We start from the raw sequence: 72,089 nt of genomic DNA on the forward strand, positions 1-72,089 counted from the left end.
TAGCCACCCATTGCGGCTACCAGTCCCTTGAGAGAACCCTAAGAGAGCTAATTCGTTTTGGGAGAGAGGAAGTCATTTTTGGGCATTTGTATTCCTTGTATAGCTAGAAGAAGGTGACAAGAGCAAGGAGGAGGTGAGATTCAGCAGATCCAGAGTCCAGAGGCTTCATTTGGAGGTAATAGTTCGAACCTCCTTCAGTTTTAGGGTTAATCTTTAGAGTTAGGGTTTTCTAACCCCCTTTGGAGAGTGATTATGAGAAGCAAATGGTCCCTCCTCAATTTTGTGCCTTGGATCTGGACTCAAAGAGGTCCAGAGACCTTAACCCTTGGAGCTTTTTGGGTTATTATGGAGTTATTGGACCTAGGTGGTCATTTTTGGGACCAAATCTCCTATTGATGCCTTGTGGGGGTTATTCAAGCATCAAGTTTCAAACTTTACGTGGCATTCATGCTTGGGAAGGCTAGATCTATGGTTTGGGAAAGCAGATCTGACCTCAGAAGGTCAATAGAGTTTGTGCATGGCATGAACTCGTCGAGTTGTTCTTGAGACTCGGCGAGTAGGGTCAGGGTTTCACGTAAAGTGTTCAGCGAGTGGACTCACCGGGTTCGGGGATGACCCAGTGAGTCAGGGAGAGTCATTAGGGGGCTGAGTCACGACTGAACTCGCCGAGTTGTTCTTGAGACTCGGTGAGTTGAGTCGTGGTGGCCCCGCGATTCATGTCAGCTGGAACTCGTCGAGTTAGGGAAGTACTCGACGTGTCAAGAGAGGATTCGAGGGAGTCAGTGAACACGTATAGACTCGCCGAGTCGCTTTAGTGCACTTGCCGAGTCAGGTCAAAGTTGACCATTGACCAAAGTTGACTTGACAGGGTTAGTCAACCTTAGTTGTGAAAGTGTTAATTAGAGATATATTGTAATATAGGAGGATTATAGCTCGGGAGATCGAGCACGAGTGATTTCAGGGATTTGCGAGTTATCGAGATATGCGAGGTGAGTCTTCTCACTATACTTAACATTGAGTAGGTAACTAGAGTTATGTGATACAGTGTTTGTATGCTATATATGTGTTATGTGTTGCATTGCATTATAGGGGTGAACAAAAACCAAACCGGCTAAAGAAAAACCGATAAAACCGCAATAAACCGCAACCGAAAAACCGAAACCGATGCAAAACCCAATGGTGCGGATTTAATTTTTGCAAAAACCGAAGGTCAACGGTGCGGTGCGGTTTTTATCCAAAAAACCGGTCCGCAAAAACCGAACCGCACCGCAAGCATGTATATTAATAAATCAATTAATATATATTATATACATGCTATTTAAAATACTTATAAACGATAATATATTTATTATATGTTTACTTTGTTTTTGTGTAAGACTATATGGGGTGCAAAACAAATTTTCTATTGTTAACCAAATGTACTAATCGACATGTGTAATAAGATTGTAACAAATTAAGACAAAGTTAACCAACCTTCGATTATTAATTAGTTTGTGAGAGCAGTCACATGGTCTTACGCTTTAAAAAACCGTACCAATAAACATAAAAAACTACATCAAAGTTTAGACATGGTTTAAAACCGAAACCGCACCGATACAAACCGAAACCGCATTTAAAAACCGTAAAACCGAACCGTTGCAAAACCGCACCCAACGGTTTTAAGAATGCAAAAACCGCACCATACGGTTTGTGGTTCGGTTTGGCCTTAAAACCGCACCAAACCGCACCATGCTCACCCCTATTGCATTATTCTATGTGATTTATGTTGTGCATGTTTACAGAGTTAGAACCTGAGGGTTCACAGAGTTTGGGTGCACGGACCCACAGAGTTATAGCCTCAAGTGGCTAATATGCGTTATATTTGGTATTTTGGGGAACTCACTAAGCTTTGTGCTTACTGTGTTTGGTGTTATTGTTTCAGGTACTAGTGATGACCGTGGGAAGGCGCCGGCTTGATCTGTACACATGCACGAGACTTATATATTATGAGATCTTGGGATTCTTATTTGGCATGGATTGAGTTTAGGACAATGATGTTTTTATGAATATTAAATGAACTATGTTTTTGTAAATGCGAAAAATTGTTTTGAATTTTACGGTGTTACAAGTTGGTATCAGAGCCTTGGTTTGAGGGATTCGGGTACAGCTTCGGGAGTATTTGAACTCAAACTGAGGATTTGGAAAATACTTTCAAAAGAGAACCAAAATTTTCTAAAAGAAGTAAAAGGTTTTTAGAGAAACTCAGAGCAGAAACGTGTGTACGATCAGTCAGCGCCCGAATGGTGATTTCCCAAAATACCCTTATATTATATGTTTATGAGATTGATATGATGTATTCTCTAGCTAGAGTGGGCTAGGTATTCCTATTAGGACTAGAGTGCCCTAATTTGTGATGACTTAGCCTAGGGAGAGGTGAGCTGCTATGAGATGCTTGAAAGTGAATAGGTAGCAGCGAGGAGCTTATGAGAGGTCTGTTAGAGAGTGATTAATGCATAATAGAGTACTTGGAACTTGGGATCCGAAGAGGAGGATTTGGAGTGTATACTGAAACGGTGCGGACAGTAGTATTGGGCCCGTACTACTGAAAGCACCGGGGCGGTGTACAGTTCAACAAGAAACGGTACATTTTGGTAATTGTTGATGATTTTTCATAATTTACTTGGGTATATTTTCTCAGGTTAAAATCTGAAGTTGCTCAAACAATGATTGAGTTTATTAAGAAGATTGAGATAAGTCTGAAGAAAAATGTTTGAAAGATCAAAAGTGATAATGGATCTGAGTTTAAGAACAAAGTGTTGGATTCATACTTAACAGAAAAAGGAATTCCGCATAACTTCTCTTCGCCTTATACACCACAACATAATGGTGTGGTTGAAAGACGAAATATGTCACTTTGCGAAACAGCGAGAACTATGTTGACATATGCGAATCTTCCTCAATATCTATGGGCTGAAGCAGTTTCGACAGCCTGTTTCACTCAAAATCGATCTTTCATTCATTGTCGATTCAATATCACTCCTAAGAATATATTAAATATAACATTAATCCTTGAATCAATTCTCTCTAAATATCTTAATAGTAATTGTTATTAGTTATGTGCATTGTGTTAAACCCATGCAGATTAAGAAATCCTAAATGTAGTTCATTAGACAACCTTAAATAACATCACAATAATGCTAGGCATAGCTAAAACCTAATTGGCTGGTATATTTCGGTTATCTTTCTTCCACCAAAAGAAGTTATGTGTGTAGAGTGAGCATCAACAACAATTCCATTGTTATTTCACAGACATATTTAATCGAGCACATGGTGTGCATTGTCACATCGAACATTGTATCGATTCAATATTTGTGTTGTTACTTCTTAAACCAAAAATCAATCCACTGGAATCATATCTTGTTGTCATTTGGACGGATTGATTTGAGATTATTAGGTTCCACTGTATTGGAATTGACATCGATAGATTCCAGTTTCTCCTAACTCCGATTAGGAGGAGCATCGTATACTAAGCATTTACAATAATAAGCATTTCGGTTATCATATACAGAGGAGATCGGATTGCTATTTGGTCAACAATCGCTAGAGGGTGGAACACCGAATCTGCTGAAATAAACCTCTGACCTAATAACGCCATAACCATGTTGTAATTGTGATAACCTTCAATCGATTACTAACATCAGAAAAAGGAGAGAGCATAAAACTTGTGTGAAAGCAGTCCATGATTTCACGTTTCGAGCGGTTTTAATTCATAAGAAAGCATTCGGATTCCCATGCTTCACCGTTGGCATCCCACATCAATGGAGTTGTGAACAAAAAATGAAGGTTATAAGTTTGGCATCCCACATCGCTGGTGGGAGAAAAAAATGAAGGCACACATATCTAATAAAAGGAGACTTAGGTTCCTTTAAAAAATCAAACCCAACTACTCAGTGGGCTAACTGGTTCTTTTGAGCCCATGGTTAGCTGGACGAATTTGGCCCAATTTGGGAGTCCGAGTTAGACTGATTCGGACCGAGTGGGACCGGTTTTGACCGATATTGACCAAGGCTGATTAATCGGCCGCCGATTTTTACAACCATGATATATATATATATATATATATATATATATATATATATATATATATATATATATATATATATATATATATATATGAGTTGCTGCTAATGTGTTACCAAAGTAATGTGTCTAGAAGCATGGGAATCACCTAGCAGAGTCCACTCATCCCTCTGTGCAAACTATCGTTAAAGGGAAAAAAAATATTATCATCAAATGATAAAAAATTGTTCTTTTTTAAGAAGGCACACCTGATTAATTAAATTGCTGAAATATCACATGAAAAAATTTATGTTATTGATCACTTAAAAATTTGGCAGCAGCTTACACTGAAAATTCTCTAATAAATAAAACATAGTTAAACACAATCTATATGTAATTTATTATTATTATTGTTATTATTTTTTTTTTTTGGTTGGTTGGATGGAATGACCAAGGAACAAGATGGAACAAAAAGGATGGCGGAATATGAAAGGTGAATGTAATGAGTCCACTTACATTGTATGATCTTGTTTGGTTCAAATGTAGGAAAGAAATGAACTTCCAATAAATTCTTCCAACATAGTTAATAAATCCAAGAATAGCCCAAAGTGTAATGTAACTTCTATCTTTTTTGCTACAGGGGTATATTGGTCTTTTAGGAATTATGATTGCTATTGGCTGTTTTGTTATGTGGGAGCACCAACCTTGTCCCAGGTCTGTTTTTTGGACCACTTCCTTAAGTCATGTCTTCTCTTTATTTGCTCCTTGAGGTTTTTGCTTAGTAGCTAAGAATTTATTTATAAACAAATTATTATATACAGATATATCCAGATACTCAGTGCTGAATGTTTAATATAGAGGTCTGGTCTTCAATGCGTACAAACTCAACAGCAATGGTTTTCATGGTGCTGCCTGCATTCTGAAATTCATTTAAAAAATATATTAGGGGTTAATTAAGCTTATAAGAACCATCAAACATATTCTTTCATGGAAATATTTGATATATTAAGACATCCCCTTGTGCATTTATTTATTTTTCTACAAGCACATAAATCACTATACAAACATGAAGGATAACATTCATCTTTCCAGTTATTTTGAAAAGCTATCAAATCCATTTTTTCATTGAATCTTGACAAGTTTCTGTCAATTTAAAGCGCATCAAGCATATGTATGGAGCTTGAGAGGAATTTCTGCAGACATATGATACAAAGTATGGGAGGCAGATGATGGGTTTTTTAAGACACAAATTATAGATAAAAACAGAGCAAAAGGCAGGGGATGGTGATTTTTAACCTACATTTAAGGGGGGCATTACAATGGTGTTTTGGATGATAATTTATGCAAGATGTTGATGTGTTACTTTCTCTTTCCTTTTAAGAAATATATATACAAGAAATATATATACAATAAGGTCAGTTTATTAACAAAAATATGTGTCATTGATGTGATCAATCCTGTTGTGCAATTGGCTGTGTGTTTTTGGCAAAGTAGATAAATATGTATAAATTAAAAAGATCCAACTGTCTGGGACAAAACACCACCAAAATAAAATCACCTTTCATTAGTGTTAGAAAACATTAATAAATAAATAAATAAATAAAGACTGCTTAGAATCACAAAGCTGTAGAGCCACAAGTGTATGTCTGTTAAGTGACAAAGCTTAGCCTTGACTGCCAGCTGGAAATTATTTATTTATGTGATGGAAAAAGGGTTTTTGGGATATAAAAGTACCTTATGTGGCATTCTCTGGTAATCCAGACTTCCTTTGTGATAAAGCTTTGAAGTACAGTCGATCATCTATTGAAAAGAAATAGATTAAACTTTTTACAGTGATTGCAGAAAATCAAAACATGAAATCTTTATAACAAAAACACTACAATTTAGTTATTATCAACTTTTTTAGATTAAAAGTAATACATAGGAATGCCATCTACCTTTGCAATTGGTGCCTTCTCCTAACTGATAATCATATCCTAATGAAACCATATTAAAGAAAGAATTGCAAAATCTTCTTTTGCATAGGAAGTATACTCCTGTTGTTGGCTCAAATGGAGTGAGATCTCCACCGATGATATGATTCCATGACTTGTAATAACCCAACACATCTTCATCTTCTTCTTCTTCTCCATCATCATACACAAAACTCACCCCACACTCCTTAATAACTGCATCACCATCATCATATTGACTCTCATTCAGTGTAATAGTAACATGGTCACCACATTCCATCTCATTCATCCCAAACATCCAATGGTTTGAGAACGTCAAATACATTCCACCCAGATAGACTACGTCAATATAATGGTGGTATATCCAAGTGAGGTTCTTTGTAATATTACTAATTATGATCACTGGAATATAAATGAACACATTTCCTACAGAACCAAGACCCTTATCCAGAGCAAATCGAGATGTCAGCACACAGCAGAAATTCAATCCTCTAAATGTGTTAGGAGATGATGGGATTGTAAATGATATTGATGACCGTGTGCTTCTATCCATAATCCAACTCGGCAACTCTTCGCCTTCATAAAGTGTGCTGAATATTCCAAATTCATAATACATCTGCCACATACAACCACATTCAGTAATTGCTACATTAATAATATATATATATTCACACAAAGACAAATAATTATCTAAAGCAAACCTGGATTTCAAATTCTTCCTTTTCTCCGAAGATTGTCGCAGTTCCCACACGCTTTTTGTTAAGGATATCTGGCTTAGTCCAGCCCAAACTACGTAATACCTTTTCCTCAACACCTGCCATTGGTTCGATTTTCACCATGCCTTGAAGCTCAAAAGGTGAAGGTGGTAGCCTATCCCATTGTATCCAGAGCTGAAGTGGGGAACTTTCTTGATCAAGTACAAGTTTTTGCAGCATAGGCTTATCAGAATAGAGGTTCAAATGTGTGAGTGTATGTGGAGGATGTTCGACTGTAGTCAGCTTTTTACAAAATCTCATACTAAGTGTCTCAAGCCTAGGAAGACTTCTCACACAACTGGGGAGGGAAACAATAGGATTTTCATCTAGATATAATCCTTTAACATTGACAGGCAACTAAAGTCCATGGGAAAGGATTCGGTTGACAAATTATTATTAGCAAGTGACAAGCTAACTAAAGATGTCGGTAAATAGATTGTAAAGAACTTTGAATAATTTGGTATAGCCTCCACAACGGTAGATGGAACGACAGATGAACAGGTTGATGTGTGTATATCTACAATCCCAATTCGAGATTCACCAAGATTACAACCAACTAGCAATAGTGTTTTAACTTTTTTTAGCATGCCTAAGCTTCTTGGAAGTTTTTGAAGCTTGCTGCAGTAGCTCAGATCAACGAAAAAAAGTTCAACACATTGCTCAATTGATTCACAAACATCAAACAAACCAATGCAACCTCTAAGTATTAACTTCTCAAGTACAGGGAGGTGGTCAAAGCCACCAAGACTACGAAGTTGTTCACAGGAACTTAAATTAAGAATCTTCAATGATCCAAGCAACCATTTGTCTTTTGAGAACGATCCAATCCATTGCTGAAATTGAGAAAATTTAGAATAGTAGTGAATTTATCTACTTGACATAGAAAGTAATAAATGGAGATAAGTTACCGTTAGCCTCCTATGAAGTCGTTGTGGATAGCTACAACAAATGCCAAACGATTCAATATTGCTATACGACAGGTCAAGAACAACCAAATTCTCCATTGGCAAGTCCGATGGTATAAACTTCAAAGGGAACCCATGCATACACAACCATCTTAATTCTTCTGGAAAATTCTTGTAAGAGCCAGTTATTTGCACATAATTGAGTTGTAGAAGCATCAGTCTATCCATCTTACTCAATGCATCTGTTTTCAACTCAAGTGATCCATCTAACTTCTCTTTCACAAGCATTCTCATGTCAAGGGTGAGGCCAAGAACATTTTCTGTACCCTAAAAAGAAAGGGGTATGCAAAAATATTTTAGAATGTCATAGCCGTATATATATATATATATATATATATATATATATATATATATATATATATATATATATAAATACAAAATGATTAGAACTAATATACATGACCTATTACCTTTTTTTGTTTCAACACTTTGAATGTCTCCTCATGACACCATAATCTACTTCGTTCCCCAGGCTTATCAGGTGATTCTTCACGTATTAAGAATCTTCCCATCTCTTGAACCAACTGATGCATCATCAATTCATTATTCTGTCTGTGACTAAGAAGACATCTGTCAATAAGATTTGTGATCCCGGATCTGGTCTCTATATCACATGCCTTTAATATTGTTTCGGCAATATCTTTATCCATTCCAACAAAAAAACAAGCGATATGCTTAAACAAGTCCTTATCATTTTTAATGGCAAAGAGTCAAAGCTCATTCTCAATGCATTACTTATAGGGGGAATGTTTTCTTTCTTTAGTTCATCTATGTACCCCTCCCAATAAGTTACATCACGATTGTGTAGAGACCTACCCAAAACTTTAAGAGCCATTGGATGTCCTTCACAATACTCTACTAGCTTTTCTGACACCTCTTCATAACCTACCTTGGGATCATTGCACATAAATGCATGATAAGACAACAGTTTTTTTGATTCAATCATAGATAAGCCTTCAAGCTTGTGCTCCACATACTTGGGTTTAATGTTCCTTTTGAAAAGTGCACAACTCTTGGTCAACCATGCATTTTTTGTTGTTATCATGATTTTGGTTCCAGGATGAAAACCTTTGCTTCCAAGTAATGCATCTAATTGGTCAAGACTACCAATATCATCTAGAACTAGAAACACTTTTTTATGAGCTACTGCATTCTCTATCATTGATGTGTATGTAGAAACCTCATGAACTTGAACTGAACTTCGTTTTAAAATGTCATTATAGAGTTGTTTTTGTACATCAAGAATCCCATTATATTTTTCATCACATCTCCCAGTGATATTTTCAATGAAACTGCTTGTGTCAAATTCATGAAAATGTAATGCATAGACATATTTGGCTAAAGACGTCTTCCCCATCCCACCCAGACCCAATATAGTGAGTAGATTTGTTGTATGTGAAGATGCATCTTTCAACCATGAAGTGACGAATTCAATGGAATTGCCCATCCCAATAAGTTGTGGCAGTGGAAACCTTGAGGGTATTCGTAATTTACGGAAGATGTCGTTGACAATTTCATCAATAAGCTCCACCTCTATCCTGGAGTTTGATTTTAGTAAGAACCAAAAGAGACAAAAAAAACTAACATAATGCGATATTGGAGATTTTTTTTTTTTTTTTAAATATCCAGATTAAAATCATAGCATATTAAGCTATTCTTTGATTAAGTTTTTAACATCATAAAGATTATCGTATTTTCAATTGTAACCATATAAGCCCATAATATGCAAGGTCATAATTATTATCTATAATAAGACAAGAGCCAGCAATGTAATAGAAGATTTCGTTAACGGGCTACCAAGATTTCAGTGTTTCTACAATACCACCAAACTCAAATATCGATGTAGTATTGCATGAATCATAACAAAATGCTAGTCAATAATTATAACTTAACCTTTAGTACTTACAAGAACATTTATTTAACATAATAATAGATGATATGATTTGAAGATAGAATGATATAAAAATAGTAAAAGAAAAATACATGCATTTTTAATTTGGTTTATTAATTGATAGCATATAAAAATCATTGAAATGGGTTATCTAAATGAATTTATATGTGATAAATAATAAATGCATAAGAAATGTGTTAAAATTAGCAAAATGGTTAACCTGCCTATATGAATTAACTTATGTAATCACATAATTGCAAAGATTAGAATCAACTTCAAGCATTTCTTTATGATTTATCCAAATTTAAACACATCAAAATATATAACGATTAGATGATTATGAAGAAACATATTGAAATGCATAAGGAAAAGCTGCTATTGAGTTTCATGCATTAATTTATCAATATAAAAAGGAAATATGGGTTAGAAAGTAGTTACCTGCCATTGGCATCTTTCCCTTTTAAATCAGCAACTTCTATAAGTGCCTTATTCCATCTGTCCATCTTTTGAGCCCATTGAATTTTTTTATTTTCATCTATCTCTGCCTCCATCTTTTGTCTATGCTTATCCATTGCATCTCCAAAGCTACTTTGTTGTTTCCTGACATGGGTGGGCTCCACATGATAAAAGATGGGAATTACAAGATGTTTGGATGTCCTACGTTGCTCAAGGATCAGCACCAGTTCATCAAGACACCATGTGGAAGTAGCATAGTTCCTGGACAACACAACAACAGAAGCCTTGGATAATTTAATTGCACTCTCCAATTCTGGTTTCAGATCTTCCCCTGTTTCAATCTCTTCATCATCTAAGAAGGTAGTGATGTTGGCATGCATGAGAGCATTATAAAGGTGATTAGTGAAACTATTACGAGTGTCAACACCTCTGAAACTTAAAAATACGTCATATCCACGACCATGAGTTGATGAAGAAGATGAAGATCCTTCTGAAATCTCATGGAGTTCAACCATTATGAGTTATGGGTTGGGGAGCCTTCACCCTTCCCAACAACCTCTGAAACTCAAAAAGTAAATAGTGCGTTCTGAAGATTTTAGATCCCACGTTTTCCTTACTTGTGCCTCAATCTCAAGATTCCATATGTAATGTCTCTATAGTCTACATAAAATCAAAAGTATTAATACGTTATGCAACTTAATTCTTATCAAACAGTTTAAACCCCTAAAATAACACCTTATAGTCTTCAAAATAAAAACTGAAGTGTTTAATAAACTAGACGGATGCACCTCCATCATTGCTGTGTGAATTAATATGATTCAGAAACAAAGAGCATATATATGGCTATTTAAATTAATATGCTTATATCAATACCGTATGCAACTTAACTCTCATCTAACAATTTAAACCTCAACAATAGTATATTATTGTTGGGTTTAATTCTGACTTTAGTCAAAAAAAAAAAAAAAGTTAACCTTTTGTTGGTTTTATTTAGTATTTGAATAAGTGTTGTTTCACCAAGTTCAAAACAAGAGATCAAAATGTGGTGTACTTTTTCCTTGTAGTGTCCTATTTTCTAGGAGTAGTGGCTAGGTTTTAGATTGAGTTTGTTTATTCATGTGGGATGTTTTGTAGGCTATTTAAAGCCTTTTGTTCTCAGGTTAATGTGAGTAGCTTTTCTGTGAAAACAAAGTCTCCATCTGTTTTTTCCTCTTTTATTTTCGTCTGCTGCAGCAACAACAGGGAACCTGTTTTCTTTCTTTCATTTTGTTCAGGGGCTGTAGGGGCTGGTCCAACAATTATATCTTTAAAATAAAAAAAATCAAGTGATTAAAACCAAAAAAGAATTAAGTTTATTGACATGATTGTTTAAAGAGCCCCAAATTACTAACAATAGTACTTCACGAAAAGTGAGATGTCTTACAATCTAGCTTCAATAGTTCAGAAAGCTTAATAGAAAGGGAACATCACCAGGCAATTTAGTGTTACTACAAAATGAGTAAATATATGAGACGTAAAATGCGCTTTCATAATTCATAGTTACCTGCTTACGCGATGACAAATGAAGAGGTCTGAAGCGTCGACGATACAAGACAAACCAACGGCAACTAGAAAGGAAGACGACTGAAAATTACAAAAGCGAACGGCGGTAAGTCTTCAGGCAAACGGCCAGTCAACGAGGAAGGGAGACGACAAGAGACGAGAATGTTTTTCGGTTCACAAGTTTTCTTAATATATCATCAAGCAGGATGAACATTAACGATGGCTGCCTTATCCTAATCCAAGCGTAAGGTGCTTGTTGAATGTTGATTCTGTGATAATAGGTCACGTGTTTGAGATATTTTTTTTTGTCTCAGTGTACGTCCGTTTTTTTTTTTTTACATGGATTAAAAAATATAGTGTATTCGGATATTACCCGCCCCATATACCCAGCCCAGATCTGGGTCCAAGTCCCTAAGTAGTTTTTTGAGTAAATTACACGAATGGTCCCTATGGTTTAGGGTAATTTGCGCGTTTGGTCCCTAACTTATTTTTTTAACTTGGAAGGTCCCTACTGTTTATTTTTGTTACGCGCTTGGTCCCTGTTTTACCTAAAAAACTTATTTTGCCCTTGATTTTTTAATTTATTTAAATAAACGGGTAAATTACACCAATCGTCCCTCGTGCACATGCCAGAAAGCGTGTTTAGTCCCTATTTTTAAAAATTAACTCAGACCATCCCTCGTTTGGTTAAAAGTTGCATGTTTCATCCCTCGTTAGTTTAAAATTGCATGTTGCATCCTTTACCAGACATAAAATTACTATATTACCCTTATTATTTTCTTTTTAATTTAATTATGAATTATTTTGTAGTTTAAAAAATAAAAAAATAAATTTCATTTCCATCCCACCCAACCTTCCGTTATCAGCTCACAAATTAATCACTAAGACCACCATTCCTTTCTACCACCGCCGGAGCATCGAACACCACCATCGCCGGAGCAACGATCACCACCATCACCAGAGAACTATCCAATAGCATCGTTGGAGTACCACTCACCACCATTTTCGTCGTTCAAAACCACTACATCTCTCTCCTTACCTTCCTTCTTCTCCAATCAGATACACATTCTTCTTTCTCATCCCGGATCTAAGATCTCCGATGAGGATGGTTTCAAACCGTTGAGTAGGATATCGAGGATGGTTTCAAACTACGAAGATATGATAAAAACAATGAAGACCTGATGGAATCAGTGAAACCACCATTGGGAGTCTTGAGAGAAGGTAAAGGGTTGTGATCCTCGTTCTAAAGATTTGGGTCATTCCGATCTATTATGTTTCTCTAGCGAAATCACAATCGCAAGGTCATTTAGATCGATTCTTTTTCTCCAGTGAAACCATCACCGATTCTGGAATATGGTGCTCGTCTTCTTCACCTGTGCATCATCATCGTTCTCCATCAGCTAGGGTTTCGAGATCGATGAAGAAGTCGTTGACACATATAAAGATCAGAGAAGAAGGTAGGTGCAAGGTTCAGATTGAGGAAAAAGTCATCGAAATATGTTCAAATCGATATCCTTCTTCAGACGCATTCATATCGATTTACATCTAGGGTTTCAGATCGAGGAAGAAGGCATGTGTAAGGTTTTCAGATTATGGTTTGGTTATAAGAGGTGTTGGCAGTGGTAGATAGTGGTACCGGAGGTGTTGGCGGTGATAGGTGGTAGGGGATGATTTGTGAAAATTTTGGAGCTTGGGAAATGGAAGGGGAGGGGTGGGCATATTTGTTTTATTTTATTTTTTCTTTTTTAATATAAAAATGATAAAGAAATAAAAGAAAATGAAAAAGAAATTATTAAGGGTAAAATAGTCATTTCATGTCAATAGGGACTAAGTGTGCAAGAAAAAACAAACATAGGGACGACCCGAGTTAATTTTTGAAAATAGGGACTAAACGTGCGTTTTGACATATACACGAGGGACGAATGGTGTAATTCGCCCTAAATAAACACACCACCAACCTCATCTCCCTCACCTTACTTTACATATCCCACCATTTTTCTCTAATTAAATAATAGTATTTTTAGGTAAGATAGGGATCAAACGCGTAACAAAAATAAACAATAGGGACCAATGATGTAACAAAAACAAACAGTAAGAACTTTCCGAATTAAAAAAATAAGTTAGGAACCAAACCCGCAAATTACCCCAAACCATGGGGACCATTCGTGTAATTTACTCTAGTTTTTTACATCTTCACCTTAAAATTTAAATTCATTCACCATTTTTGGTTTTACAATGTTGTTATTATAGGTTTAACTGATTTTTAACATTTTTTATGATTTAATATCCAAACTGGATCGAAGTCCTTAAATTTCTTTTTTTTTTTTTGTTATATTTTAGATCCAGTTTTATTTTAGTTTAAAAATTTTGTATCTACAACTTAAATTTTTTTGATTGGTAATAACTTTCATTTACTTTTACCACTTTTGTTTGTTTTTATGATATTAGTACAATTTTTTTAAAGAAAAATTCCAAAGTTTAATTTCATATTTTTTGTTTATGTATTTTAAACCTTTGTTTTTTTTTTTTTCAAATAAATACATTTTACATGTTTTTATATATTTTATTACAATTTTGTTTTTTTACAAGTTTGTTTTACATTAAAACATAATATTTTTTCATGTGCAGTTAATACATCTTAGTTATCATCGTACAACGAATGAGAACGCAAATCGGCAACATGGTGCGCCGCTAAACCTTTTTGTATGGTAAAGCCAATTCTTTTGAAAACTACATCTATAGATTTAAAGATATAACATTGCTATACATGATTTGTTGTACTCTACTAAGAATCTCCACCGCATTCGGTGCAAGAAAATCAATTTATCAAATACAAAATGTATGAACATGTGTTGATTTACCAAATTACTGTTTTACATCTTTGTTTTTATGCATTTATTAATAATATTTTTTATGCTTTTACAAAATCTTTTTTTACAACTTTAATTTTATGTAACTGTAAACATTGGTTTTCTTTGGAAAATTACTTTTTTTCCAATCTAATAATTTATGATTGATTTTTTTGAAATTTCATTTTAACAAAAGAAATTATAAATTATTTTTTTTACCTTTCCACAACATTTTCTTTCTAGAAATATAATCTTTTTTCAACTTTGTTTTCAAAACTGCTTTTTACAAGATTTTTTTTTCGTTAATTTAGTTCTTTTATAAATTTTTATATCTTTGTTTTATGCATGTTTAAAAGAAGTTTACAATTTAGCATAGAGTTAATATATAAGATTATACAAGCTCAATTAAATGATGAAAAAAATCACAACTATTTCCATATTGTATATAGCCAAAGCCACCTTATGGAAATTACTTTATAATCTTTGTCTATATATCTATATAATTAAACCTAATACTAATATTATAATTGCACCCAACGTACATTCTAGTAAGATATACAATTATCAAGGTTGATGAGATAAAATGAGTAATATTTTTAATACTATTTTATTAATTATGATTTTGTTTATATTTATTGTTTTGCAGAAGATAAATTAAATGAATACTTTGCAAGTGTTATATCTATTTTATCATAAAAGTGACAACACGAGTTCGAATCCAACCTGCTTTATCTTTTGCCTTACCCAACTTCTAAATTTTGCATATTTCATCCCATGCCTATATTTTGTTTCATATTTGGTGTCATTCAACATTTTTTAATTACAATTATGACCCAATTTGTAGTTTCTATTTCAAATTTGATCCAAGTATTGTTTATTTTCTTTTTATTAGACAAAAAGAATATTACTATATATTTTGTTTCTTTTCTTTTCCCAAAATTTGGTTTACAAACTCTTTTATATTTTGCAACTTTATTTTTAACGAAATCGTTTTCACAAAATTATTTTTTTATGAGATCAAATTCTTATATTTTTTATGTATTTTCATTTTTATCATTATTTTCCTGTTTTCTACATCTTTGTTTCATGTGTCATTTTTAATGATTTTTCCATTATTAGTAAATAGTTTTTTTGTTGTCGGTTCATGAAGTTACACCTACTTAATTCATGAAATTCCTCTAAATGATCAAATTGCGCTTTTAGTCAAAATCTCTTTTATAGTAAAACATTTCTAAATTATGGGTTCTTACGTTAGGGTTTCTGAGAAATTTAGACGGGGCATAAATTATGGTGTTTAAGCACTACAAGAAAAACGTGCTTTTGTGACTAAAATATCAGAAACTGATTAATCAGTCTTGGATACCATTCATCTGAGACTGATAAATTAGTCTCGGATACTATCTAGGACTGATTTGAATGTGTGAAACATTAGAGACTAACCAAAATTATTTGAAAGTAAAATTTAGTCCCTTATTTGTTTATGCTAGTTTAGGCTTGGTGTGAAACACATTATGGATTGAATTTTATTCTCGACTAGAGTAACACATTAGGGATTAAGTTCAATCGCTTATAGACTTGTGCTAGTTTTGATTAAGTATGAAAAAATTTAGGAACTGAATTTTAGTCATTAATACAACTACACAAATTTATCCTTTGGATGAGAAACTTTTTAAAAACGAAATTTTAGTCCTAAATAGAAATGCACTTTTTGACTTTCAAATGAACACGTATAATAAACTGAATTTTGTATCTAATAGTAATTATATCTAATAGAAATTATTTAGTGATGGATACCATATAGAACATAAACTAATGAATCAATCAGGAAAAAAAAAAACTTGACTACTTTAGCCATATCACTACACATAAATGACATTTATTGACATATCTTTTTGTGCCGCTGTAGAATACTTTTAGTGATACTTTTTCCATGCCACTATAAAAAATTTTAGATACAAGTTTTCATAGTTATTAAACTGCACAGTATGGATTGTGAAATGACATCGATCTTTCTAGCGGGCATCATTACCGATGAAAAACACCACCATGTGACATATTTGTTACTGACGACAATTTGTTGAAAGCCTAGGTTTACTCATTGCTTTTTTATTGTTCTGTGTTGCTTTTTTATTAAAACACTCTTTATTTTCTTTGATTTTTTTCACAACTTGTAATAAGAAAATTAAATGATTTATATTCTAATTTCAACAACCTTATTTAATAATCAAGATAACTAAAATAAATGTAATTTATAAAGGAAAAGATAACCATAAGACAAATTTATGTATTTTTAAAGTTTTGATTTTTTCAACGAAAAATATTGTTTTTTTTATGAAGGTTGTGAATTGGGCTAACATGGCATGTCACATTTTTCTGCTACGTCATAATTCATACCACATCAACATCCCTTACAGCTTGACATGCCACATGTGCAGATGAGCTGTTGAACATGGGCTTTTTTATTAAAAAAACAATTTACGACTAACACAAAACTTTTATCAAAATATTGTGATTTCTCTAAAAATTTCCCTAAAAAATATGATCAATTGTTATTTTTCTCAAAAATGTGTAATTAAGTACATGGATTTTTGTGTTAAAAAAGTCTAATATTTACCTGATAATGATAAAAGGGGATACTTTCTACAACTCAACAAAAGTTCCTTATTTTTCCTATACATATTTTGCTATTTTCCTATACAAATTAAACAAAATACTATGCCAATAAACTACAAAAATACACCAAAGAAAGAGCCAAGTTTCTATGATTATCATTCAATCCCAATTAAGAGGGCCTTCAAGGTCTCCTATGATTTGAACAATCAGCAAATCACTCCACTGTTGCATCCTGATCATTCTCATACTATAAAAGGACTACCCAAAAGTCATATGTCATAAGAATGAAGTCTTTAAAATAATTTAAGTTGAAAAAAAAACTCACCATTAGCTTGTAAATATCGTTAGCCTTCTTTGGGAGACATTGATATCTCCTGAATAATTGACGAAAGACATGAGGCTATACAACTTCCTTTTATCATCATATTCACTATTTTCAAAGCTTTCTTGCTTTCTGGTCAATCTCTCAAACATGTGAAGCTGTTGTTTTAGCAATATCTTTTTTCCTTGAACATTCGTCTCCAACAGAAATGATATCCATGGATGCATCTTTCTTGTCTTCAAATTCCTTATCTGAGATTGAAACCTATTCTTAGGCATTATATGGCCCTTAGTACTTACCAATTTTTGGCAATAAGACCAAATACCCAGATGAATTAAACCTATTAAGAATCAAGGATGACATCAATTATGAAAGAATCGAACAACTTTTAAGGAAATCCATTTGGGATCCAAAACAAAATTGAATCATAGAAACTCAAAACTTACAAAATCAAAACTTTGATGAAAAGTGGGTTGAGACACAAACCGGTTGTTAGCATTACCTGAGGAAATCATTGATAATGCTCTACTGAACCAATAAAGGGGTACAAAACCATCAGTTTTTTCACATAAACCCCGTCGATAGTGGAAATTATTTTCAGTATTGCTAAAATTGATTCCGATTATTGTGGATTGACCATGAACGAATGCATAAAACATCAAGAAAAGTAATCTAGGGTTTTAATCGAATTTTCTCAGAGGCTCCGTCGATGCTGGGAGTCGTTCTTCGTTCACTATTCGCCGTCGGGGATGCGAGTCGTGAGGTGAGGAAGAAGAAGGGATCGGAAGCATACTGAAGTTCTAATTTTTAGATTCCGTAAAAAAAGCAGCACTTTTAAATATTAGGCCAAAACTACGTAATTTTATGGTTGGGTATAGGGCTGTAAACGAACTGAACGTTCGGCGAACCGTTCGTGAACTGTTCGGCGGGAAGTTCGTTTATGTTCGTTTATTTAATAAATGAACGAACATTAACAAAAATTATCGTTCGTTTAATTAAATAAACGAACATGAACAATGGTCTCGTTCGTTCATTTATGTTCGTGAACGTTCGTTTATGATGTTCATTTATATTCGTTTGTTTAAGTTTATTTATACTCATCTATATTCAATTATTTTTTATTATATTGCTATATTATATGTTCGTTTATGTTCATATATGTTCAATTGTGTGTGTGTGTTTTTTTTCTTTATTCGTTTATGTTCGTTTAGCATGTTCACGAACATAAATGAACGAACATGAACAAAGTAATTTGTTAAACGAACGAACATGAACAAGAAAATCTCGTTCGTTTATCCGTTAGTGTTCGTTTGTTGTTCGGCTAACTTAAATGAACGAACATGAACAAGACCTTGTTCGTGTTCGTTTGGTTCGTTTACAACCCTAGTTGGGTATATAAAGTTGTGCTCTAGCTCCCTTCATTTGGCCATTTAATTGTCTTTTTTAAACAAACTTCAAAAATGGTCACTGAAACGACAAAAATAGCCACAGGTGGGAGGCATGTGATATGGCCTAATGGCCAAATATTGATGATGTTACTAAAAAAGGTCATACGTGCAACTTTTGCAAAACACAGAGACCATTTTTATCAAAAAAAAAAAATAGTAGGGACTAAGTTTGTGATCTTTGGTAGACCATTTTTGTATTTTTGTCATTATTTTATAATTATATTCATTTTTCCTAGAAATAAAATAAATAATAGTACTTATTATACAAAAAAATGGCTTAGCAGATTGAAATCATGTTATAATATTGAACCGCAAACCATCTCATTTAACTAAAGAAGTTGGTTAACTTAAACGGGTTGAAAGTTCCAACGCAACCCATTAATTTTGTGTTGAGTTCAGTTTAAGTTGATTGGTTGGATCATATTTTACCAGCTTTTTCAAAAAATGGACCAAACTTGCAATTTTGAATAGAACACATAGCATATTCTACATTTTTCTATGACAAAACTGCACAAATGATCCCTGTGTTTAACTCAAAATTGTCACTTTAGTCCAAAAAAGTTTGGACTAGCACCAGAAGTCCAAACTTTTCATTTTGTTGCGATTTTAGTCCAATTTGCTTTGAACTTTTTTATAATGACGATTTTGCCCTTATTTTTTTTTAATTTTTTTTATTAATTTAAATATTTTTATGATTGAAAAAAATAAAAAAATAAATTAAAACGATCTCTCTCTCATCGTCTTCTTCATTCTATCTTTTTCCTCTAACTCAAATCACAAACACTGTTCACATATAGATACACACTAAAATTTAAAAAAAAAAAAACACATAACTGTGGATCGATACATATAAATCAAACTCATACTCTCTAAAATTAGAAAAAAAAAAAACAAACAAACAATCGATCAGAAGTTTAAAAATTTAGAACCACAAACTTTGTTAACCCCTTTCGTCTCTTATATCATTTGCGTGTTTGCTTTCCCTCCTTCCATCTCGTGAATCGCAGTTAAACCTTTTCCTATCTAAGATTGATCATATCTCTCAAGGATCCTCGTATTTCCTTTAATTAAGGTGCATATGTGTAAATTATAGCCAAAATGTGTTGGTGGTTCCAATTCACATCAAAAATCAGAAATCAAACAAGCACTCGTTCATGATGAAATCAAAGACATATCCATACCTAATTAAATCAATGGAGGAAATCGCCTAGCCTTGTTCTCCACCACGACACCACCAGAAAACCGCAAATGGGAGCACTCGATTAAATTCCCCCCGGAATCTAGGACCATCGGAGTTCACTGAATCTAGGGTTTGTTCGTCACCAGAGCTAGGGTTTTCTAGAGTTCGTTTAGGCGGCGGCTGCTCGGCAATCTCCGACAAGGATGTAGCACCTGGTTCCTGGTACGTAAAAATTCATCTTAGTTTTTTTTTCATTTTTAGCCTTGGACTCGGCGAGTCGTAGGTCCGACTCGCCGAGTAGAGATGTGATCCGAAACACGTTTAAGTTGGCGACTCGGCGAGTCCATATTCTGGACTCAGCGAGTCCCCGCTGTTTGATTAAACCCTAAATTTCAAGGGTTTGCACCCTATTTAAACTGTCTTATCCGCCCCTAAGCTCGCCCCCTTCACCCTCAGAGCTCCCAACATCGTTTATACCCCTATTCCTTGTGAGATTGAAGTGTTTTGGTGTGTTCTTGAAGATTTTGAGGAGAAAGAAGAGTAGATCAAGAAGAGGAGAAGGAGGCCAGGCATCTTTGTGTCATCTCAGCGTTTTCTTGGAGGTATAACTCGTTTCCCCTCTGTTTTCATGCTTGTAGTCTCTATTAGCTACATGAAAGTCCTTCTTGAGCCATTTCCCAAGCTTATTTGTGCATTGTGGGTTGTAATAAGTTGTTAGCCTCTAGATTTAGGCATGATTGAGTCCCTAGAGCTTGCATCTACTGCCTTTATGGAGTCATATTGCATGAAAGCCCTAGATCTACTCTTTTGGTGCATTTTGAGCCCTAAAACCTTCATTGGTAATTATTTACATGTAAAGTTGGAAACTTTACGTGTAATTCATTCCCTAGAAACCCAGATCTGTGAATGGCATGAGCTGGATTCAAGAAAAATCGAGTGTATAGTAATTGCATGTGGCCGACTCGGCGAGTCGTCCCTCAGACTCGGCGAGTCGAGTCGCGAGTCCCCGAGTTTTCCCCCTTTTTCGTGTTTGCGGGTTGGAGTAGTGAGTTATAGGGTGTGACTCAGTGGGTTGGAAGCCAGACTCACTCATGTAGTAACTCGGCGAGTCAATGCCATGACTCGGCGAGTTCAGGGCAATCTTCTTTCCTCAAGAACAGACTCAGCAAGTTGTTCATACAGCTTGGCGAGTCTCAACATAAAGTGTTCATCGGATGAAGAAGAACTTGGCGAGTTGTTCATACAACTCGGCGAGTAGGATGAAGGACTATTGGCCTTTAGCTTAGAAGGAAAACTCGTCGAGTCAATGCCAAACTCTACGAGTAGAGACGGGATAGTGGTCAGACAAAGGGATAGGGACTCGGCGAGTTGACAGGCCAACTCGGCGAGTTGGGTCAACTGGAAGATAACTTTGACTTTAACTCATGGTTTGGTTAAGGGTAAATGGTCAGTTTACCCTAAGGTTGGTTAGTAGTATTTGACTAAGTGTTTGGTGGGAATTGCAGCCGGAGGATTTCTGGAGCAGCAGCAGCAGACAAACCATTCCCACATAGATCAGCAGCTACTACGAGGTGAGTTACCTTCCAGTAGCGGTGGGTCTAAGGCCACAATACCGGCCCACCAGTAGGAGATGTGTGATAGATGATTGTCTTTGTGATATCATCTAGGTTTGCTACTACTTGATATGTTATATGCTAGCATGATATGCTGTATGTGATAGTAGTAGAGTTTGGTTGTTAAGACCGAAGGGTAGTCAGACACCCCAGGTACGTCTGACAGTATGTGATGATATGTTTGCATGCTGGCTAGTTATGTTATATGGGATAGAGGTAGTAGGAGGGGACCAGTCCCCGAGTTCGGTTGTTAGGACCGAAGGGTAGCTTAGGCACCCCATATATGTCTGATAATATGTTATGTTACAGTATATGTGATAGTAGCAGTAGGGGATGAAATAGTCCCTGAGGTTCGGTCGTCAGGACCGAAGGGTAGTCAGCACCCCAGAATGGCTTGACATGGGTAGTCAGCACCCCAGAATGGCTTGACACGGGTAGGGCGGCACCCTAGAATAGCTGTACCGGGTAGGTCGAGCACCCCAGAACTACCTGGCATTATGTATGATATGCGATTGTATGGTATGCGGTATGATAGGGGAACTCACTAAGCTTCGTGCTTACAGTTTTTAGTTTTGGTTTCAGGTACCTCTTCTTCGAAGGGGAAAGAGCTAGCGCGGTAGCGGCCCATCACACACACGCTTGTATTCCGCACCATGAGATCTCCCTGGGGATTGTACTCTGACGTTGTTATGTTTTTTTCTATAAACTGTTTTCCAGACACGCACACTTTTATGAAATGATGTGGTTGGTGTATGTTTTACTACTAATGTTTTGTTAAGTATATGTTTTCAAAAATGAAATTTTTGTCTCGTATTTTTGGGATGTTACAAGTTGGTATCAGAGCCCTAGTTTGAGGGATTCGGACACGCCTTCGGGGGTGTCTGAACTCAAATCAAGGGATTAAAAGATTTTAAAGAAGAAATATTTTCTGAAAAGCTAAGTAAAGAGTTTTAAGAAGGAACGAAGTGTGTGATGTGCGCGACCGGCCGAGCTCAAGTAAGTATTCGCCAATGTACCCATACAAGTTTATATATGTTTATCAGTTCCTGTAGAACAACATGCTAGAATAGGACTAAGGATCTAGGAGTGATGCCTTATGTGCCTGCCTTATGTGCTTCTGTATATGAAAAAGTTGCAATCTAGAATTGAGTAGACAACAGTAGGGTAACCTGTTTAGGTTATGCCTGATAGTACGAGTTTATCATTGTATGCTAGTTCAGTTTTTCTCTACGAGGATAGAGTTGCTTAAGATTGTTTCCTTTTGTCCAAATGTTGTTTGCTCTGTGCTATGTGGGCTTTGAGCGATGGGAGTTAGCTGTTAGGTGAATACATTAAAGTCACATGTGATCAGGGTTGAATAATCTCAGAGTGTTGGATTTGACCCTATTGCGTAGCTCTTGTTTGAGTCCTAACCGTTGTAGGGATGAGTCCCTTACTCGAAGGATTATCTGAGCCTTGTCGCATGTGATTGTATTCAGGTAATAGCTAATTGGCATCACAAAGAGACCTTCAACAGCTGAGGATTGGGTTGGGTGGAGTCAGAGGTTTCCTAGGGAAGGCCTAGGATAAGAGTAGCAGTGATCAGCGATAGTGGAAGGGACCTGGTAGAGTCAAGGCAGTCTGTGGAGAAGGTACAGATAGATATGGAAGGTAGTATGGTGTGATCCCTCCAGAGGTATCAGTATCACTAACAGTTATTATTTCTTTTGTATTTCAAAATGGTGGTACTACGCCCGAGGCCAACAATTGGCAGTACAGGAGAGGGATCGGGTTTGGGATCAGGTTCTGAGCTAGTAGATGAGGGGCTACACGAGTTTTCATGGGGGCATCCATTGGGGTTCATATCATCCTAATGGAGACGACGATGAAGTTGGTGGCCCGATCTCTGTTTGTGAAGGGGACCAATATAGGAGGAGAGGGATAGTCGATTTTGCAAGATCTGACCATCTCTGTAGATCCAATAGGCGATTTCTTCTTGAAGCAGTATGTGCAAATGATGGCTGAATGCAGAGGTTTCTTGAATAAATGGTGGCCAAAGGAGGAAGAAAATTGTGGGAGGAGGCGACTATTTGTTAGAGGCAAAGGGATGTTCTTTGAAACTGTACGGAGAGAGAAAGAGAGAGAGAGAGAGAGAGAGAGAGAGAGGAATTTTATTTTTGTATTATTTTTAACTGTTTTTAATTAATGTAATAAAAGAAAAATAAAAAATAAAATAATAAGGGGCAAATTCATCATTATAAAAGTTTCAAAAATTTTGGACCAAACTTGCAAAAAAATGAAAAGTTTGGACCTCTGGTGCTAGTCCAAACCTTTTTGGACCAAAGTGGTAATTTTAAGCTAATCACAGGGACCATTTGTGCAATTTAGTCTTTTTCTATGTATTTAAAGCTTTGCTTCTTTTGAAAATTTATTTTAGCTAATGATTGTAACAATAATATTTTATTTATATCATATACAAGTAAATTACATTTTTCTATCTAAATACAATAATCATAAAAAATATTTATCACGCATGACATGTGATTCCCAATAAGCATAAATATAAATATTCATTTGTGTTTGTGTGGTAGAGCTAGGACCATTCCTCACAATTCACAAGCCATATGGACCAATTGTTCACTTTCATCAGTAATACTACTGCCAACATATACTGAAAGTAAAACAATTATAAAAGGGTGGAACATTTGACACATTGTGGGAGCACTGATGGTATTGGTAGGCGTTTCTCATCATTGGAGGTGTCATGAATAAAGGGTCTTGAAGCAGCTTCATTTGCAGCTGGAGCTTGATTGAATCCTATAGAAAAGAAAGGAATTAATGTAAAATTTAGAAAGGAAAACCACAACAATGAAACAAATTCCATATATAGCAGTTTCATCCAATCTCAAAGCAATTTTCACTGATATAACTGGTAGAATTCAATGTATAGGCATTAAGCAACACCATCCAAATTACAAAGCAACTTTCATTTCTTCTTATTACAACATTTATCAATTTTCACTGCTATACTTTGAAAAATCTATCCAATTAAGATCAACAAAAGTGCAAGCTATACTCGGTAGATTTTTAAATGTGATAGAAAGAAACGAAAGTAGGATGCAACAATACACAAATAAATGAAAGATTGTTGTTATTTCTCGCATTTAACCTTACTTTTATTGTTTACTTAATTTATTTACATACCAGTAAGTGAATTTCCCCCCATGCAAGCTCTTCTTACATTGTCTTTTTTTTGTTATGTTTCCCATATTTTTGCAGTACAAGTCGATGTTAAGTTTTCATATATGGTAGCATGCACCTTATTCCCCATCTGATCTGGAACTTCCAGGTAAAAATAGGGTAAAATGAAAGAAAGAGAAACCTACTTTCACCGATTTGTTTATCATAGAATCCTACTTATTATTTCCTATTACACCATGGTAATTTGAAAAATGAACCAAATCATACCAATGTTATTAAATACAAAGCAAATCTCAGTGCTATAAAAGGGTAGAATTTTCAAAGTGTGATGTAATAAGAAAGAGATAAAAGTACAATGATACAAATTGGTATATTTTCATAGTACAAGGTCTTAATATAAAAAAAAGCATGGTGTTTTAATTGGAGGAAATGAAAGCACAATGCTAAAATACACTTAAAGTACCTTGCTTTTTCTTGCATTCAACTGTAGCATATAAGATAAGCTAAATTATAATGTTCCTTCAGTGATTAGTTGATGGAAGTGCCAAACTAAAACAAGATAAAGCAGAAAATTCCTATTAACTTTGAGAATAAACAAGATATATAAGCGCATTTGGACCCTAAACCCTAAAGCAAATCTGGTTGAGAGAATAAAACAAGATCATGTAAGATGACAACCTCAGGCAGAAAGATACCCGGTGACAAGTTTGCATAAAGAAGTACCGAATCTATTTTATCTAGATGCTAACACAAGGACGACAGGATTCTTAATTAAATCATTAACAGTAACACATAAAAGTTTACATATTCAATTGGCTAAGGTCTAAACCCAAGAAATAGCAACTATTTGGGACAATAAAAACAATAAAATTAAAAGTACCACCATTATCATTAAAAAAAAATAGAAACATAACTAACAGAATACATATTAGAAATGAGCTTGTCACATTGGTTTTTGGGATATAAAAGTACCTTAGGGGCCATCCTCCAGTTTGCCAGACTTCTTTTGAGAGAAAGCTCTGAAGTGCACTTGCTTATCTAATGAAAAGAAATAGATTAGAGATTTGGCAATGATTTGCAGAAAATCAAAACATGAATTATTTATCATAGAATTTGGTGGCCACGTTACTATTACCCTGAACTACACTGGCTCGTCTACCGAAAACAAATAGATAAAGGATTTCAGAACGATTGCATAAAATCAAATCTTGAAATATATATATCACTTAAATCACTACCATTTACTTATTGTTAGCTTTAAGTAAAAAGCAATACATATGAATGACAATTTACCTTTAAAGGTGGCACCTTCTATATGAAAATAAAAAATTTTAAAAAACATAGGCTGCAGAATTAGATACTTGCTTAGGATGTATTCTCCTGTTGTTAATTGAAACCCGGTAAGATCTCCAGTTCTCCACCAATGATGTGATTCCATGACTTATAATGACCCAGCACATCTTCTTCTTCCTTGTTCTCTCCATCATCATACACAAAACTCACCCCACACTCCTTTGTAACTGCATCACTTTGTGCCAACCTCACAGTAATAGTAACACGGTCACCAAATTCCATCTCATTAATCCCAAACATCCAATGACTTACAAACATCAAACAATTTCTATGGAGAAATACCCTATCAAGGTAGTGATGGTATATACATGTGTAGTTCTTTGTTATATTACTAATTGTGATCACTGGCAAATAAATGACCACATCCTTTACAGATCCGATCCTCTAGGATGTCAGCACACAACAGAAATTCAATCCTGTGAGGTTGGTAGGAGATGATGGAATGGTAAATGATATTGATGGCCCCATGCTTCTATCTTTAATCCAACTTGGCATCTCTATGCCTTCATAAATTGTGCTGAATATTCCAAATTCATAATACATCTGCCACATACAACTACATTCACTAATTGCTACATTAACAGTATATACATATTCACACAATGAAAAATAATTATCTAAATCAAACTTGGATTTCAGATTCTTCCTTTTTTTTTCAAGTGTGTCGCAGTTACCACATGCCTAAGGAAGTCTGACCTATTCCAGCCCAAACTACGTAATACCTTTTCCTCAACACCTGCCATTGGTTGGATTTTCACCACGCCTTCAACCTCACACGATGAAAGTGCTATGATATGACAGTCTATTGAGAGCAGCTGAAGTGGGGACATTTCAGGATCAAATACAACTTTTTGCAGCATAGGCTTACATGAAAAGAGGTCCAAATATGTTAGTGTATGTGGAGGATGCTCGCCTGACGTCAGCATATTACAATTTGCCATACTAAGTTTCTCTAGCCTAGGAAGGCTTCTCACACAACGGGACATGGAAACTATAGGATTCTTATCCAAATATAATTCCTCTAACATGGATAGGCAACTAAAGTTCATGGGAAAGGATTCAGTGGACAAATTGTTATTTACAAGTGACAAGCTTACTAAAGATGTCAGTAAATAGATTGTAAAGAACTTTGAATAACTTGGTATAGCCTCCAGAACGGTAGATGGAATGGAAGATGAACAAGTTATTGTATCTATATCTATAATCCCGATTTGAGATTCACCAAGATTACAAACAACTAGCAATAGTGTTTCAACCTTCTTTAACATGCCTATAATCCTTGGAATTTTTTGAAGCTTGCTGCAGTAGCTCAGATCAACGAAAAAAAGTTCAAGACATTGCTTAATTGATTGACAAACATTATGCAAACCAATGCATCCTTTAAGTATTAACCTCTCAATTTTAGGGATTTGGTTAAAGCCACCAAGACTACGAAGCTGTTCACATAAACTTAAATTAAGAATCTTCAACGATCCAAGCAACCTTTTGTCTTTTGAGAACGATCCAATCCATTGCTGAAATGGAGAAAAGTTAGAATAGTAGTGAATTTATCAATTTAACATAGAAGAGGTAAATTTGGATAAGTTACCTTAACTCTCTTAAGAAGTTGTTGTGGATACCAATAATAAATGCCAAATGATTCAATATTGCTATATGACGTGTCAAGACCAACCAAATTCTCCATCGGTAAGTTTGAAGGTATAGACTTCAAAGGGAACCCATGCATACACAACCATCTTAATTCTTCTGTAAATTTGTTGCAAGAGCCGGTGATTTGCACATAATTGAGTTGTAGCAGCATTAGCCTGTCCATCTTACTCAATGCATCTGTTTTCAACTTAAGTGATCCATGTAACTTCTCTTTCTCAAGCATTCCCATGTCAAGGGTGAGACCTAGAACATTTTCCGTACCCTAAAAAGAAAGGATATGCAAAAATAATTTTAAAATGTCATAAACATGTATGTAGAAATACAAAATGCATGGCATCTTACCTTTTTATGTTTCAACACGTTGAATGACTCGTGACCCCATAATCGACTTCTTTCCCATGGATTGTAGTGTGATTCTTCACGTACCACAAATCTTCCCATCTCTTGAACCAATTGAGGCATCGCTAATTCTTTATTCCATGTGATACTAAGAAGGCATTTGTCGATGAGATTTGTGATCCCACTTCTTGTTTCTAAAGAACATGCCTCTAATATTGCTACAGTAACATCCATATCCATTCCCACAAAAAAACAAGAAATATGCTTAAACAACTCCTTATCATTTTCTAATGGCAAAGAGTCAAAGCTCATTTTCAAGACATTATTTATAGGAGGATTATTTTCTTTGTTTAACATGTCTATGTACCCCTCCCAATAAGTTACATCTCGATTATGCAAAGACCCACCCAAAACTTTAAGAGCCATTGGATGTCCTTCACAATACTTCACTAACTTTTTTGACACCTCTTCGTAACCTTCCTTGGGATCATTGCCCATAAATGCATGAAAACATAGAAGCTTTTTTGATTCGGTCTCTAATAAGCCATTAAGAAAGTACTTTGTGTGCATTAGTTTACCGTTCAATTTGAATAATTCACCACTTCCTGGCAACCACACATCCGTTGTTGTTATTATGACTTTACTTCCTGGATGCAAACCTTTGTTACCAAAACACATCCAACTGGTCGAGACTACCAATATCATCAAGAACTAGGAACACCTTTTTACGAGCTAATGCACTCTCTATCTTTGATGTGTATATGGAAAAATCATGGACTTGAACTGAACTTGGTTTTGAAATATCATCATAGATTTGTTTCTATACATCAATCATCCCATTATACTTTCCATCACATCTCCTACAAATATCTTCAATGAAGCAACTTGTGTCAAATTCATGAGAATGTAACGTATACACATATTTGGCTAACGATGTCTTCCCGATACCACTCATACCCAAAATAGTGAGTATATCCGTTGTATGTTATGATGCCTCTTTTAACAATGAAGTGACGAATTTAATGGAATTGTCCATCCCAATAAGTTGTGGCAGTGGCAACCCGAGGATATGCGTAATCTACGGAATACGTCCTTAACAATTTCTTCAATTAACGCCGCCTCTTGCCTGACATCTTATTTGGTAAGAACCACAAAAGACCATCCAAAAAACTAAGCTGCTCTTTTACTAAATTAATTACATCATTACTATCATCATATATGAACTTCTAACCATATAAGACCATGTCATAATTCATTGTGTTTTTACAAAACCATCATGCTTAACTATATCAACGTGGTTTCGCATGAATCTGAGTGAATATTTATAAGCTAACTTTTACTACCGAGAAGGAAGAACATTTGTTTATCATAATAACATATCATCTGATTTAAAGGTAGAATGATATAAAAAAGTGAATTTTTTTTTACAACCATATAAAATTTGGTTGATTAATTAAAAGCATATAAAAATAATTAAAATGGATTACCATAATAAATTTATTAATGATAAATAATAAATGCATAACAAATGTGTTATAATTATCAAAATGATTAACCTGCCTATATGAATTAACTTATTTAATCACATAATTGCAAAAACAAGATTTAACTTCACGCATTTCTTTAATATTTACCCAAACTTAAATAAATCAAAAATATAACTATTTGATGATTATTGAGAAATGTATTGAAATCGATAAGGAAAAGATGCTATTGAATTTCATGTGCTAATTTATCAATATAAAAGGACTAAGAAAATATGGGTTTGAAAGTGGTTACCTGCCATTTGCATCCTTTCCTTTTAAATCAACAACTTCTCTAAGTGCATTACTCCATCGGACCATCTTTTGAGCCCATTGACATTTTTTATTTTCATCTGTCTCTGCTACCATCTTTTGTCTATGCTTATCCATTGCATCTCCAAAGCTACTTTGTTGCTTTCTAACATGGGTGGGCTCAACATGATAAAAGATGGGGATTACAACATGATTGGATTTCATATGTTGCTTGGGGATCATAACCAATTCATCAAGACACCATGTTGAAGCAACATAGCTCCTGGACAACACAATAACAGAAGCCTTGGATGATTTAATTGCACTCTCCAATTCTGGTTTCAGATCTTCCCCTGCTTCAATCTCTTCATCATCCAAGAAGGTAGTGATATTGGCATGCATGAGAGAATTATAAAGGTGACTAGTGAAACTATTATGAGTGTCGACACCTCTAAAACTTAAAAATACATCATATCCACGACCATGAGTTGATGAAGAAGACGAAGATCCTTTTGAAATTTCATGGAGCTCAACCATTATGAGGAGCCTTCACCCTACCCAATAACCTCTGAAACTCAGTTTCCTCCAGACATCATCAGAAAGTAAATATTGTGTTCTGAAGCTTTTGGATCCCACACTTTCCTTAATTGTGCCTCAATCCAAGATCCCCATACATAATTGTTGGGTTATGGACAAACAATCCTATGTGTGCATGCAACCCTAATTTGGATCTATGTTTTGCTATTAGATACACAACATTATGAACACAAGAATAAAACCCTAAAGTACAATGCTATTTTCGAAATTAATATATAAGGTTAGATTACATACCTCTTGTTGTTATATTGCAATAACAACTTAAATCTTCAAACCCTTAGTCTTGAAAGCAAGCACCACATGTGTAGTGCCTCTAATGGCTCACAAACACCACAAGCAATTGGAGAGGCTTTAGAGAGAGAAGGGAAGAGGTGGAATTCGTCCTTGGTACCTCTTAGAAGCATGTACACGAATTCTCAAGGCCTAGGCATCTTTATATAGGGTTTAGATTAGAGTTTCAGTCCTTATCCTTATCCAGTTGCTTGCCCATCAAGCAACCACAAGATAAGCCTTTAAAAACCCTTATCTCTTGGACCTTGGATGATTTTAAGGATATCCTTATCCTTGAATTCGTCCATCCTTTAATAAGGATAATTATTGCCCTATCTTGCAACTATCTCATAATTACAATTCAGCCCCTCTAGTTTAATTAATTACACTTGATCACAAAATTAATTTCTAATTAATTATTGACCAATATTAATTAAACAAATATGATTTTTCCTTTAATATATTATTCTTATAACATATTAATAAATCATAATAACCTCTCTCTCTATTTAATTTCTCCAGTCAAGTTGCTTTGGTGAAGGCAACCAAAAAGGACCATGCACTACCAGGTCAAGTAATTACCAAATATGGTTACGGGCTTAGACACTAATCCAACAGTCTCCCACTTGGATAAGTCTAGTAACCACAAATGCAACGTACAACTCGAATGGCAATCGTAGCTCTTAAAGACGTTGTCAAACTCTGATCTTATCAGTAACCTGTCCCTTAGATAAGGGACCGTATAGTCCTCTATTTAGATATTGTGCAGACAATCTCATGGAACTAATTGTCCAGCAGTTGGTTTCTCGATCTTAGATTCATTTGAGATATAACTTAATTGAACACATCAATTCAGTCCTTACCGGGCCCGGCACATAAGTCAAATCAAATCATCGAGCGGCCGAGATATCGCTTTTACCCTTTTAGGATAAAAGTAACAGATAAACTTCGACTTATATGCATTTACTTATTCATTAATCAACTATACACAACAATACGTTTTATAACATCAAGTTACTGATGCGGTTTCACATTATCAATGTACAACCAATTAACAAATAACAAACCATATATCTAGGTTTTAAGACCATATGATATTATCGTCTTGCGATCACTTTTATCACATTCCATAAAGTGATCCCAGCAAGCGCGGGTTTGTTCCAATGCTCAAAACTAGTTCATAAGCACTCATGAACGTTGTAGCAAACCTTTGCTATGTCTAATACCATTTAGACAATCTACATACCAATTCATGACAATCTTCTTTCATATCTACTTCCAACATATGAAAGATTGTGGATCATTCGAATAATTCAATTATTCTTAATAACTCAATTATTCAGGAAGTCAAAACATGCAAATTGAAACAATAGTTAAACAATTAACACAAGACAGTAACTTTACTTATAAATAATACTCCTTTATTTAATCATCAAATGTCAATTACATTTATCTATTATATGTTTCTAAAACTATCTAATCTAAACTAGTATCATCCTTCAACCCAATACTCCTAGCGTGCTGCAAGTGCTTAACCCTACTCGGTCCCTTCGTAAGCGGATCTGCTGGGTTATCTGCTGATGATATCCTCTTAACCACGAGGTGTCCTTCTTCTACCTGATGTCTAATAAAGTGATACTTTCTGTCGATATGCCGAGATCTACCATGATCCCTCGGTTCCTTGGTCAAGGCAACCGCTCCTTCATTATCACAGAAAATTTCCATAGGCTCCTTTATGGTAGGCACAACTCCAAGGTCACCAATGAAGTTCTTCAACCATATCGCCTCCTTTGACGTTTCGCTCGCTGCAATGTACTCTGATTCACACATTGAATCAGCTACATTTTCCTGCTTGGAACTTTTCCAAGTTACTGCTCCTCCATTCAGGGTAAAGGCCCAGCCCGACTGCGAACGATAGTTATCCCTACTGGTCTGAAAACTGGCATCACTATACCCTCGCACCTTCAAGTCATCACTTCCTCCGAGGACTAAAAACCATTCTTTGGTCCTCCGAAGGTACTTAAGGATATTCTTGACCGCAATCCAATGGGCTCTGCTAGGGTTACCTTGATATCTACTAACCATGCTCAATGCAAAGGCTACATCAGGGCGAGTACAAGTCATAGCATACATGATTGAGCCAACTGCGGAAGCGTATGGAACTCGACTCATTTCTGCTATCTCAGCTTCGGTACTCGGACTTTGAGTCTTACTCAACTTGACATTACTTTGTATCGGTAATTCTCCGTTCTTCGAATTTTCCATACTAAAACGTTTTAGTACTTTATCTAAGTAAGTGTTCTGACTAAGTCCTATTAGTCTCTTACTTCGTTCTCTCACTATCCTTATTCCAAAAATATAGGAAGCCTCTCCGAGGTCCTTCATAGCGAAACACCTCCCGAGCCAGGACTTAACCTCCTGCAGTGTCGGGACGTCGTTTCCTATGAGTAGTATGTCATCGACATACAAAACGAGGAAACTAACTATACTCCCACTGGCTTTGAAATATACACATGATTCATCTTCGCTTCGTACAAACCCAAACTCTTTGACTTTCTCATCAAAGCAAAGATTCCATCTGTGAGACGCTTGCTTAAGTCCATAAATGGACTTCTCAAGCTTACACACTCTATTTGGATGCTTCAGATCAACAAAACCCTCTGACTGAGCCATGTAAACATCCTTAGCCAACTTCCCATTAAGGAAAGCGGTCTTGACATCCATTTGCCAAATCTCATAATCATGAAATGCGGCAATTGCTAGCATCACTCTAATAGATTTTATCTTCGCAACTGGTGAGAAGGTCTCATCATAGTCAACTCCGGGAGTTTGAGTAAAGCCCTTCGCAACCAATCGCACCTTATATGTGTGTACATTTCCATCTACATCAGTCTTCTTCTTGAAGATCCACTTGCACCCAACGGTCTTACGTCCGGGCACATTATCAACCAAATTCCAAACTTGGTTGTCATACATGGATTGGATCTCGCTGTCCATTGCCTCTTTCCATTTTGCAGACTCCGGGCCTGCCATGGCTTCCTTATAGCTTTTAGGTTCATCTAGATTTATTAGTGTACCATCACTAATATACGTGTCCCCTTCGGTAGTAATATGAAAACCATAAAACTAGGGTTGAATGCTAGCCCTTTCGGAACGTCTAAGAGGTAAGGACACGTCAATCGGTTCAACCGGAGTTTCCTCATCGGGTTGAGTGCCAGCAGTAGAGGTTCCTTCATCAATCGACTCTTGAATCTCTTCAAGCTCGATTTGCCTCCCACTGTATCCTTGGCTTATGAGTTCTCGCTCTCGGAAAACTCCTCTCCTTGCAACAAATACAACATTGTCCTTCGGTCTATAGAAGAGATATCCAAAGGATTTATGCGGGTAGTCGATGAAAATACATCGCTCACTACAAGGTTTGAGCTTGTCGTGAGTATCTCGTCTTACGAAAGCCTCGCAACCCTAAACCTTGATATGTGCTAACGAGGGAGCCTTCCCTATCCACATTTCGTGAGGTGTTTTGGCAACCTTCTTAGTAGGGACTCGGTTAAGGATATGGGCGGCAGTCTCTAAGGCATACCCCCAGAATGAGATAGGTAGTGAAGCACGACTCATCATAGAGCGGACCATGTCTAACAAGGTTCGATTACACCTTTTTGCCACACCATTCAACTGCGGTGTAATAGGTGGCGTCAATTGTGAAACTATTCCACACTCTTTGAGATAGTCGTGGAATTCAAGACTTAGGTACTCTCCTCCTCGATCGGATCGAAGCATCTTGATTCTCCTGCCCAATTGATTCTCCACTTCATTCTTGAACTCTTTGAACTTTTCAAAAGTTTCTGACTTTTGCTTGATTAAGTAGATATACCCATATCTACTATAGTCATTGGTAAAAGTCACATAGAAGCGGTTCCCATCCTTCGTGGTTGATCTAAACGGTCCACATACATCGGTATGTATTAGGTCCAATAGACCCTCACCCCATTCACATGTACTTGTGAAGGGTGACTTAGTCATCTTTCCAAGTAAACATGATTTGCATGTGTCATCTTCCCTAAGGTCGAATGACTCCAACACTCCATCCTTTTGGAGTTGGGCTATGCGCTTCCTGTTGACATGTCCAAGACGACAATGCCACAAGGATGCTCTATCCATACTATTGGAAGAATCCATGCATAAAACATCATTTCCTAAGTTATCTACAATCATAACGGTTTCATAAATTCCATTACATGGTATAGCTTCAAAATAAAAGACACCATTTAGATAAGCCAAAATGGAACCATTCTCATTATTAAAAGAAAATCTAAAACCTTGTCTAAACAAACCATGAAATGAAATGATGTTTCTAGCCATTTCTGGCGAATAGCAACAATTGTTCAAATCTAAAGATAAACCATTCCTAAGCACTAAAGAATACACTCGAATCTTGGTCACAGGCGATGATCTTCTGTTCCCCATGATTAGATATATTCTTCCATGCTCCACGTCTTTACTTCTTCTTAGTCCCTGCACATTAGAACAAATATGGTAACCACAACCGGTATCAAGAACCCAAGAAATAGCATGAGATGAATCGTTAGATTTAATTGTATAAATACCTGCGAAAGATGGCTTGATCTTTCCTTCCTTTATGGCTTGCAGGTAGTCTGGGCAGCTTCTCTTCCACTGCCCTATTTTATGGAAATGATGGCACTCTGCCTCCTTAGGGTTAGGACAGGGCTTAGCAGGATCAACTTTGGTCCCACTAGAAGAGGCACCATCTTGGGGCTTAACCTTGCGATGGTTCGTAGACGAAACCTTCCTCTTCTTTCCCTTTCCTTGTCCAATAGCCAAAACAGGAGCAGCGGGTGGATTGGGAGTTGGTGCAACAGACTTGTCCTTGAGGTTGCTTTCAGCAACCCTAAGGAGACCTTGGAGCTTACTTAGGGTGACCTCTTCCTTGTTCATGTGGTAGGTCATCCTAAATTGATTGTAACACGGAGGCAAAGAGTGAAGCACCATGTCGATCGCCAAGTCTTCCCCAAAGTCAACGTTCAATTTGCAAAGACGGTCGACATACCTTTGCATCTTTTGCAGGTGCATGGTAAGAGATTCTCCATGACCCATCTTAGCGGAAATCATGTTAGTGAAAATCTCGTAACGCTCTTGCCTCGCGTTTTGGTGGTATTTCTCCAACAAGTCTTGGTGCATCTCGTACGGGTACATGTCCTCATAGGACTTTTGGAATTCGGAGTTCATAGTGGCTATCATGATGCAATGTACCTTCGTTGCATCACGCTCATGAGTTTCAAAAGCGGTCACTTCAGCCGGAGTAGCGACTTCAGGGTTGATTTTCTCGAGTTTCTCATCGAGGACATACTCCTTGTCCTCATAGCGAGCAATTGTGCGAATGTATCTTATCCATTCGCTAAAGTTCGTCCCATCGAAAGTGACCTTTTGACAAAGGCTCATCAATGTGAATGAACTAGCAGCAGCGTTGTTCGCGTTTGACATCTACAAATAGAAAGGACAAAGATAGATTAGAAGTTGAATCCCTAATTATCACCCAACATGAAAAATTAGGGCTAGGATCCAACAACATTATTTACATGTTAGAAAAGGGATGTCGTAATCCAACATGCAAACAATTTGAAGGTAAGTGAATGACGATTCACTAATTCTCCACCATGAAAACCTAACTTTTAGTTCTAAATGTATTGAGAATTCCTAGGTTTCGATAAGATTCATTGAACTTTTCAATGGCATGTTTAAATCTCGATATGCCCCTCTCGTTTGTGACTGGGATACCGAGGATCACAAAGTGGGTGTGAATAACCATGCAAATCTACACGGTGCCTTCATTGTAACAATCACCTATTCGATGTGCCGGTAAACCACCCACGCTCCACCGAACTATGATAAACAATGAATCACCCTTTACCACCTTTGCTTAGAACCAATTAGTGTGTCGGTAAACCACGCACGCTCCACTAACTTCTTAGCAAGGGTGCAAAGTGTAATTTCATGGGATTGCATCAATTCACTTTTCCTAAAGTAACTAGGATGGAAATTTTTGAAAAACATGTAGTTACTTTGTATTCTTATATTATACTTTTAATGAGAAGATGAGGTTGCCCTATCCTACCCGTTCGGCTAACGACCCTCCACCAGTCAAGCAAGCGGTGGGTGTGAGTGTACACCCATTAAGCGCCATTTTATAGGCAACAACCTTATACCCACCTTATAGATTGACTTCGTGAATGAGGCCTACTAACGGTAAAACTAGCATTTTTAATTATACATATATATATTTATTAAGCTTGTAATAATATAATAGTATAGGTTGTATTTTAAACATTTCAAAATACTAGGGTTTTAATTAAAATTTTTCAAAATTTAATACCATTAAAAAATTTTAAATATTAAAACTCTTGATTTAATAATTATCTTAAATTAAACTATTAATTTCAAATTATCAAATCATAAGGGATTATCTAAATCATATGGATAATTACCATTTAAACATTTAAGTTATCCTAATCCCATAAATCCCTCTATAAATTTCGAAAATAGGGATGGGATAATTCATGATCTTTAATTACCATATTTAACTATTAAAGGATAATTACAAGATATGAGATTATCCAAATCCCTAAAATTTAGGATCTTATCTTGGGGAAGGAGGCTAATCTCGAAATCCACGGGTTTGCAAACCCTAGATTTCGAAATCTTGGATTAAAAGGAAAGGATTCAAAAAACCCTTTCAAGATTTTTGCAAATTAGGGTTAGGAAACCCTAATCTCGAAATTTTCATGCATCCTAGGGTTTATTGGCTATAAACCCTAATTTGTCAAGTTCATACAATTGTATAATGCTAATTGAAAACAGTTCAACCAATGGCTCTGATACCACTGTTGGGTTATGGACAAACAATCCTATGTGTGCTTGCAACTCTAATTTGGATCTATGTTTTGCTATTAGATACACAACATTATGAACACAAGAATAAAACCCTAAAGTACAATGCTATTTAATATATAAGGTTAGATTACATACCTCTTGTTGTTATATTGCAATAACAACTTAAATCTTCAAACCCTTAGTCTTGAAAGCAAGCACCACAAGTGTAGTGCCTCTAATGGCTCACAAACACCACAAGCAATTGGAGAGGCTTTAGAGAGAGAAGGGAAGAGGTGGAATTCGTCCTTGGGACCTCTTAGAAGCATGTACACGAATTCTCAAGGCCTAGGCGTCTTTATATAGGGTTTAGATTATGGTTTCAGTCCTTATCATTATCCAGTTGCTTGCCCATCAAGTAACCACAAGATAAGCCTTTAAAAACCCTTATCTCTTGGACCTTGGACGATTTTAAGGATATCCTCACTACTAGAAAAAAGGCCTTTTACGACGCTCATTGCGCATCGTAAAACGCTCAGACGACGCGCAAATGCGCGTCAAGGAAGGCCCTGTCATAAAGAGAGATGACGCGCTTTTGCGCGTCGTCTATAGACGACGCGCATTTACGACGCGCATTTATGACGCGCATTTACGACGCGCGGTTATGACACGCAATGCGTATCAAGGAAGGCCCTGTCATAAAGAAAGACGACACGCATTTGCGTGTTGTAACCTTACGACGCGCGTGTTTATGACACGCAATGCATATCAAGGAAGTACCAGTCAAGAAAGGCCATGTCATAAATGAAGACGACACACATTTTTGCGTATCGTAATTTTAATTTTTTTTTTTAAAAAAATATATATTTATATATTTATTAATTTATAAATTAAATTTGCATTTCATCTCTCATAATAGAAATAAAATACCATATACAAAAAATACAATCCATTGCATAATATAAAATAAAATACCATATACAAAAAATACAATCCATTGCATTTAATTTGTATGTATAACAAAGACACATGTGTTAAACTTGTTACCATTAACATCTAATCGTATGGATTCGAGTGTTAAACTTGGTACCATTAATATCTGATTCATAAGTCCTTTCAACAAGATTGTTACCTGCATAAATGAAAACAAATACGAACATTAACAGCCCAGCATGCTCAAGCCTCATCAATACAACAAAGGAGACAAAAGTAATGTAATAAGCCAAACATTAAAACCAAACATTAATATAAGAGATGGGAAATCTTTTACCTGAATATAACTAGCACCAAACAAACCACCATTTCCAAGCTGGAATTGAGTCTGATGCAATGTAACTAAAAAACACAAATCACTCTCAAATTTCACTTACCCCTTTCACTTTCACATAACACCAACCAACCTACTTATAAGTTGCTAATTATCTACGCTATTTTTCTTTTTCTCTTGATCAAAATAACATGTTTATGCCCAAGTCAATTACAGAATTGTATTCCTTAGTATCATGTGGACACAACAGATCCTGAAAAAATTGAATAATTTATCTTTTGCTGCAACTGGATCATACAAAGCTAGACACAGTTTTATATGTTTAAAACATAAACTTATTGTGTAATGAGGATCCAAATGGAATCATTCAGCCACCCCATACTCCTTTGTTCTATCTCGCCTCTATAATTTATTTCACCGTTCAAGAGAAGGGTATAAGGGGTTTCATAGACATTATGAATTAATTTATCCTTTATTCTACTTCATTTATTTGAATTAAACAATCTCATCATAAAACGTTCAACATTTCAACATATTATACGACCTAATGCACTAAAATTCAAGTGATGTAAAACAATAAAAGTTGCTTTGAAAGTTCATAAATAAAAAAAATTACCTTTTCAAATTCTGCATAAACTTGTGCAGGAGCTATGGTCATCAAAGTTGACAAAGCAAGTACTGTAGCTTCTTGTTCCAAATGTGTAACACCCAAAGTTTCGAAGACCAAGAAAGGAAAGAAAATCCTAAGTTTAGGGGTCGACTCGGCGAGTCTAAGGAGGGACTCGGCGAGTCCGAGCGGGATCCGGGTCGGGGAGTAAGTGACCGACTCGGCGAGTCGACCAGGGTGACTCGGCGAGTCTGGTCTGTGCGTGGAAAACCCTAAATTCGGGACTTGGGGCCTATATAAATGTCTTAATCTTCTTCCTAGGGTTCCTTACTGCCTCTTTAGCCCTGGATATCAAACCCTAGCCGTCATATCTCCTAGTTGAGCCTTGGAAGGTGCTTTAAAGCTTGGAAAAGGAAGAAGGAACTTGGAGGAGAAAGAAGGAGCTATAGATATGGGATTGTGAGTTCATTTTGAGCACTTGGAGGTAATAAACTAGTTCCTGGACCCTTTTTTTGCACCTAGATCTATGTGTGGTTGTTGGGGCTTTTTGCCATAATGTTATTATTTTGGGTTAGAAGCCGGATCTGGAGTTGGTACTTCAGATTCAAGTGTTTTAGGGCCTGGAGAAGCATAAAGTATCAGTCATTGTGTTGATTTTGAAGTCCCTTGGCCTTACACCCTAGTTAATGGCGTATCTTGCCTAGATCTCCTTCTCTACACGTAAAGTTTGCAACTTTACGTAAGGAATAGACCTTAAAAGAGTGGATCTACAGTTTGGAGTCCATGCATGACTCAAAGGTCCTCTGCATGTATGTAGAACCGAATGGACTCGGCGAGTAGCTTGAAGATGAGGAGGAACTCGATGAGTAGGATGAACAACTCGTCGAGTCGGATGAAGTTAGGCATGGACTCGGCGAGTTGGATGAGCAACCCGACGAGTTGGTTGAAGATTGTCTAGGACTCGGCGAGTCTGTTCTTGGACTCGGCGAGTCAGATCGCGAAAACCGTGAACCCTTCGAGTCGAGACCCGAATCAGTGAGTCGGGTGGTGACTTAGCGAGTTGGACAGGACAGGATTTGGAACTGGTTGGACTCGGCGAGTCATGGACTGACTCGGCGAGTCGGGTCGCGAATAAGAAAGACCCTGAGCTTATGAACTCGGCGAGTCTTTAGGAAGACTCGGCGAGTAGGGTTGACCTGGAAGGTTGACTTTGACCAGAGTTGACTTAGTTGACTGTCAGACTAAGTGTTATATGTATATTGATAGCTCGGAGAGCTGGAGGAGCAGCGGATCAGGGGATTGTCGAGTAGCAACCAGAGATTTATCAGTAGGGTTCAGCAGTCTCAGGTGAGTTTCCTTCCAGTAGGGACGGGTCTAAGGCCACAATGCTGGCCCGTCCAGTTAGCAGTAGTTTCCGGACTTCGGCCCGATGCAGTAGTTAGTATGTTTGATGCCTTCGTGGCTCAGACAGGATTTATGTGCTATGTTTTATGTGTTATGTGTTATGTGTTCCAGGCTACGGCCCGATGTAGTATGCAGTATATGTGTTCATGCTAGTTGATATGTTATGCTATGCTATGTTCAGTCAGTTAGCCCGGACTCCGGTCCGATGCAGGGGACAAGGTCCCAGTCAGTTTCCGGATTTCGGTCCGATGCAGGGGGCAAGGCCCCAGTTAGCCCGGACTTCGGTCCGATGCAGGGGACAAGGTCCCAGTCAGTCTCCGGACTTCGGTCCGATGCAGGGGGCAAGGCCCTAGTTAGTCCGGACTTCGGTCCGATGCAGGGGACAAGGTCCCAGTCAGTTTCCGGACTTCGGTCCGATGTAGGGGGCAAGGCCCCAGTTAGTCCGGACATTGGTCCAATGCAGTGGGCAAGGCCCAGTATGTGCTTTATATGTTTTTGTATGGTATGTGTTAGATTGGGGGAGCTCACTAAGCTTCGTGCTTACGGTTTTAAGTTTTGGTTTCAGGTACCCAGTTTTCAAAAGAGGAGCTCGGGGAGATTGCAGTGGACACACCGTAGTCAGTTAGCCTGGGAATGTTCGACTCTGATAATGATATTATGTTTTGAATTAATACTCGAGAATTTATGTTATGACTTATGATACAGTTTTTATAAATATGATTCTAGTAATGCTTTTAAAGAAATTTTTGGTCGTGATTTTTGGGTCGTTACAAGTTGGTATCAAAGCCTTGGTTTGAGGGATTCAGATATGCATTCGAGTGTATTTGAACTCAAACTAAGGACACGATAAAGGATTTTCAAAAGAAAAACATTTTTGAAAAAGGGTTTTGGAAAAAGAACATAGAAAGAAAAGATTTTTTTTGAAAACGAGAAAAGGGTGTGGTGCATGCAATCAGCCGAGCTCAAGTAAGTACTCCCAATTTACCCATACAAGTTATGTTATTATTTTCGATATCAGTTTCAGTATCAGTTTCAGTTCAGTTTCAGTTCCAGCTTCAGTAGAACCGCATGCTAGAATAGGACTAAGGATCTAGGATGATGCCTTATGTGCCTGCTTTATGTGTTCCAGCTTGATGAGAATTGCATGCTAGTAATGAGTAGACAGTAGTAGGATAGCCTGTGTAGGCTATGCCTGAAAGTATAAGCTTAGCATTATATGCTAGTGCAGTTTCTTGTTATGAGAATTGTTTTGCCTGAGTATGTTTCCCTTATCCGAATGCTGCTTGCTTTGTGCTTTGTGGGACTCTGAGTGATGAGAGTTAGCCATTAGGTGAATACGTTTCATCACATGTGATCAGGGTTGAATAATCTCAGAGTGCTGGATTTGGCCCTACTGCGCAGCTCTCGTTTGAGTCCAACCGTTGTAGGGACGAGTCCTTTACTTGAAGGATTATCTGAGCCTCGTCACATGTGATGGTATTCAGGTGGTGAATAATTGGCATTACAAGGAGGCCTTCAGCAGCTGAGGACTGTTTGGGTAGAGTTAGAGGTTCCCTAGGGCAAGCCTAGGATGAGAGTAGCAGAGATCAGTAGAAGAGTAAAGGGGACTTGGTGGAGTTGAGGTAACTCTTAAGGAAAGTACGGATAGATGTGGAAGGTATTAGGGGCCCATACTACTGAAAGCAGAGGATCCGTACTCGATTCAAGAGGGGCCGAGGCGAAACCAAGGAACTAGTAGAGTATGTGAGAGATCCCTCAGCAGTAGTATGTAATTGATCAGGGATTGTTATATTTTTCAGCATGGTGACGTTGCGCGAGATATCAGTTGGCAGTTCAGGTGCAGGGGAGGGGTCTGGCTCGGGCTTTAGAGTCGGGCAGCTTGATGATCAGATGAGGGATTTCATTTCCGCAGAGATTATGCGCAACATCATCGATCAGACTCCAGTGATTTTTGGTTCAGTTAGAGAGGCTTGTGGAGCTCATGGACAGTCATCTTGAGGCCTTTAGGGCCGGGTTAGTTTCAGGACAGATTGGGGCTCGTCTAGGTCCTGAATCCTATGGAGTTCAGGGATCCATCAGGGAGGGAGATCCCATTTCTGGTTTCTACTATCAGGGGGCAGGGGTGTGTGGGGCATTCTGTCTCCAAGAGAAACCATTGCATGATTGGATAGTTGAGGAAGTTTCGCGAGCCATTCGCGAGGGTCTGCCAGACATGGTCGTGAGGATCACTGATAGATTGATAGCCAGGCTTCAGGATCAGACATCTGTTGTTCAGTCAGCAGACGTTACCATTGGGGTAACACAGGAGCGAGAGTCGGGCAGGGAGTCGGAAGGGAAGAGGAAAATGGATGAGACTCAGGCTGCCACAGGTTCGAGTAAGAGGCCCAAGAGTTTAGATTTGAGGACGAGGAGCTATCAGAGCCGCAGTCGATGCGGGAAGTGCGGAAGGACGCACATGGGTGTGTGTAGGCGTAGAAGTGGTGGCGATGCTGGGTGTTTCAAGTGCGGCCAGATTGGTCATTTTAGCAGAGACTGTGTTGTTACCATCGCCCAGGGACTTGATCCGTTGTGTTTCCATTGCAGTCTGAGGGGCCACAAGAAGGCCCACTGTCCGAGTTTGTATTCAGCAGGGCAGGCGCCAGCTCCTGCCCTTGGAACTTCAAGTACCGTCAGTGGTTGTCAAGGCCGGGCAAGGGTGCCTACGGCTCGGAGCCGAGTTTCTCCGGTAGATTTCAGCAGGGATTCGAGCAGCACTGAGTAATGGAGGTATGTAACTTTGTGTTTGTCAGCTTATGTTATGATTATATTGTTATGGTTTCTGCATCAATTGTGGTATAAGTGTTGTGTTATGGAGTGGCTTGCTTGTGATTACGTCATATGCCATTTTCATACCTCGGATAATTGGTTGGTAGTTAGGGGATGTGCTCATATGGAGAAGTTTCGAAGGATGCAGTAACTGTAGTATGGTAGGGAGAGATCTGGATCGTTTCGCTAGTTCGGAGTGGATAGTGGTTTGGATGGAATCGTCAAATTCCTACCTGGCGGGCTTGGGTTCCCCAGTAGAAGTTTTGGAATGGTAGTAAAGGTCGGGATCTCTTTTGAATGAGAAGCAGCAAGGGGTAAGCAGGATCGAAGTGGGGGAGAACCCTCCGGGTATACATGGATTCGAGTCACTCAGGATGAGTGCGCGGCCTCTGAGAAGAAGTGGTAGTAGCACAGTGCTGGATGGATTGAGAAGTTCAGAATTGAGAGTTCGAGAACTTTTCCCAGCAGTGGGTTCATGTAATGGAGATGGTTAGAAACTGGTTAGGAATCCAGGATTTGGGGACCACCTGTAAAGACTCAAGTGAGTGGAATGAGGAACCCAAGAGCGGGCAACAAGAGATGTTTTGTATTAGTAGCCAGTGTATGAGGCAGCATGCAGGTTGCGTAGATTCAGGAGTTGGGAGGTTGGAAACTTCCCAACAATAGCTTCTTGTATCCGGATTAGTAGACAGTTGGGTTGGGAACCAAGCCGGAGAATTCCTCGACGAAGCACTAAGTATATCAAGGATATAAGATGTCGAGGATGATGCAGAATTCAAAGACTGAGGGCTGGTTTGAGAAATCGGGATGAAGAATCACTAGCGGGACTAGGGATAGTCAGGATGTCCTCGGGATGGTAGTAGTAGTGTTGTAAGCCTGCGGGGGTAGCCGTAGCATTCACTAGCAGTCAGATAGTAGTAGAGTGTTGTAAGTCTGCGGGGGTAGCCGTAGCATTCACTAGTAGTCAGATGGTAGTAGTAGTGTTGTAAGCCTGCGGGGGTAGCCGTAGCATTCACTAGTAGTCAGATAGTAGTAGAGTGTTGTAAGTCTGCGGGGGTAGCCGTACCATTCACTAGTAGTCAGATAGTAGTAGAGTGTTGTAAGCCTGCGGGGGTAGCCGTAGCGTTCATTAGCAGCCAGATAGTATTTGAGACTTGTGAATCCGCGGGTGTAGCCGTGGCTTTTATCAGATTGGTACCAGCATGAGCGCGTGGCTGAACGCGGGAATGTAGTAATTCCCACCCGTTCGGGTGCAGCGGTGAGAATATGGGAATCCACGGATTAGATTCGGATTTCCCAAATGGTTCAGTTATGGCTAAGTCAGCGAATCTTGGCTATAGATCGTCACATCAGTTATGAGATCAGAGTAGCAGTGGACCGTTGAGGTTCGGGTATGTTAAGGGCTACCGTCAGTCTGGGAGCCATCATGTTATCAATCATAGAATGGATGATGTCAGGATGTGAAGTATGGACCCGATCGGTTGGATCGGAAGGTTGTTAGAGCCACAGTGACAGGATAACTAGTGGAAACTAGTCCTTGAGGAAGATTTCATTCAGAAGTCGTGGAAGCGACTAAGGGAGGAGTCCCTTGACTCCACAGTTGGACTTGAGTTTAGTGTTTCAGGCAGCTCAGTGTTTCGGCCAACTCAGTGTCTCAGGCAGCTCAGTGATTCAGCCAGATCAACGTTTCAGGCAGTTTAATGTTTCAGGCAGGTTCGATATTGCAGACAATTCAGTGTTTGAAAGGTTTCGGAGTTTTGGGTCAGTATTGTATTTGAGTTGGAATACTAGTGTTGACGGTATAGTTGGTTGATGTGGAAATGACAAGTCTCTCTCAGCAGGATCAGTTGAGCCTTCAGCCGAGTATAAGTGACATGTAAAGATAGCTATGCAAGTAGCTTTTCTTTGGGATGAAAGACTCGAGTTAGTAGGAGTTGAGTAATAAGATGGGATATAAGCAAGCTATTCCCAGCAGCATCGTTTCAGTATGAGCGGAAGAATGGATAGAACAGTTATAGATAGTCGAAGTATTTTCAGGAGTCGCTGGAAGCGACTAGGAGATTGCGAAGGGGTGTAGTAACCGGTAGGGTTCGGTAACCTAAATATGGAGACGTCAGTAAGGACCGGGGGTGCTCGGCACCAAGTTATGTCAGATAGGGGCGTCAGTGGTTGTTGGCGGTATTGACCCGTACTGGAATTGGCGGGGGTGATGGAGTTGGTGAAGTATAGGACCTTCACGGTTACAGAGAAATAGTTGGTTATAGAACCTTGCCTTGGGAAGGCAAGGGATTTGCGCAAGGACAGGAAGGGGTGAACCCCTATAGGTTCAGTTCAGTACTCGGTGAGTACCAGAAGGATTGCCGGTTGAGTAAGTTGGGTCTCTAGGATGTTCAGGGTCAGGGTTGACCCGAGGTGTTATCTGCAGGGATTAAGGTTAGTCGGAAGGATCGAGCAAAAGCTAGCAAGGGTAGGCAGCTGGTATTGGAATAGTTGGTTGGGTTTAGAGGTAGCTCGTAGGCAGTGGGCCATAGCAGACTTCGAGGACGAAGTTTAGTTTAAGTGGGGGAGAGTTGTAACACCCAAAGTTTCGAAGACCAAGAAAGGAAAGAAAACCCTAAGTTTAGGGGTCGACTCGGCGAGTCTAAGGAGGGACTCGGCGAGTCCGAGCGGGATCCGGGTCGGGGAGTAAGTGACCGACTCGGCGAGTCGACCAGGGTGACTCGGCGAGTCTGGTCTGTGCGTGGAAAACCCTAAATTCGGGACTTGAGACCTATATAAATGTCTTAATCTTCTTCCTAGGGTTCCTTACTGCCTCTTTAGCCCTGGATATCAAACCCTAGCCGTCATATCTCCTAGTTGAGTCTTGGAAGGTGCTTTAAAGCTTGGAAAAGGAAGAAGGAACTTGGAGGAGCAAGAAGGAGCTATAGATCTGGGATTGTGAGTTCATTTTGAGCACTTGGAGGTAATAAACTAGTTCCTGGACCCTTTTTTTGCACCTAGATCTATGTGTGGTTGTTGGGGCTTTTTGCCATAATGTTATTATTCTGGGTTAGAAGCCGGATCTGGAGTTCGTACTTCAGATTCAAGTGTTTTAGGGCCTGGAGAAGCATAAAGTATCAGTCATTGTGTTGATTTTGAAGTCCCTTGGCCTTACACCCTAGTTAATGGCGTATCTTGCCTAGATCTCCTTCTCTACACGTAAAGTTTGCAACTTTACGTAAGGAATAGACCTTAAAAGAGTGGATCTACAGTTTGGAGTCCATGCATGACTCAAAGGTCCTCTGCATGTATGTAGAACCGAATGGACTCGGCGAGTCCTTCGAGTGGACTCGGCGAGTAGCTTGAAGATGAGGAGGAACTCGACGAGTAGGATGAACAACTCGTCGAGTCGGATGAAGTTAGGCATGGACTCGGCGAGTTGGATGAGCAACTCGACGAGTTGGTTGAAGATTGTCTAGGACTCGGCGAGTCTGTTCTTGGACTCGGCGAGTCAGATCGCGAAAACCCTGAACCCTTCGAGTCGAGACCCGAATCAGTGAGTCGAGTGGTGACTTAGCGAGTTGGACAGGACAAGATTTGGAACTAGTTGGAATCGGCGAGTCATGGACTGACTCGGCGAGTCGGGTCGCGAATAAGAAAGACCCTGAGCTTATGAACTCGGCGAGTCTTTAGGAAGACTCGGCGAGTAGGGTTGACCTGGAAGGTTGACTTTGACCAGAGTTGACTTAGTTGACTGTCAGACTAAGTGTTATATGTATATTGATAGCTCGGAGAGCTGGAGGAGCAGCGGATCAGGGAATTGTCGAGTAGCAGCCAGAGATTTATCAGTAGGGTTCACCAGTCTCAGGTGAGTTTCCTTCCAGTAGGGACGGGTCTAAGGCCACAATGCTGGCCCGTCCAGTTAGCATGTAACATCCCGAAATCGCAAGAGTAGAGTTGAAGGGCTTAAGTGTAAGTTTTAGAGGGGTGACTCGGCGAGTCCACGAATGGACTCGGCGAGTCAGGTCGCGGATGGGTCGCGTGCCGGGTGGCCTACTCGGCGAGTCCCAAGTATGGACTCGGCGAGTAGGTGCTGTATGAAGAAAACCCTGATTTCCGGGGTTGAGCCCTATATAAAGAACATTACACCCCTCCACAGCCTCTCTTAATCCCCCCTTGAGTTCCAGAAGCCCTAATCTCGTGGAGGAGAGCATTGGTGGAGCAACTTGGAGCTTGGAGAGGTGTTGCTTGGTGGAATCTTGAAGGAGAAGTGGTTTGGATCAAAGGGCTTTGCTTTGATTCGTGGTTAGCTGTTGTTGGGGCATCTTTTGGAGGTAATATCTTCGTCCTTGAGCTGTGCATTTCTAGTTTCATCATTTGGGGTTGTGTGGGATGCTTGGTTGTGTGATATTTTGGTGTTGGAGGATGGATCTGAGGTTGCTACCTCAGATCTGGAATGGAGAAGTCTTTGAGTGCATTAAAGTCCCAACCTTTGTGCTATGAATGAAGCTATCATGTCCCAAACCTTGGTTTTAAGGTGAAAATGGCTTAGATCTCGTTAGATTCACGTAAAGTTTGCCACTTTACGTGATATATGGATTGTAGGAGGTTGGATCTATGTTTTGGGATCAATTGCATGGCCTGAGATGCTTCTGCATGGATTCAGACCGGTGGAACTCGGCGAGTCACATGGGTGGACTCGACGAGTTGCTTGAAGATTGCCTTGAACTCGACGAGTTGGAAGAACAACTCGGCGAGTAGGTTGAAGATTGCCTTGAACTCGACGAGTTGGAAGAACAACTCGGCGAGTAGGTTGAAGATGGCCTTGGACTCGACGAGTTCAGCTGGACTCGGCGAGTCTTGTCGAGGAAGTCCCAATATTTCTGGTTGAGTCGATGAACCGGTGAGTCGAGGGACGACTCGGTGAGTTGGGGTGCGAGTGGACTCAGAGCTGTGGACTCGGCGAGTCATCGGGTTGACTCGGCGAGTAGGGTCTGTCAGGAGTGACTTTGACTTGTCCAGGGTTGACCAGTTGTCTTCCAGGGGTATTTTGGTAATTATGGAGATTTATTGGGTTATTGTTTGATGTTCAGTGACGGAGTTGTATCAGAGTTCGGAGCAGCAGGATCCTATCTTTTCAGCCGTCAGTTTCGAGGTGAGTTATCCTCACTATATCAACAGGGTCTAAGGCACCAAGGCCGGCCCTTTATTGTATTGAGATTCAGTTACGTTTTTTATGTTAGTGATCGGTTAGGGCGGTAGCCCGGTTAGAGTAATGCTATGCTAGTGATCGGTTAGGGCGGTAGCCCGGTTAGAGTAATGCTATGCTAGTGATCGGTTAGGGCGGTAGCCCGGTTAGAGTAATGATATGCTATGTGATCTGTTTACCCGGTTTGTTGATTATGACTGTTATATGATTATATGTTTATGTGAACATGGTTGTTTGGACTGGAGATGGGTTGAGGCGGTCCTGCTTTGTGCTGTAGGCCAAGATACCCGGGGCGGACCGGTTGTTCCGAAGGCCCAGCGAGCGGTCCGGATAGGCTGTAGGCCCCACGAGGGCGGACCAGACGTGCCGAGGCTCGGAGAGTGGACCAGGCCGACTGAAGGCCCGATGCGGGCGGACCAGTCGCACTGTAGACTCAGAGAGTGGACCAGGTGGGTTGAAGGCCCAATGCGGGCGGACCAACCCCACTGTAGACTCGGAGAGTGGACCAGGTGGGTTGAAGGCCCAATGCGGGCGGTCCAGCCACACTGTAGACTCGAAGGACATGACTAGACCCGGAGGATGGATCCGAAGGACTGAAGGCCCGATACGGCGGACCAGTCACGATAAACCCGATATGCATGATTGTTCTATGTTCTGTTATGTTATGTACATGCTTATTATGTTTTGGACCGGAAGGTCACGGCCTGGAAAGGCGTATGCGTGGTTGGTATTTTGGGGGTATCTCACTAAGCTTTCGGGCTTACAGTTGTGGTTTAATGTTTTTCAGGTTCTTCAGGAGACTGTGGCAAGGCGAAGGCGCGATCGTACCGTTCCTCATGATTTTGTAACAACGTGATTCTGGGAATACTTAAATGAATTGTATTGAAAACCTTTTCGTGAACATTTTAATGAAAATCGAGTTGCTTTGAAAAATTTTAAATTGGTTGTGTTTTTCGGACGTTACAAGTTGGTATCAGAGCCTTGGTTTGAGTGAATTGGAGGAACACTTGTGTGACTCCAGTCTCAAATCGAGGAGAGTTTTGAAAAAGAGAGGTTTAAAATGGTTTTCAAAATAAGTAAAGGAGGACGCGGAGGTACGATCAGCCGGAGCCAGTAAGTAACCCCAAAATATCATACATGGCAATTGTTTATTGAGCCTTGATAGAACAGCATGCTAGAGTTAGGCTAGGGATCTTCAGGATTTATTGATGAGTTGCCTGATATATGATGCCTGCTAGCCTAGGGTTCCTTGTGAGAGATTTCTAGTGTTCCTCTAGTGGTGAGGATAGAGCGTTGCTATATGTGTCGCTAGGGTGTTGTGGGAGTACTTCATACAAATATGGGTCGGTGTGGAAGGCAGTATGGGCCCGTACTACTGAAAGCACGGACTCATACGCGTATCAGGGAAACCATGACCTCTAGGGTTGGGATGAGAGCCGGTTTCCGGGATAGTGGATTATGTCTGAGTCTTGGTGTTTTATTTTCAGTATGGAGATTCCAGGGCATGCTGGGAGTGGATCCGGGTCAGGATCAGGAGCAGGAGAGGGAGCTCCAAATGGGTCTGCACAGCCAGAGATTGTCAGTCAGATGAGCACGCACGAGTTGGATGCGAGGATTCGCGAGATTCTGCATGATGAGGTTGCCTCATTGATTCGGGCTGAGCTGCCAGAGTTGTTTGGGTCGATCAAGACCGCCATGGTGGAGTATTTTGATGAGCGTTATGCGGCTCTCACGGAGACGGCTGCCGCGGCGGCTACCGCAGCAGTAGCGGCGGCAGGGGGAGGAGCCAGTAGGGGTTTTCAGTATCGGGACTTCGATAATACGAAGCCTCCCACTTTTGATGGAGTTCAGGATCCGATCGTTGCTATGAGGTGGTTATCAGATGTGGAGGGATGTTTCTTCACGTGCTCATGCCCTGCTGATCAGAGGGTGAGGTGTGCTTTGAACCTGTTGAGGCTCGGAGCAAAGGATTGGTGGAGATTGACCACGGGATCGTACTCGGATGCGCAGAGGGCTGCGATTTCATGGGATCGGTTCAGGGAGATGTTCAGTACTCGTTATGTTCCACAGGTCGAGAGGGAGAGGTTGGCTCAGGAGTTCTTGGAGCTGAAACAGGATTCAGAATCGGTGACAGAAATCACCAGGATGTTTACCGAGCGGGCGATGTTTTGCCCTGAGTTCGCTTCGGAGCAGGCTCAGATGTCCCGATATCTGAGCATGCTAAAGAGGGATATCAGACAGTTTGTGTCTGCGCAGAGGTGCGAGACTTTGCTAGAGTTGCAGGAGGCCGCCAGGCGGCGTGAGTTAGAGATTGAGTTACAGATGCGGGAGCTGAGGCAAGCTCCGGTTCAGTCGCAGCCGGCGACGAAACGGTCTAAGACCGTCGATTTCAGGATGGGAGATCAGGGTGGCCACGTCTGTGGTAAGTGTGGAAGGGGTCATGCCGGGGTTTGTCGGTCCGGTGGAGCATGCCGCAAGTGCAGGAAGGAGGGACACTATGCGAGGGATTGTCGGCAGTCGGTGCCGGTTCGGGATTTGAGGATATGCTATCATTGTCATCAGGTTGGACATTTGAAGGTCAACTGTCCACAGATTGTTGTAGGATCGGTGCAAGCTCCAGCACCGGCTACGTTGAGGATCACAGGTGGAGGTCAGGGTGGAGCGGAGCCCCCAAGGGCTTAGGGTCGTGTTTTCAGCTTGCTGCGGCGGGTACGTTTCTTTCTGATGTTTCGATTATTTATGATTGTTGTGGAGTATTGTTATCTGCTGGTTTCATTGGTTGGCTTGGGAATTTGCGTTTCGGGTTTCCGTGTGGTATTCGTTGTTCCTTGAGGGTTGAGCGAGTTGTGATCGAGATTTTGTTTTAGTATCTTGGGTTTCCGGAGGGATCGTTATGGTCGTGGAGTTGTATTTCGAGCTATCCTTGATTATCTTTGTGAAGACTGGTGGCGGATGCGGCATTAGTTTGGGGACTAGTTGGATTCTGCAGTCTGAAGAATGGAAAGATGAAGATTGAGTCGCTTTCGAGCGGATTGTATAGCGGGGGAGCATGATTTGTATGAAAGCTGTTGGTGCTGGTGTAACGCACTTGGGTGCATGTGTCGATTTCTGCGAGATGCTTTGGGAGATCGGTGATAGCGACCGGTGGCTATCTGTCAGTGTCTTAAGTGGGGGAGAATTGGAAATTCTCTGGATGGTCGTTTGGCATGGAAGGTTGTTTAGTCGCTTGGGGAAATACATCGGTATTTCTATCAGTTGAGAGCAGGCTCGTATGGGTGAGCAGTAGGCGTGCGGGGCGAAATACAGACCTAGAGCAGTTGATTGAGGAAGCATGGGGGCAGGCCGGGATCGAGTATGTATGATGGAGGTGGAGTTCGGAACCCCTAGAGGGCTAGAACGGTATGCACGGGAGGATTTTCCCGAATAGATAGTTCGGAATGATGATTGATTGTGGAGCGGTCCGGATAGACTGAAGGCCGGTGGGCATACCAGTCAGACCGAAGGCTCGGAGGATGGTCCAGTCAGGTTGGCTGATGGTTCTGAGAGTGGTCCAGTTTGGCTGAAGGCCTGGGGAGGCGGTCCAGTCATGCTGAAGACTCTGCGGGTATTGTTAGATCGGTTAGAGGTTATGGGTTGCGTATGTCGCAATGGGATTGCATTGGGAGGTCTGGCCCCGGCTAGCGATCTTGAGCGGTAAAGGTAGCGCATGGGCTTGAGAGTCCTTGTGATGAGGGGCAGAGTAGCGGTAATGCATGAATGTTGAGTGCGCAGTAAGGAGGTGATGTGGCGTAGGATGAGCACCAGGGTGCTTGTCATGGTGAGCGGGCAGACGAGTGGTTTCCTTGGTAAAGGAAGAGAGAGTAAGGTGTAACTCCAAGAGGGAGTGCAAGTTCACGGAAGTGAAAGCGGCAGAGCAGAGTTGTGATTAGAGTGACTCAAGTATGGTTTTGAGCCGCATGTTTGCGGCAGTGGAATAGGAGCTCATCCGGTTTGGGATGCCTGCTGAGGTTACGAAGGGAATTCCGCAGGCGTGGAGCCATGAGGCTCGGAAAGGATGCAGAGCAAGAGTCTTGGACTCTCAGTGAGATCATGATCAGAGTTCTGGGTATGTATCAGTGGTTTATCCGGGAGGGATGTTGAGAATATCGTCTATATATATCAGGTTATCCGCACCTGAGGGTGCTAGAGCTAGATCGGCATGTGTGCGTGATGGCGAGAGGAGAACTCGGGGGAGTTGCTCCGAGATGGAGGAAGGGGTCCTTCGGTCGGCATGGGATGGATAGAGTGGATTTCGGATCGGGACTCCGATGGTTCGTAGCTTTACAAGCCATATGAGTCAAGTGAAAGATGAGGAATTGAGTAATAATGCATCATGGGTAATTCTCGGTTGTTGAGTATGGTTATCGGAGGGTACAGTGGGTGCCGGTTTGAGTAGGTGGTGGAAACACCGTATGGAAGGAGAAAGTGAACTTCGGGTTCAATGGTTGTACTTTGAGGGGCTTGGCGCGGTCAAGGTCAAGTGGCGCATAGTGGGAAGTAAATTGAAGACGAAATGCCGAAGGCTTCGAGGGCGAAGCCTAATTTAAGTGGGGGAGAGTTGTAACATCCCGAAATCGCAAGAGTAGAGTTGAAGGGCTTAAGTGTAAGTTTTAGAGGGGTGACTCGGCGAGTCCACGAATGGACTCGGCGAGTCAGGTCGCGGATGGGTCGCGTGCCGGGTGGCCTACTCGGCGAGTCCCAAGTATGGACTCGGCGAGTAGGTGCTGTATGAAGAAAACCCTGATTTCCGGGGTTGAGCCCTATATAAAGAACATTACACCCCTCCACAGCCTCTCTTAATCCCCCCTTGAGTTCCAGAAGCCCTAATCTCGTGGAGGAGAGCATTGGTGGAGCAACTTGGAGCTTGGAGAGGTGTTGCTTGGTGGAATCTTGAAGGAGAAGTGGTTTGGATCAAAGGGCTTTGCTTTGATTCGTGGTTAGCTGTTGTTGGGGCATCTTTTGGAGGTAATATCTTCGTCCTTGAGCTGTGCATTTCTAGTTTCATCATTTGGGGTTGTGTGGGATGCTTGGTTGTGTGATATTTTGGTGTTGGAGGATGGATCTGAGGTTGCTACCTCAGATCTGGAATGGAGAAGTCTTTGAGTGCATTAAAGTCCCAACCTTTGTGCTATGAATGAAGCTATCATGTCCCAAACCTTGGTTTTAAGGTGAAAATGGCTTAGATCTCGTTAGATTCACGTAAAGTTTGCCACTTTACGTGATATATGGATTGTAGGAGGTTGGATCTATGTTTTGGGATCAATTGCATGGCCTGAGATGCTTCTGCATGGATTCAGACCGGTGGAACTCGGCGAGTCACATGGGTGGACTCGACGAGTTGCTTGAAGATTGCCTTGAACTCGACGAGTTGGAAGAACAACTCGGCGAGTAGGTTGAAGATTGCCTTGAACTCGACGAGTTGGAAGAACAACTCGGCGAGTAGGTTGAAGATGGCCTTGGACTCGACGAGTTCAGCTGGACTCGACGAGTCTTGTCGAGGAAGTCCCAATATTTCTGGTTGAGTCGATGAACCGGTGAGTCGAGGGACGACTCGGTGAGTTGGGGTGCGAGTGGACTCAGAGCTGTGGACTCGGCGAGTCATCGGGTTGACTCGGCGAGTAGGGTCTGTCAGGAGTGACTTTGACTTGTCCAGGGTTGACCAGTTGTCTTCCAGGGGTATTTTGGTAATTATGGAGATTTATTGGGTTATTGTTTGATGTTCAGTGACGGAGTTGTATCAGAGTTCGGAGCAGCAGGATCCTATCTTTTCAGCCGTCAGTTTCGAGGTGAGTTATCCTCACTATATCAACAGGGTCTAAGGCACCAAGGCCGGCCCTTTATTGTATTGAGATTCAGTTACGTTTTTTATGTTAGTGATCGGTTAGGGCGGTAGCCCGGTTAGAGTAATGCTATGCTAGTGATCGGTTAGGGCGGTAGCCCGGTTAGAGTAATGCTATGCTAGTGATCGGTTAGGGCGGTAGCCCGGTTAGAGTAATGATATGCTATGTGATCTGTTTACCCGGTTTGTTGATTATGACTGTTATATGATTATATGTTTATGTGAACATGGTTGTTTGGACTGGAGATGGGTTGAGGCGGTCCTGCTTTGTGCTGTAGGCCAAGATACCCGGGGCGGACCGGTTGTTCCGAAGGCCCAGCGAGCGGTCCGGATAGGCTGTAGGCCCCACGAGGGCGGACCAGACGTGCCGAGGCTCGGAGAGTGGACCAGGCCGACTGAAGGCCCGATGCGGGCGGACCAGTCGCACTGTAGACTCAGAGAGTGGACCAGGTGGGTTGAAGGCCCAATGCGGGCGGACCAACCCCACTGTAGACTCGGAGAGTGGACCAGGTGGGTTGAAGGCCCAATGCGGGCGGTCCAACCACACTGTAGACTCGAAGGACATGACTAGACCCGGAGGATGGATCCGAAGGACTGAAGGCCCGATACGGCGGACCAGTCACGATAAACCCGATATGCATGATTGTTCTATGTTCTGTTATGTTATGTACATGCTTATTATGTTTTGGACCGGAAGGTCACGGCCTGGAAAGGCGTATGCGTGGTTGGTATTTTGGGGGTATCTCACTAAGCTTTCGGGCTTACAGTTGTGGTTTAATGTTTTTCAGGTTCTTCAGGAGACTGTGGCAAGGCGAAGGCGCGATCGTACCGTTCCTCATGATTTTGTAACAACGTGATTCTGGGAATACTTAAATGAATTGTATTGAAAACCTTTTCGTGAACATTTTAATGAAAATCGAGTTGCTTTGAAAAATTTTAAATTGGTTGTGTTTTTCGGACGTTACATAGCAGTAGTTTCCGGACTTCGGCCCGATGCAGTAGTTAGTATGTTTGATGCCTTCGTGGCTCAGACAGGATTTATGTGCTATGTTTTATGTGTTATGTGTTATGTGTTCCGGGCTACGGCCCGATGTAGTATGCAGTATATGTGTTCATGCTAGTTGATATGTTATGCTATGCTATGTTCAGTCAGTTAGCCCGGACTCCGGTCCGATGCAGGGGACAAGGTCCCAGTCAGTTTCCGGACTTCGATCCGATGCAGGGGCAAGGCCCCAGTTAGCCCGGACTTCGGTCCGATGCAGGGGACAAGGTCCCAGTCAGTCTCCGGACTTCGGTCCGATGCAGGGGGCAAGGCCCTAGTTAGTCCGGACTTCGGTCCGATGCAGGGGACAAGGTCCCAGTCAGTTTCCGGACTTCGGTCCGATGTAGGGGGCAAGGCCCCAGTTAGTCCGGACATTGGTCCGATGCAGTGGGCAAGGCCCAGTATGTGCTTTATATGTTTTTGTATGGTATGTGTTAGATTGGGGGAGCTCACTAAGCTTCGTGCTTACGGTTTTCAGTTTTGGTTTCAGGTACCCAGTTTTCAAAAGAGGAGCTCGGGGAGATTGCAGTGCACACACCGTAGTCAGTTAGCCTGGGAATGTTCGACTCTGATAATGATATTATGTTTTGAATTAATACTCGAGAATTTATGTTATGACTTATGATACAGTTTTTATAAATATGATTCTAGTAACGCTTTTAAAGAAATTTTTGGTCGTGATTTTTGGGTCGTTACAAAATGACTAGTACTCATCAACCCCATTGGTCCAGGCAAACCCTACATATTATACCACAACCAAGGGTTAATAATAATTAATAATATATAAAAGATAAGATAAAAAGTAATCAATAAAAAATATCAACACTCGGAATCAATGATTCCACAGGTAAAAAAAACTTACATTGGAATCAGAACGCTGCAAAGGGCTTCTGGAATCAGCTTCTAGAAGGTGACCTACTCCTACGTGGAGGAGACCTGCTTCTGTGTAATCCATCAGTTTATTGACACATCACATGATAAGGGCATTCTAGTCTTTTCAACACTAGTACTTCTATGTAAGTAACAAGCACATATAGAATAGTGAATAGTCCATCAGGGCATTCTAGTCTTTTCAATTCATTGGGGGCCCACAGTGGTGCCTTGAATTTGTATGAAGCAAGACCAAATGCTGGTAATGAGACCACACCCGTCCCACTGAAATGCCTTACAACAGGTGGATGCTCACATTCATTGCCTGAAACAAAATTAAAAAACAATAATAATAAATTAGTAATGCAACTCGTAAATTTTATAACTATAAAAAAAGGTTGTTTCTCAGCCTGAAAAATCCAGGGAGATTTATATGATATATATGAATGACCTACAGTAGGAGTGTGAAGGGAATGAAAAGTTAGAAAACAAGCATCAAGATCTTTCAAGGTGGGCCCCATGGGAATTCTGTATATTGGGTACCTGATAAAAAGCATCAAAAAAGGGTCATTTAGTAGTAGCATATTATGTGAGAAAGAGCAAGTAGCAAAGACCATATTAAGAATCTGTTTGATTGGATGGAATGGAATGGAATCACAAAGGAATGGAATGAGTTGTGATCATATTTGGTTGGTCTGTAGCAATGGAATGAATCATTCCATTCCTTCCCAAACTCTAGTACTTATTAGCAATCATACCAAGCGACAGAAAGCCAACTAGATGGCAGCAAGTCACAACTTCTTAGACTTTTCAATTCAGGGAAACGTTGTGCAAGATCAAGTATCTGTTGCAACAAGAAAACAGAACTAAACTAATTATCCAAAGATTTATAAATAAAGAATAAAACCCACTTTCTTTGTTTTTTTTAAAGCTAACCTTATCACACAAAGGTTCTCTGCCCAAAGGCTGACTATGTTCCATGTACTCAAATATCAAGCAACTTTGAGTGGTGGCAGAATCACTATCATCACTAGAAAAGTCTTCTTGAACTACATTGTTCTCATCATTCATTGACAAATGATCTATTCGGTGAAGAATGTCATTCTTTGGGTGATGATTATTACTCTTCTCCCTTAGATAATGTAAAGAACCCTTTTCCTGTTCATAATCACTTCTCCCATCACTACTTGAATCCGTAAATGAGTTATCATCAATATCCTCAGTTAGTTGCCTGTAAAGCAACAGAATAACTAGATTATTTAAATTTCATAAAGAAGCATAATAGATGCTACTAGTTGAAAAGGAGCCTGACATAACCCTAAACAAGAAAGAGGAAGAAAGGAAGATATTTACTGTTCCAGTTGCTGGAATTTATTGAAGATTTCAAAAGGTCTACATATATTTGAATTCCAGATAAATAAGGCACATAATATTGGATCACACAATTAGCTTCATTCAATATTAGAGGAACTCCAGCACCATAACCACTCCACTCCTTGAAAGATTCCCACAAATCACCAAGAACAAAGTATGGTTGATATTCCACATCACTTGTCCTCCATCCTCTCATAGTTCTCTGCTGCCATAAAGTTCAAGTAAAATCATTATTTGGATCAAATACACAACTACAATACCCCTGTTTATACATGATTACTAAACATTAACCATTTTATTGTACTCTAATTCTTTTTGGAAGATGGTGTGCTTTAGCAGAAACACATATATTTTGATTGTCAAAATATGGAATCCTTGATTAAACAATAGAAATATAACATCAAAGGCAAAGTCTGTTCACTCATAAAAACTGAAAGGCCACCCTCAGGGCTCACTGAATAATAATTCAAGCTGACTTCATTTGCTTTCAAACATGAATTTCGGAGTAGTGCCAATGGAGAAAGAGAAAACCACAGCTAAAATGTAAAGTAAATTATACTACTAAATTATAAATAAAAAATCTGATTAATTGACTATCGCATACTCAAATTGAATAAACCAAATGTTCCTATAAGTTACTTTACTCCATGATATAACGAATTAGCAATACAAGTATAAACTGAGACGACTAATTTGAATTAATTCAACTCATTTCAATATAAAAGATTAATATCGGTACAGACCTTGGAGAGATGTTGAACAGGAACAGAAGGCGTAACAGTTTCCAAAAACCATTCAAGATTACACAACGATGATGTTGCCGGCACCGCCACCACTGAGGATTCCAACGGCTCCGGATTTGATGGCTGCATGAGTTGATTCTCCGGCTCCTCCCGGACAGAAGATGTCGTAGATTGGGTCGGAGTAACGTTACTTTGAGCTCTACAGAGGTTCTCTTGATGCTGACGAATCCTTCTCGCTTTCGCCGGCATGTAAAACCTATCCTCTCCACCACTACTACGTCCATGCTGCAATCCAGCGCCCAACATCTTCACTAAAACCCTAAGTTACAAATCCTTCGATCTCACCAATAAAACCGGTCACGAATGCTACGATTTGTAGACAAATTTAAAAGTCAATGAGTTTGATTTTGATTCATTTTTCTGTTAAAGATAAATTAACAAAAAAAAAAAAAGAACAAAACTTTTTGTAAACGAATCGTTAAAACAAGATGAAAATCAGCCGATTAAAGAAGGAGTTGACGGATTCAGAAAAAACCCTGCAATTTGACAAAATCAAACGAAATCAAACAAAAGCAACGATTGTGTGAGAAATTCAACAAGAGCTGACGAAGAATTAGTCAAATGGGAAGGAGGAAGAGCGGATATCCTTAGACGACGGCTTAGGGTTTGCAGATGGTGGTGTGGGGGTCGTCGGTTGCTTTACAGAGAGATATGAAGTCGAGACGAAAAGACGAGATTGACCCATCTGGTAATAAACGGACTCGGGAAGCTGAACAAAATGACCCGAGATTGACCCATCTAGTAACAACGCTATTGATGCCATTCCTTCCATTTTCGACTGTTCATCCTCCACTTCCTCTACTGCTACTTCTTCACCATCTTCTATTTTTTCTGTATTTAGACTTGAGAGTATAATTAGGGCTTTTTCTAACAATTTCAACATCGAGTGGGAGATATGGTGGTTCCAGTAGGTAGAAGTGAGGGAAGAAGTAGGCAGCAGTCAATGTCGGGAGGGGGAAGGAAGGGGCGTCCATAATTTGGGCAAGAGGGAAAAGAGAAAAAATAGGAAGGCGGGATTTTTAATTTTTTCAGAATTTCATTTCCCCCTACTTTTAAAGGATGAAACGCGCGTTCCATTAAAAATTATAAAGCGACATCCTTAAACGACGCGCATTTTATTATAGGTGCCTTCCGTGTTTTTTTAGACACTAATTTAAGGGCGCGCAATAATGCGTGTCTACTATCCTTAAATTTTTTGAAGAGATAGACATTTTTCTAATGTCACTCTCCTTTGCGTAACATAGATCAATGAGCGTCGTATTTTGCGCGTCGTAAAAGGCCTTTTTTCTAGTAGTGCCTTATCCTTGAATTCGTCCATCCTTTAATAAGGATAATTATTGCCCTATCTTGCAACCATCTCATAATTACAATTCAAACCCTCTAGTTTAATTAATTACACTTGATCACAAAATTAATTTCTAATTAATTATTGACCTATATTAATTAAACAAATATGATTTTTCCTTTAATATATTATTCTTATAACATATTAATAAATCATAATAACCTCTCTCTTTATTTAATTTCTCCAGTCAAGTTGTTTTGGTGAAGGCAACCCAAAAGGACCATGCACAACCGGATCAAGTAATTACCAAATATGGTTACGGGCTTAGACACCAATCCAACAATAATGTCCCTCTATATTCTACATAAAATCAAAATTATTAATATCTTAAACTTAATTCTCATCAAATAGCTTAAACCTCCATAAAAGTACCTTATAGCTAGTTGTTAAAATAAAAACTTGAAGTGTTTAATAAACCAAACAGATGCACTTCGTATGAATTAATATGCTTTTGCATCAACTTAAGTCTTGTCAAACAATTAAATCTCAACAATAGAACCTTATATCTTTAAAATAAAAAATTGAAGTTATTAAAACCAAAAAGAATAAGTTTCTTGACATGATTGTTTATAGATCCCAGACTCAGCAAGACAAAGCTTTTCAAACTTCTGATTATTTATCACAAGATCTAGCAACAACATTAATGAGATTTTTTTAAATAGTATATTTTTTAAACTAAGAAGCCACACCATTTCTAAGCATTCACTTTGAAACGAGAAAATGTCCAAAATAATTGCATCTGAAAGCAGTGGTGGATCTAAAAAGTATCTTTACCGGAGTCCCAGAAATAGAAATCAGACAGACTAAAACTGAATGGATCACTCAAAATCGGATAAAGTCTAAAAAGCTTCCAAGATTGTAGGTGTTAAATCGACAAAGAAATCCCTTGTAGTTTTGTAGCTCAAAACAAAAAACTAATCCCAATTATTTGCAAATAATTTGACCATAACTTCACTGATTTAGGATCTGTTCTAGCAAAATCCTAATTTTGGAATATAACACCCAAAAGTACTTCACGAAAACTGAGATGTCGTACAATCTGGCTTCAACAGTTCAGAAAGCTTTGCACAATGGGAACATCAGCAGACAGACAATTTAGGGTTATTAGAAGATGAGTATATATGAGACGCAAAATGTGCTTTCATAGTTACCTGCCTACTCGACGACAAAGAGGTCTGAAGCGACGATGATAAAGACGAACCAACGGCGACTAGAAAGGAATTGGAGACGACACTGAAAATTACAAAAGCGAACGGTGGTAAGTCTTCACTCTTCAGGTAAACGGCCAGTCAACGAGTTTTCTTAGGGGGTGTTTGGATAGGAAAAAAAGAGATGCTTATTACTTATTCCCACAATAAGCTAATTTAAGTGTTTGGATAAAATCCAGTTTATTAGGCTAAATAAGCTAATTTTAATAAGCATTCCTCCCCATGCTTATTGCTTATTTCCACCACAAATAAGCTATAAGCAATAAGCTAAAAATCTAATCCAAACACCTCCTTAATATATTATCAAAGCAGGATGAAGAGTGGCATTGGCTGCTTTATCCTAACTGAATCGTAAGGTGCTTGTGGATTCTGTTCTATAATGGGGCACGTGTTCGACTTTTTCTCTTTTCTTTTCATAGTGTACGTTCGTTTTTTTTACATGGGTTGTATTTGGATTTTACCCGCCCCATATATCCGGCCCAGATCAGGATCCAGGTGTCATAAGTAGTTTTTTACATTTTCGCCTTAAAATTTTAATTTATTCACGAATTTTGGTTGTACAATGTCGTTTTTATAGGTTTAACCGATTTTTAACATTTTTTAAGATTTAATACCGAAACCCAGATGGAAGTCCTTAATTTTTTTTTTAGATTTGAGATCCCATTTTATTTTATTTTAAGAATTTTATACCTACAACTTCTGATTGGTAATAACTTTCGTTTACTTTTACGACTTTTGTTTGTTTTTATGATATTAGTACAATTTTTTTAATGAAAAATTACAAATTTTAATTTTAGATTTTTGATATATGTATTTTAAACCTTTGTTTTTTTTTTTTTTTTTTTCAATTAAATACATTTTACTTGTTTTTATATATTTTATTACAATTTTGTTTTTTTTACAAGTTTGTTTTACCAAATTACTTTTTCACATCTTTGTTTCTATGCATTTATTTATGATATTTTTTATGCTTTTACAAAATCTTTTTTTTTTCCAACTTTAATTTTATATAACTTTAAACATTGGTTTTCTTTGAAAATTTACTTTTTCTGGCAATTTCTTTTATAATTTGTTATAGATTTTTTAAACTTTTTTTCAACAAAAAGAAATTATAAATTATTTTCTTACTTTTGGGTGTTGTTATCCGCACCTAGTTTGAAGGTCAAAACCACCCATTTTTAATGTCAAAGCCACCATCTCCTAAAAACCCAAACTCAAATGAACTTATATAACATTTTATGTAAATCAATATTGCGACTATCAGTTATATATATGATTCTTTTTTATATATTATTTGAATGCAATATCCTTTATTTTACGTTCTCTTTTCTCTCTCCCCCCCGCCCCCCCCCCCCCCCTCTCTCTCTCTCTCTCTCTCTCTCTCTATATATATATATATATATATATATATATATATATATATATATATATATATAGAGAGAGAGAGAGAGAGAGAGAGAGAGAGAGGGGTAGGTTCAAATGTTTTAGCAACTCTTGTGTGCTTGTAAGAACCAAAAAGGATTCAAGAAAATTTTAAATCATTAATTAAATAAATAAGGGTAGTATAGTAAATTGGTAAATTAAATTAATAATTATATCCTATAAATTAGGAAACTAATAATTATTTTTAATTCACATCCATTATTTAAAAAGGCAAGAATCATATTCAACGCAACCCTAAATCACGTCTACATTCTTTATCTTCAATTGCTGGCTACAGCTATATCTCCCTGGTGATTTTTGATGACAGCCGCTCCATCTTCGATCGTCTCTGGTCTCCATCTCCAAACAAATCGATTAAGAATTAACACATCAGTAGTAAGTCTATTTTTTTTATGTTGAAACAGAATTAATTCAGAAAATATGTTTTTGTTATAAATTCTTCTCTAATTCTTCTCAAATTCGATTTTTTTTTTGTATGTGGGTATAAGAATGTAATTTGTTAGGTATATATTGATATGCGATTTTGATTTTACCATTAGTATAGGAATTTTAATTATTCAATCCTCGTTATGTGCAACTGGATTCTTATAAGATAATAATGAATTTGGTTTATATGATACATCAAGAAAGTGTCGATGCATCTTCATCATTTTAGAAATAGTTCATACAATAAATGAAATTAACAATAATAGTTAATTTGTTTTTAACAACGTATCAATTTAATATCAATAGTTTCAAACAAACACTATAATTGTTTTTGTTTAACGTTATGTGGATTTGCGAAAATGTTTTTTGTAGTATGGATACGGTAATATTTTATAGGTTCGATTTGTTACATGGTAATGTCTAACAAGTGTTTGTTGAAATGTCTGAAAGAGAATTTAAGAATCTAACCATGCAGTATACATTCTGTCAGAATTACTAGCAACACATGTTTTATATAATATTTTATATTCTCATAGAATGAAATATTTTTTTTCATTATGAAATGGAAAAGAAAGAAAGCATGGCGAACGATAAATGTACTTTGTTTGTTAAAAACAAGTTTATTTGCTTAAATGGTAATACTAATGAGTAATGCATGTTATAAAAGCATTCTCACATAATGTTATTCAACTTTATGGTGTTTATTTTGTTTTGGTTTGTGATCTTGAATTCAAATTTCTATTGTCCCTCGTTATTGTATATTGCAATCTAAAATTACATTAGGAGTAAATATGATAGTTTTGAATGTATTTTAATAATTTTGTCAGAATGTATTCTGCCAGAATAAATTATATGTATTCTAGCAGAATGTATTCTATGTATTCTACCATAATATATAAAGTGATAGTTATTGCAAATAACATGTTTTTAACCATTATTATTTTTTTTGTTGTATTTGTGATAGGAATGAATGGAGGAATAACTTGAAGGCCTAATCGGAATAACTTGAATAATGAATAAAGTTTGATCATACTCACAATTTAAGAACGTTGTTATTTTTTAAGAATTTTATTCATTTTTGTTGATATTCTTTTAAAATATGTATAATTATATTAAAATGTATAATATTTTTAGTCTGTAAGAATATCTATGAATTTGTATTTAAGTTTGGATGTATAAGAATATGTTAGAATGTTGTTATTTTTCAACCTCAGATTCAAAAATTTTATTATTCTTCAATAATATTCTATTAGAATAAAATTCTGAAAGAACATCATTCTAACAAAAAAAAAAATATTCTGACAAAATAAAATCGGATATGTTTACAAATTACATTAGAATTAAAATTAATTAATTAAAAAATTCAGATTTTTAAAATTAGGAGAATTGATTATCCCTAAAAATCTAAAAATTTCCTTTTATAAATATAGTTAGTTGTCCAAAATACCCTTTTGCTAAAATTTGTGAGATTAGATGGTACATGTTATCCCATTGTAATATCATACACTCTCAAATCATGTATATTGATTAATTCTATCTATTGGTCCAGATCTGTGCATTCTGTCATACAATAGTTAGTAAAAACAAAATAACCTAAGCATATATATATATATATATATATATATATATATATATATATATATATATATATATATTAGTGTTGCAAATATCGGCCTAGGCGCTTGGCGGTCCTCCACCGTCGACGTTTATAGCTAATCGGACCCTATTATCGGATGTGGTCAAAATCGGTCAAAGAAGGAGATTATCGAGTCTAGGCGGGTCTAGACGGGCCTAGGCATCTAATCGGTTAAAAAAAACCTTTAAGGGAAAAAATTTCAAATTGTTAGAATTGCTGCTAGGGTTCTTCTCACTCCATTGCATTCATTTCTTTTCTTTTTTGAAATTATCTCTGTAGTCTTAAGGAACGAAAGAAAGCATGAACTGAAGCTTCTAAAACGATGTCATATTCTTCTTCGATGCCATCTGTCCCTCCTCCGACACCGTCGTTTTCTTCCATTCAATTCATTGTAGTCCGTCAGTCATCATCCTCGAAGCTAAACATGTCTTCGCCTTCTGATGCTTCTACAACAGTCGCTACCTCTTGTATGTTATATAGCAAAAAACAGGATGGAATCATCGATCATGGAATTCCCACATATCCACAGCCTCCTGCTATTGACTTCCGTCAACATTCACAAAGTTCCAAATGTAGTAGACAACAGGTTGCAGGTCCACATCTCTTCTCGATGCTATTGGAACCCATTGTTCATAACACTTTTTTCTCTTTATTTGATGCAGACTTGGATCCAAATGCAATTGTTGGTTATTTACATATGATGTATTAGGGATCAAAAGGGTTTTTGTAATCATAGTATCATGTTATAATGTTATATTTATTAATTTTTAGTAACTTTTTAATAGATTAAATGTTATATTCTTAGGATTAATGTTTTATTTATTAATTTTTTAATAATTAATGGTCCCTGATTAATCCCCGCCTAGCCGATTAATCCCTTGACCCCAGTCCCTCGATTATTTTATGCAGACTTGGATCCAAATGCAATGAGTACACCTAAAATTTGAGAACGTGAGAATAGATCTGGACCATTTAAATATCTAAATCTAATACTGTTACCAAATGGGTTGTTTATGTAAAAATCTTAAACTACTTGCATTAATGTGTACGTTCAAAATTGCCATAAGGATATAATAGTAATTACACCTTTAGTTGACTCCTAAAAATTTTTCTCTCCCATCTGTTTCCTTTGATTTTGTTTTCTCTTTCTTCCTTTCTTGTATAGCTAGGGTTTCATCAACAAAACCACATCTATGACAGTCGTGGGTTGCTGACCCTACATCGGAGGATCTGGGTTCCTTACTAGGGTGGCGTACGCTAGGTACTGATGGATGAGGACTACAAGTCGAGGTTCCCCATCTATCCCAGGGCGACGAAGATGTATCAGGATCTTTTCCCCGATTATTGGTGGCCTTGCATGAAGCGGAACATAGCTTGGTACGTGGAGCGTTGCTTAACATGCAGGAAGGTCAATGCCGAGCACTAGAGGCCTCACGACAAGACGCAACCGGTGGATATTTTTGTGTGGAAATAGGAGGATACTACTGTGTATTTCATAACAAAACATCCCAGGACCACACGGGGAGTGGATTCTCTTTGGGTCATCGTGGATCGGTTGACTAAGAGTGCCCATTTCATTCTGATCCATGAGAGCATTGTGGCCGAGAAACTGGCTGATATCTACATCTGAGTGGTAGTAGCTCGACACGAAGTGTCAATTTCCATGAATTTTGACCGAGGGGTACGGTTCACTTCTAGATTTTGGAAGAAATTTCATGACGAGCTGGGTACTCTTCTACACTTCAACACGACTTTTCACCCGCAGCCGGATGGTCAGAGTGAGAGGACCATCCAGACCTTGTAGGATATGTTGTGGGTGTGTATCTTAAACTTTGGTGGTAGTTGGGATACTAACCTTCCCTTGGCAGAGTTTTCTATAATAATAGCTACCACGCTAGTATCGATCGACCTCCCTTCGAGATACTTTATGAGAGGAAGTACAGAACCCCGATATGTTGGGGTGAGGTAGGACGGAGGGTCATGGGGAGTACCATAGTGGTACTCAAGACGATAGAGAGGATTCAATAGGTCCGATGTAGACTCCAGGCTGCCCAGAATCGGCAGAAGAGTTACGCCAACAGACGCCGATCGGACCTGAAGTTCCAGGTCGGGGATATGGTCCTTTTGAAGATGTCACCTTGGAAAGGTGTCATCCGCTTCAGAAAAAGGGGTAAGTTTGGCCTAGGTATATCGGACCTTTCATGGTTATAGTCTGGGTAGGCAAGGTGGTGTATAGGATGGATCTGCCAGCCGAGCTTAGTCAGATCCACAACACCTTTCATGTCTCCCAGCTGTGGAAGTGCTTGGTAGATGACTCTACAGTGGTGCCTCTAGAGGATATTCAGGTAGATGACAGCCTGAACTACATCGAGCAACTAGTAGCCATCCTCAACAAGAAGATGAAATATCTGAGGAACAAGATGGTAGAGTTAGTGAAGGTGCAATGGTAGCACCACAAGGGCTCGGAATGGACTTAGGAGCCAGAGGATGAGATGAGGGAGCACTACCCAGATCTATTTACAAACACATCAGACTTCAAGGACGAAGTTTAAAATAAGTGGGGGAGATTTGTAACGCCAGGTTCCTGGTATGTATTTTAAATCAGCTTATTCATTTTTGTACAGGAAGTTGACAAGTTAGAGGCCCCAAACTCGTCGAGTAGGAATGGAATTTGGACGCGGAGCTTTAAGTCTACTCGATGAGTTGAGGGACCCCAACTCGACGAGTAGGGCTGCCAGATTGAAACCCTAATTTTCAGGGTTTAGCACCCTATTTAAAACACCTTAACCTCCAAAGGTTGGCCTCATTCGCAGCCTTCATCGTCCCAAACCCTAGCTACGGAACCCTAATATGTTTTTGAGTGTTTTGATGAATTCTTGGTTCTTTCTTGAGGTTTTGAAGAAGAAGAGACTTAAAGAAGGAGCAAGGAAGTGAAGGAGAAGAGTAGATCCAGAAGTTGTGCTCCATTTCTTGTTCATTGGAGGTATAAAGCTCCTATCTTGTCTAATCAATGTTTAGATCTAGTTTTGGAGTGATTTATCCATGTTTTGGTCCAATATTGCTAGCTTTTGAGACTTGGACGTCCAAAGTGATTACTCTTTCAGATATAGGGTCTAGAAGAGGTTTCATGACATAAATGTACAAACTTTATGGCCATGGAAGCCCCCATACAAGCTTTAAGGTCTCAGTTTGGTCTTTTAAGCTCCAAAAGGTCGTGCATGGAGGGAAAGTCAGGGAATTTATGTATTTATATGGTGTCTTGGGCCTAGATTTCAGTTGTTATGCTTTAGTGTGAAGTATTATGGCTTTTGGGTCAAGTTTTAGCTCTTAAAGAATTAGGGTTTGAGCTAAACCCAATAAGAAGGATTATTGACAGGTAATGTTGGAAATTTTACCCTTAAAAGGACACTTTTAGTATGTAGTGGAAGTATGGAACTTAGATCTGAAGGATAAGGACTTAAGCCATTAAGATGGCTCAACAGACTGAAGAACTCGTCGAGTCCATAGAGGAACTCGACGAGTTGGGTCGAAGAACTCCAAGTTTGTACCCTTAAAAGGACATTTTTAGTATGTAGTGGAAGCATGGAGCTTAGATATGAAGGATAAGGACTTAAGCCATTAAGATGGATCAACAGACTGAAGAACTCGTCGAGTCCATAGAGGAACTCAACGAGTTGGGTCGAAGAACTCCGAGTCTGTAAAAGGTGAAAACTCGACGATTTCACGGATGACTCGATAAGTTGATTGGAAAAAGTCCTGACTATGTTATTGGGAGAAACTCAACGAGTTCATGAAAGAACTCGACAAGTTAGATCATGATTTCAAGATTTTATGATTCATGGAAGTTGACGAGTTGGTGGACCAACTCAACGAGATGAGTAAACCAGGATGTTGACTTTGACCTGATGTTGACTTTGACCAAGATGTTGACCTTGACTTTGACTTTGACTAAGTTGGCCCTTAAGGGGTCATGTGTAACGACCCAAAATACGACCCAAAATTTTTTGTTTAAATAATACTAAGGCTATCAACGATTTATAATATATCATGAAATCGTACGTCATAAATCGCAAAAAGTTATAATAGATGTGTCATAACAAAAGAACTGTAACAACATAACATAATATCTGAAATAAACTCCCAGGACAAAAGCTGAAGCTATGGTGTGTGCAATGCCATCATCCCGAGCTCTTCCCTTTGCTTGCGGAAGTACCTGAAAGCAAAACTAAAACTGTAAGCACAAAGCTTGGTGAGCTCCCCCAGGCTACCACATACCATATAATAACATATAAACACATATTGGGCCTTGCCCTCTACAAAGGCCCGAAGTCCAGAACTGACTGGGAGCTTGTCCCATGCATCAGACCGAAGTCCGGAACTAACTACATCAGACTGAAATCCAGAACTGAATGGGACCTTGTCCCTACATCGGACCGAAGTCAGGAAACTGACTGAGCATAACATAGCATAGCATAAACATATCAACTAGAATAAATACATATACTGCATACTGCATCGGACCGAAGTACGGAACACATAACACAAAGACATGCTTGAATCACAAAGACATTAAGCACACTAAACTACTGCATCCGATCAAAGTCCAAAACTACTGCTAACTAGACAGGCCGACATTGTGGCCGTAAACCCCTTCCTACTGGAAGGAAAACTCACCTCGTACTGCTGGCTGCTAAGATGCTAACTCTAAAATTGGCTGACTGCTGCTCTGGAACTATCCGGCTACAAATTCCAAAAACACTAGATCAGTTACTGGTAAATGCTCTCAAGGTAAAATGACTATGTTACCCCTAGACAAAGTCAACTCCCTGGTCAAAGTCAACTTCCAGTTGATTGGACTCGCCGAGTCAGGGTGCAGAATCGTCGAGTCCCTTCATCACTAACTCTGACCTTAACTTACCGAGTCCTTTCCCCACTCATTGATTCACCTGAACTCACAACTCGAAGAAAGATGGGGGACTCGCGACTCGACTCGTCGAGTCCGACAAACAACTCGTTGAGTCCTAACATGCAGATTTCATACAATCGATTTAAATCCATTCAAGAGCATCTAACTCATAGATCTAAGCTCCTGGCACCATCTGAACACTTAAAGTTGCTAACTTTACGTGTAACTAAGAAGGAATGATGGTATTTGACTCAAACACTATGATGTGCACGAAAGTACTCACTAATTTTAATATTTATAACCTAACAAACTTAACTAACTATGCACTTATAGGCAGTGTACCTAGTTAACTATGCACTTATAGGCAGTGTACCTAGTTAGATTACAGTATAGCTTAGGTAAGTCGGGTGTCAATCTCTGGGAACAATGTCACTATTTACTATTAAATTAATCTAATTATTTACAAGCTAAAAGAGTTTTTATCTAATTTTGCAAGTTTAGATGAACTTAATTCTTTAACAATAACTTAATCAATAAATAAAATACTTCTATTAGTTCTAATTCACTTTCACTCAATGGTAATACATTAGTTATAACTATTATTGTTGGTGACCAATTAAGATAGCATTAGTAGTTTAGTTCTAACTCTACTAATTATTAATCACTTCATGTAATTCTATTTATGTACATACAATAGTTAACACATAATCAATTATTAAGTTTGATTGGAGCCATGAAAGATTGATTAATCAAAACACAATTATGGTCATAACATGAGTTCTCTAACACAACTTAATTTAATTATTCAATTACTATTCTAAGATTGGTTTGATCTTAGCTCCAATAACTAGTGTTCACTATATTATTAGGTATTCAAGTTCATGCAGCATTGTATTCACTAACTACACAGAACAAGGATTCAAAGCAATTAAATAATTAATTCAAGCATGCTAGGTAAAATCAATCAACACAAGCATATCACCAACAATTAAAATCAACTCTAATGCATTAAAACCATGAGTTCCAGCTTCATCTAGCTAATAGAAGCAACTAGATTTAGCTGGACATATTAATAGTTAAACAAACGAATGTTATAATCCAAAACATATTAAAGTGTACCAAACTATGAATCAATTTATGTACTTCTACTTCCTTGGTGTTGAAACCAGCTTCCTGGTACTTTTCTTCTCTGATTTTCGTCTTTAGGAACCCTTCTCAGCCACTAAAAAGCTTTTCTAATCGTAATGGTTAAAGATATATATAGTTGCTGATTTTCCTCATTCACGTCGTTGATACTAAGATATTCACGTCGTGAGTTATAGATAGCCGTGCCCGTCAAGGATTCCCTCACCCGTGTACATATCTTCTAGAACATAGACTCACGTCATGAATCTTGAAATATTCACATCGTGAGTCAGCTTTTCCTTGATTTTCTTGTCCTTTAATCTTTTAACTCCCAAAGTTTATGCATTTGACGTTTTTAGCCCATTTTCTTCAAAATGTCTTCTTTTTTTTTGCTGCAAACAACATTTAAACTCATAAGTACCATTATTCTAAACAAATTACCAGTTTATATATAAAAATGTACTTAAATATTGCCTAAAAATAGGTATAAATATGGCAATATCAAAATACCCCACACTTGGACTTTGCTTGCCCTCAAGCAAATTTAAACTTAACCCTTTATAACTAACATCACATAGAACAATCCGATTCTAGCTCAGCCATTATGCCAAGACCTCAACGCATGCATTTGTGTCTAAAATTTTCCTAAAGCACCCCCATACTTTAAATACTCACAATCTTCATAAACACTCGCCCACTTCTTCCAAACAATGCTCATTTTATGCATCCCTCCGAATCCATCCTCAGAAAACCTCCTAACATCAAGATATTTTTGGTTGAGCAATCCAAGCATACATAATCTAGACAATTACAATTTATGATACCACTATGGAGCTCTTTTGAATTTCTTCACTTCCTTGACAATTTGATCTTTGATTTCTTTGAATTTACACCTTGTTTGATTTGATTTCTGGTATCTTCAACTTTTTGAATTTCTTGGAATTTTGGTTTTTGTTCTTCGTGCTTTGACTTTGATGCTCCAAAAATTCTTCAAACTTTTTGTTGTAATTCTCTCTCTCTCTCTCTCTCTCTCTCTCTCTCTCTCTCTTTTCTAACATGTAACTCACTTTTTTCACTCAAATCCTACATGCT

At 38.7% G+C, this 72,089-nt stretch overlaps 4 protein-coding genes across 4 annotated transcripts; all 4 read right to left on the bottom strand.

Annotated features, from left to right (window-relative positions):
- Window positions 1–4,774: 4,774 nt before the first annotated feature.
- On the bottom strand, window positions 4,775–11,807 carry LOC111916352 (disease resistance protein RPV1). The gene is made up of 8 exons (XM_042902887.2): window positions 11,601–11,807; window positions 10,040–10,717; window positions 8,121–9,248; window positions 7,654–7,977; window positions 6,692–7,578; window positions 5,976–6,606; window positions 5,773–5,838; window positions 4,775–4,957 (listed from the first exon to the last, which is right to left on the bottom strand). The coding sequence occupies exons 2-3, from the start codon at window positions 10,570–10,572 to the stop codon at window positions 8,330–8,332; spliced, it is 1,452 nt and encodes a 483-aa protein (XP_042758821.1). The 5' UTR covers window positions 10,573–10,717; window positions 11,601–11,807; the 3' UTR covers window positions 4,775–4,957; window positions 5,773–5,838; window positions 5,976–6,606; window positions 6,692–7,578; window positions 7,654–7,977; window positions 8,121–8,329.
- On the bottom strand, window positions 7,072–8,222 carry LOC122194380 (disease resistance protein RPP2A-like). Its single transcript, XM_023912014.2, has 3 exons — window positions 8,121–8,222; window positions 7,654–7,977; window positions 7,072–7,578 (listed from the first exon to the last, which is right to left on the bottom strand). Exons 1-3 carry the CDS (start codon window positions 8,220–8,222, stop codon window positions 7,072–7,074), a joined length of 933 nt encoding a protein of 310 aa, XP_023767782.2.
- A 17,448-nt stretch (window positions 11,808–29,255) lies between the features above and the next one.
- On the bottom strand, window positions 29,256–30,458 carry LOC111915816 (disease resistance protein Roq1). Its single transcript, XM_052766795.1, has 3 exons — window positions 29,926–30,458; window positions 29,703–29,706; window positions 29,256–29,372 (listed from the first exon to the last, which is right to left on the bottom strand). Exons 1-3 carry the CDS (start codon window positions 30,456–30,458, stop codon window positions 29,256–29,258), a joined length of 654 nt encoding a protein of 217 aa, XP_052622755.1.
- Window positions 30,459–56,820: 26,362 nt separating this feature from the next.
- On the bottom strand, window positions 56,821–59,154 carry LOC111916367 (uncharacterized). The gene is made up of 6 exons (XM_052766798.1): window positions 58,849–59,154; window positions 58,096–58,307; window positions 57,668–57,959; window positions 57,490–57,575; window positions 57,183–57,274; window positions 56,821–57,056 (listed from the first exon to the last, which is right to left on the bottom strand). The coding sequence occupies exons 1-6, from the start codon at window positions 59,152–59,154 to the stop codon at window positions 56,821–56,823; spliced, it is 1,224 nt and encodes a 407-aa protein (XP_052622758.1).
- Window positions 59,155–72,089: the final 12,935 nt, after the last annotated feature.

The sequence above is a fragment of the Lactuca sativa genome, chromosome 1, assembly GCF_002870075.4.
Source record: "Lactuca sativa cultivar Salinas chromosome 1, Lsat_Salinas_v11, whole genome shotgun sequence".
NCBI classification, from domain to species: domain Eukaryota; kingdom Viridiplantae; phylum Streptophyta; class Magnoliopsida; order Asterales; family Asteraceae; genus Lactuca; species Lactuca sativa.

What these genes read in the sequence shown, in the direction of transcription:
- LOC122194380 (XM_023912014.2), bottom strand. Translation starts at nt 8,222, where the DNA reads ATGGGAAGATTCTTAATACGTGAAGAATCACCTGATAAGCCTGGGGAA. An exon ending in AAGTGTTGAAACAAAAAAAG is followed by an intron (nt 7,978 to 8,120) that starts GTAATAGGTCAT and finishes CTTTCTTTTTAG; the next exon opens with GGTACAGAAAATGTTCTTGG. An exon ending in GACTTCATAGGAGGCTAACG is followed by an intron (nt 7,579 to 7,653) that starts GTAACTTATCTC and finishes TCTCAATTTCAG; the next exon opens with CAATGGATTGGATCGTTCTC.
- LOC111916352 (XM_042902887.2), bottom strand. Translation starts at nt 10,572, where the DNA reads ATGGTTGAACTCCATGAGATTTCAGAAGGATCTTCATCTTCTTCATCA. An exon ending in GGGAAAGATGCCAATGGCAG is followed by an intron (nt 9,249 to 10,039) that starts GTAACTACTTTC and finishes ATCAAACTCCAG; the next exon opens with GATAGAGGTGGAGCTTATTG.
- LOC111915816 (XM_052766795.1), bottom strand. Translation starts at nt 30,458, where the DNA reads ATGGTTGAGCTCCATGAAATTTCAAAAGGATCTTCGTCTTCTTCATCA.
- LOC111916367 (XM_052766798.1), bottom strand. Translation starts at nt 59,154, where the DNA reads ATGTTGGGCGCTGGATTGCAGCATGGACGTAGTAGTGGTGGAGAGGAT. An exon ending in CTGTTCAACATCTCTCCAAG is followed by an intron (nt 58,308 to 58,848) that starts GTCTGTACCGAT and finishes TTATGGCAGCAG; the next exon opens with AGAACTATGAGAGGATGGAG. An exon ending in GAGAACCTTTGTGTGATAAG is followed by an intron (nt 57,576 to 57,667) that starts GTTAGCTTTAAA and finishes TTGTTGCAACAG; the next exon opens with ATACTTGATCTTGCACAACG.